Raw genomic sequence first — 70,090 nt, 5'->3', positions numbered from 1 at the left:
AGTCCCTAGGGTCGATGGATCTAGAATATTGTAATAAGCATGTCCGTCCTGACCAATTGGAAATCCATGAATCGCCTCTCTTATTGCATTGTGAAATATATCCATAAAAGCTTTGTTATGGCTTGATATGGCATCACAAACAGATTTGTCTACAACTTCCTTAAAGAAATGCATGTCTTCATATTCAGTTGTGTCTGTCTGCCCGTGTAATAGAACTATTGACAGTGGAAATTTTTAAACAATTGTATTATCACGTGTTTTGGTGTAGGACAACAAACATTTGTTCTGAAACTCTTCTGTAGCTTTGCTAATGATACCCTTATCCCCATTAGGTAGATCTTCATAATGCAGCATAAGGATGTCGTTGTTGTTGTGAACCGCCATGACGATTGTGGGGTCCCACCGGGCATGCTAAAAACATGTGTCAACACAGAATTTTCGTTCCATGTCGAGGACACACGTAGCAAGCCAGAAGGGTCTGCTCGATGGAGTTGTAGATCTGCCTAGCTTCAGCGTAGGGATGATCGATCCTACGCACTCCTCTCGAGACATGCCAGTCAATTTGACACTGTAATTGACAAGGAGAGAAAACTTATCAGTAATTAAGGGTAGAACTTGCCAATGTTGCCAGATAGTCCCGAATGTGTGGCTCTGAGAGCCGATATGAAAGGAGATCGACTAAATAGTCAATTCCAGCACATTCATGAGAATAAATTGGTTAAAGCTCATTGGGTTGTATAAGAAGAATCGGTTATCATTCAAAATAAATGTCGTTATTTGAGCAGATATTAATCAATGGCAATAAGATGTCAACAATGATTGGTTTATGTTAAGTCAATGATTACAAGCAACCGAACCCCTTTTATATAATGAAACAACTCAACATCATTTAATCATTTAATAAAGATAAATCTAATAAACATGTTAGATCTTATCTATTGCTATGACCAGTGGGGCATTAGGCAGAATCATACAGGCCGTAGAAATAACAATAGATTCAACGACCCTAACTCATTACTAATATCAGTGGGGCATGAGGTAGAATCATGCAGGCCATAATACAATAATAAGATTATGGGGCTAACACATCTTTCAACCTATCTCTACTTTAACGGTCTCATGATGTGAACTGTTCATGAAAGCACTCGATATCGGCTAAAACAAATGATTCAGGCATAGCGCACAGTTAAAGTCATGCCTTATCAGGAATAGATCTACCGAATAATGATCCCCACTCCATGGTGCAAACAATGGGGTATGATGTAGAATCACATAGGCCATGATAACGGGCCATGGAACGATTTTTGCTAGCCAATAAATCTACTCAAGACGCAACATGCTCTAACCACACACTATGCACGGTCAAGATTGATGTAAAACAACCGATAAAACGTAACTCATCATTTAATGCACAGATTAGATCAGTTTTAGATTAACAAACGATGGGCTAAACAATATATAAGGCCAATCTAGATCAATCCCAATCGAGCAGAGTGATATTGCTGTAATTTAGATAAATAATGAAAACAATAAGCAATATCAGTAACTTAATGAATCTACCAAAGACTGTCATTCTAAGGTAGAATCGATAACTAGACCTTGATCTAGTTCATGCAGTGGGTGTCGATCGGATCGATGCAGTCGTACCTGAACTAGGCAAGAATCGATAACTAACTTATACCAGAGTCGCAGTGGAGGTCGACCGGATCAATGCAGACATACGAATAGAGGTATAAGCCATGACGGTACTTACAACAAGCAGTGGAGGTCGACCGGATCGATGCAGCCGTACTTGCTGAAGAACTCGCCGAAATCTATTCTACTCCTACTCCTAAGGGGTGATCGGAGCCAAAAAAGTAGATGACTTGTATATTGGATTGATTGTTGTCTTTTTATAATAGCCAGGGTTTGATATTTATACCCGGGCCCTATGCATGACTCCTGTCTAAGCACAACTCATTACAATTTTTGAACCTAGAGAAAACATTCATAATTTAAGATAACTTAGACTCTAATATTTCCCTTTTTATATAGTCCAACATGTCTTGTCCTGGCGCTGATCATAACCTTTGTTCGCTATCTGAAGAAAGCCGATTCCAGTTTCGCGTTCGAATCAGCTGGTTCTGATCATGTAATTGATTCTTTGATGACATAATCTTGGGAGCTTTCGAGTCCCTATAACCCTTCTTCTAAATTTTGGTGTAAAAAGTAACCTCTGAGACTAGGATCTGTACTATAACATCTCGATTTTTTAAAAAAATTTAACACTTTTTGTAAAATAATTTTAAATCTAACACTGTTTGTTTGTTTTTTTAAAACTAACATTTTTGGCTACGCCTATTTTTATGGCGTGGCGAAATACCTGTGCCGCGCCATGCATGGTGGCACGATAGGAGGGTGACGTGGTGAAGACCGGGGCCGCTGACCGGTGACATGGTAGGGTCTGCCGCGCCATCAATCTTGGCACGGTAGTGCTGTGCCACGGCACATGGCGCGGTAGGACTTGGGCGCAGACAGAAGATCGGCTGCTTTTGGTTGAGGATCGGTAGCAACGCGATCATGGACCATGGATCCTGGCTTCCTCGACCCCTTCTTGGTGGGCTCTGACATGGGGTCGCGCAGCATGGTCGACTACTGCGCGTCTAACCAAGGTGCCTTCTACGGCAATTTCATGGTGGCGATGACCAAGCTTGGAAGGATCGAGGTCAAAACACCAGCCACCGGCATCGAGATACGCCAGGACTGCCGGTTCTTGAACTAGTTGCTACTTAATCTCACCGGCAGTGCTACCACGACGCATTGAAACGAATATGAAGCAAATAAATGCAGTCCGCGCGCAAGTTGACAAGCCGCCACATAAAATTTTCATTGGTTCGACATAAGTTCAACATCGTACCATTCAAACGGATAACCAATTGTACCATTCAAATATCTTACCATGTATCTTTGAAGCAGGGCTCTCTGTAGTTGTGTGTCCTAACTAGTGGCAACGTCGTACACATCTTCGATCACATCTTCCTCCGAGTCCTCGTCAATCGCCTCCTTAGTGTACGGGAGCTTGATATGTATCCTCATAGACCTATAAAGCCACCGTAGGTACTCGTCGAAGGTGTGCTGGTTGTGTGGGGGATCCACATGTATCGGCTGCCGTTCCCTGGTCTCCCACAAAAGGATGTGCGCATTATGTGTCACGTGACAATCCTTGGTCTTGTACCTCTTCCTACGGTCATACCTACAAGAAAACGATGTTAGTTGTACCACACACACCTCTGAATTGTAGCTTTGTTATTAATTGATAACGCACCCATATAATCCTTGGTTGGTGGAGTAAAACGGTGGTGGGCAGCCTATTATTCTTCCAAACTGTCTACAGACCCTGATGGGCAAGTGAATCTCGACCACATGGAAGAAAATAAGAGAGACGTTGCAGCAATACTCTTCTGACTTGTCCCTAGTGATAGGACTCAGATAGTACTCGAGCTCCATAGCATCTTAAGGACACCAATGCACCTAGATATTTTGTAATTGAGTTAGGTTGTGATATAGTGTACATCGAACAAGACACATGGATGATAGTAAAAAGAGCATAACCTGGTGCCGTGTCAAGATGTCGAGACCATCCGTGTACTCCCTATACTTGCACCTCACATTCCCTCTAACTAACTCTGCTTCCGTCTAGATATACAGAGCTATAGGGAGTGTATCATGCCCGTTCCATTGCTACATTGAACATGATAATAAAATAGCCATTAATAATTTAATCATATGTAACTGCCTCAAAGAATATAGTGAACCAAAGTACTTACCAGCAAACCAGTATTAAGGGGCCTCCCAATGGGCCATCGTTCCCAACACCAAACCTAGAGTAGGTAGGAGCAACCCCTAAGGTTCGCATGCCCTAAGGTGCGATGGTAGGCAACGCACAGCTGTCGATACGTCCATGCCAGGACTGCGCTGCCCTAGCGGTACACCGCTATGTTCTCCCACGGCTGGCATAGTATATTAAGGAAGATTTAGCTGATGGTGTTGCTCGAGGCGTCTGGGAAGAGGAAATCACCAAGGAAGTGCTAGAGGCACACTCTAGCGAACCTATCGATCTGAGCCTCCTCAGCCTATGGGTCCAAGTAATCAAAGCGCTCTGTGATCCAGGATGATGAAACACCAGAACTTTTCCTAAAATTAACAAAGAAAATGAGACCCGAAGACTATAGGAAAGCAATGCAAGTATTAAATAGGCTTGAATTGCTCACTTATTTTTCTTGAAAGCCTCATCGTTTGGTGGAAGAAAGCTAGTGAACTGAGCCACCAGCTCCCTCCAGTGATCGTTGTCAACTATCCTTGTCACTAGAGGTCCCCCTCAACCGAAGGCCAAAGATAGCCTTCATGTCCTGCATGGTCAAGGTCATCTCACCGCAAGGTAGGTGGAACGTGTGGGTCTCAGGCCTCCACCTGTTATAAGAATAGAACGACTATTAGTTGCCTTAAATTTGTTATAAGAATGTTTACGTATAAAGAAGGCACTCGCACCTGTCTACAACTACAGTAAGTAGTGCTGGGTTAAGGGGCGGAAGACCGTAGTTGACAACACAGATAAGCTCGAGGAAGCCGGCATGCCGTATATATGGCGCGTAACGCTCATCCCACTGGTGTGCCCTGGTGTGCGTGTGGGGCCTCAAAGTAGGCAAGGCCACCTATGCATCGGTGTCACTCAAGATATGTGCTCGGTGCTAGTCATCGTACTCCACCTTAAGAATGGGATACAACAGGTGCTACGTGGGAGGGGCCACCCTGTTACAAATTGATAAACAAAGGGTTAGAGTATTCAAATTAACAATATTCAAATTAACATTATGTAGCATTGCAAAATTTGAACTACTTGTTATGCAATACGAACATAATATGAAAGCACATGTATATATTCAAAGTAATATTAACAAACATATTAAATAACTTCACTAGAAAAATAAGCATTTGACGAAACTTCATCAAGTCATCCAAATCACAGTATCACATACTACTAAGTACCGACAATCAATCCCTAAACCCAAAATCCTAACTAATAGTAACCTAAACCCTAACTACGTAACCAAAACTACCTAACCTAAACCCAAAATCAATCCCTAAACCCTAACTAACTAACCAAACCTTAACTATCATAAATCACTAACAAATTCTAAATCACTATCCTAACAAATTCTAAATCACTAACAAATTCTAACAAATTCACTAACCTAACTATCCTAAATCAATAACCCTAACTAAAATAACAATCATAATAACATGGAATTGAGAGAGCCTATGTTGATATGAGCGGGCGAGCGGCCAACCGGCGGCCGTGACACATCAGCGTTCATGGCATGGCCGAAGTGGGCGGGCGCGACGGGCACGTGCGGTGGGGGTGGGCGACCGACGGGGCTATGCATGGCGTGCAGGCAGGCAGGCGCGGTGGTCGGCATGTAGGCACGACGGCGGTAGGCACTGCGGGCGCGGTGGCGACAGTGCTTCGGGCAGGGGCGGCATGCAGAGGTAGGGCGGGCGGCTCGGGGGTAGGGGCGGCTCATGGGCAATATTTATCTGATCCTGTCATGCCATGCGCTGTGGTATGGCAGACCCTGCCACGTCACCTATCAACGGCCTCGGTCTTCGCCATGTCACCCTCCTATCGCGCCACCATGCATGGCACATGAAAGCTCTAGTTTGGTTTTAGTGAATTGATGAAACCCTAAGTGCTAACCTAGTTTATCAAAAGTGATTATAAGATAGGTAGCACTAGTCCAAGTGGTGGAGCAAATGAAGATCATGACATGATGATGATGATGCCATGGTAATGATCAAGTGCTTAAACTTAAAAAGAAGAAAGAGAAAAACAAAAGCTTAAGGCAAAGGTATAAATAGTAGGAGCCATTTTATTTCGGTGATCAAGACACTTAGTGAGTGTGATCATATTTAGGTTTGATAGCCGTACTATTAAGAGGGGTGAAACTCGTATCGAAATGCAGTTATTAAAGTGCCACTAGATACTCTAATTCATTGCATATGCATTTAGGATCTAGTGGAGTGCTAACACCCTTGAAAATATTTATGAAAATATGCTAACACACATGTGCACAAGGTGATACACTTGGTGGTTGGCATATTTGAGCAAGGGTTAGAAACTTCACCGGCGGAGTGCGGACAGTCCGACGGTGCCACCGACGCCCTATATAGAAAAGACGAAGGTCACTGTAAGTGACCGGATGCTGGTCTCAGTTGGACCGACGCGTCTGGTCAGTGGCAGTAGAGGGCGCGCTGTTTTGGTCTCATGATCGGACACTGGCGCAAAACTGACCGGACGCTCAGGGCCTAAGTCCGGTCAGTCTGATGACGTTGAGTGACCAGATGATGGGTGTGTCCGGTCGAGCATGACCGGACGCATCCGGTAGTGATTTCTCACTTCTGGATGCTTACTAGAAACGATCGGATGCTGAGGTCCAGCATCCGATCACTTCGCAGCAGCGCGTCCGGTCATCACTTAACCGTTGGGATCAACGCTCAATATTTAAAGAGAAGGGGCACATGGCGTGCATCGCACGACCAGACACTGGGGTCCTACATTCGGTCGATATGACCAGAGCGTCCGGTTGCCCCGTGTTTAGTGCAGTGAGTAGCCCAACGGCTCTATTTCGTGGGGGCTTCTATTTAAGCCCCATGGCCGGCTCAAGCTCATCCTCTTGGCCATTTGCATTGACATAACAACCTTGTGAGCTTAGCCAAAGCCCTCCCACTCATCTTCATCATTGATTCATCATCTTTGTGAGATTGGAAGAGAATCCAAGTGCATTGCTTGAGTGATTGCATCTAGAGGCACTTGGTGTTCGTGTTTTTGCTACGGGATTCGCTTGTTGCTCTTGGTGGTTGCCACCACCTAGACGACTTGAAGCAGCGGAGGAGGATTGGCATGAGTTGGTGATTGTTCGTGGCCATCTCCGGTGATTGTGAGGGGATTTGTATCTTCCCCGATGGAGCGCCAAAAGGTAACTCTAGTGGATTGCTCGTGTCATTGAGTTACCTCACTTGTGGGTAGGTTCTTGCGGTGTCTAATTGTGTGGACGAGGTTCGTGCAACACCTCTTAGCCACCAAACCACCAAGTGTTCATCGACACAACGGGGACGTAGCGTGTTGACAAGCACGTGAACATCGAAAGAAAATTGGTTGTCTCTTGCCCTTTGATATTCTTCCGGTGATTGATAAAGTATTCATCTTGTGATTGGTTCACTCCTCTACACGGCGATATAATCACCTCACTTACTCATTTACATTCCCACAAACTAGCTATATCAAGCTCTTTAGTGTAGCTAGAATTGAGAGCTTGCTTTGTGAATTAAATTCATCTAGTGGAGCTCTTTAGTGTAGCAATTGTGAGAGCTCTTAGTGAGTAGCGACCTAGTGGATTGTGTGCCTAGTGATCATAACAACTAGAATTATTGGATAGGTGGCTTGCAACCCTTGTAGAGCTAGAGCAAGTTTGCATTTTACTATTTGTTATACTAATCAAATTGCTCTAGTTGATTTGTAGATTTTAAATAGGCTATTCACCCCCCTCTAGCCATATTAGGACCTTTCAGCGCGGCACATGCATTTCGTCGCACCATGAAAATAGGCATGGCCAAAAGTGTTAGTTAAAATAACAGTGTTAGATTTAATTATTTTACAAAAAGTGTTAAATTTTTTTAAAAAAATCAACATCTCGAGGTTACATTCACCGTCTACTCGTCATGGGCGGATGTATGTTCATGGCAAGCCACAAAAAATCTGAAAACAGTGATTATGTTGAATTTTTCACCATATACGCATACATATCGTAAAAATCTATGCACCCACGAGGCTAGTGCATCCCCCTTAAATTTTCTCTAGCTCCGCCACTGCTACCCGTGCCGATCTGCTACGCAAGATCGAGACCTAAAAAGCATACATTGATACCTTTGTCGTAGATAGAAGTCGAGAACGGGATGCTCCGATGTTGCCTCTTGCTACAAAAAAATCTCTTCTTAAACCAGAATAGCTGGGGCTGTCTAGCCACTGCGGATCGAGTTTTTTTTTGTTTTGAAGAAAAAACTTTATTAGGACAAAGATACACTCAGGTAGCTAGGCAAGAAGGTTACCTTACCCAAACGAGCAATATTATTTCAAAACGATAGGTTTAGAATACGTGAGATTAGTAAGTTATAGAGCAAACTCAACATATTAGTTGGTGTTGTGGAAACTTCAAATGATTGACTTTAATACATGTGCTTGTGTCTCGCAAAAAAAAAATGTGCATGCAATTTTTTGGACTTATTTTAAAATTTAGCAGTACTATTCTTTCGATAGTAGGTAGATGATATGCTCGTTGACATAGGCTCAATCTTTTGGATATACTTGATATATTCATAAAGAAAATATTTATATACCTGCCTTTGTAGGATAAAATATGCGTGCGTGCTTATGAACTATGTTCGTACTATATAATCCGTTAAGAGGTTATAAAGAAACACAAACATAAAATAAATATGAATGAACGTCCTAAGTCCCAACTCTTTGCATCTTAAATCGTTAACCCAAGGAACCATTTACAGTTACTCTAGAAGAAACACTTACTACTACCTCGTCCCAAAACAATGAAAACTATAGTTTTATCTTAAGTCAAGTTGCCTTTAGTCTAACCAGGTTTATAACAACTTTTATTACACCAAAAGATACGGTATACAAATTTATTCCATATTAAATTTATATAATATTTTGTTGGTATTTGTTACATTCGTTCTAGTTTGAATTAACTCATGGCGGCTCTGGTGTGTGTTGATATGAGAAAGTGGGGGTTTAGCGCACACCTGGTTGTTAAGAGTAGATTATATCAACATATAATGCTTCTAGAATCAATACCGTCATCCTCGAATAAACATTTTTTTATGTGAAGCGAGAACTAAAACATAAGTGGGTTGGCGGTGATATGTGGCTCAACATGTAACAGATTTGATTATTTTAGGTTATGTTTGGGACTACTTCACAAACTCCATTGCTAAGCAACTCCTGAAAAAACCTAGAGTTTTTGGAGCATCAAGTAGAATTTATACAATTACGCCTGCCTAGTTGAAAAAAATATGAAGCAGAGCTTAAAAAAAACATGGGATGGAGCAACCCAAGCAAGTCCTTAGACTCTGGAGCGCTATTAGAGCCCCACGGACACGATTGCCTGTCGAGCCATTTTTTTGTGGAGGTGGTGCATAGTACATCCAATCAAATTTTAATTTAGCTCATGCCGACTCATGTATTGATGTAATGTTTGTGGGAATTTAGTGACACCTTTTGCGGTTAAGGGTGGCTAGGCGAACATAACAAGGCTTCAAGAGTTTATACCATTACTTAAGGCTGTTTTATGTGAAACGGGAAGGAAAGTGTAAGTGAGTTAATGACAGTGCGTGGTTCAGTTCCCTCGCAGAGTGGATCTATTTTTTTTTTTTACTATGTGGTGTTACAATATATTATAAATATCCGTATATAAATTTGATCAATAAAATGGTTTGACTTGAGATAACAATGTAGAATTGCATCTATTTTGATTTGAGACGCACAAACAACTAATTTCGCTACTTCCTACAGCTAGCCAACACCCGAGTTACATTTAGAAATTCTGATTTTAAATGCTAGAGCTCAATCTTTTAAAAAATACTGGAGCTCGTTGCCAACTGGCTCAACAGGCCTGAACCTCATCTGTCTTTCCCCGTGGGCTACATCCACATCCCGGGCTCTCCCAAGTCGTGCCCAAGTCGTGCCCAACACACAGTAACAACGCATGCTGCTCCCTGCACTGGGTCTGGGCCGATATCGACAGAATCTCGTCTTGCATTTTACCTAGACCAAATCCACCAACACCATGGAGACTTACCCATTCGTGGGCCCGCGGCTGTAGAAACCGTCGTGCGACCAGCGTACGGTACCACAATCACCATCACCAGGAAGCACGAATTGCGAACTCGGTCCGTCGGTCGACGAGAGTCGAGAGGCATCGGCCATCGACGACGCTCCTCCGCTTCCCTCCCCCTCCGTCCCGGCTTCTCCCCAACACCCCCCCCCCCCCCCCCCCCCCTGCCGATCTAACGGGAACGCATCTCACAGCTTCCACGCGACAGCACCGCGCCACTCGAGGCTCGCCCCCGCTGAGCCAGCGGAGCGCGCCGCCATGGCTTCCACATCCTCCTCCAGGTACGCGAAGCACCGTCGGATCGGAGAGGACGAAGAGTCGGAGGAGGCCGAGGAGGAGGAGGCGGCCGAAGAGGAGGTACTCGCGCTTTTGCTTCCTTCACGCTGACGCCCGTGCTAGCAGTTCGGGTTCGATATTTTGTACCAACCGGACCGCGTTTGGTTTGGTACTGGCTTTGCGTGATGGGGATTGATATTGGCGTATTGCGCTGCAGTTGTTAGGTTCATAGTTTCAACTTTCAATTGCTGAAGTTTCTAGGCTACTTCTGGAGAATCCGAACGGTGTTTTGCTCGCCAAAACCTGGTAGCAATGCATTGGCCTGCAGTTCACGATTCACGAGTGTGTTGGTCAGTTGATGTAGCCTGTGTTGTGCTGTTTAGAGTGTTTTGCTTCTTAAGCAGTGTGCATTTGCACTTTCCCTGCTACGATTTCCTATAAGAGGCAGAAAAACCTGACAATTTTTCTTTTGGGATCATATGTAACAATACTTTATGATGACTGATGCTCAATTGCATAATGTGTGCCTGTCCATCATGCTACTTGCTCGGTAACTGCAGCTTCTGTGCCTTGTTGGGTACCATTTGCCGCACTGTTTAGATTGGGGGCATGTAACTTGATATCTTCTAACTAGTGCTAGTTTTTTCTACACTGTTGCTTTATTAAGCCTGACTGTGTGCAGCTCCATGCATTTAAGAAGTCAAAATTCCGTTGAGATGGAAATTATCTATTGATTTATCATATTTCATTTCTGTCCACAGCTTGAGCGGTTCGATGATTTCACTATTGCTTCGTCATGGGAAAGGTACTGCAAATCTGCAATAATGCTTACAGTGATGCTATCCAAGTTTCTTATTCTCATGTTTGGTCAAGCTTACTATGTGCAAAGGTTTATTAACAGTTTCTTGAACATCCAGGTTTATATCTGAGATAGAGGCTATTTGCCGTCAATGGCTTGCAGATGGCGCGAAGATCTTAATGGTAGAGCTCTGTATGGGGGACCTGATATTCATTCTTGTGTGATAATTAATTGATCTGTTAGTTAACATATATTCTTGTAGCAAAAAGGTGCAGAGGGTGTTCCCCCCTTTGAAAACTTATATATGATCAAGCGTGAACTGAAGCATGGGAAAAGAGTCTATTCTATGGAGTATCATTTCATGAAATCTGCAAAAGGTGAGTTTATTTGGTTAAACTATAATACTTTCAACAAGCTTGTACGTCATGTTATTCTTCTCCAAATAGCTTTGCTTATTGTTCTTTTTTCTCAATTCTTACAGTCACTAATATCTATCTGTAGGCCAAAACTCATATTGGGACGATGATACACATAGCATGCAGCTCTCATTTGGAGTTGATGAGTTTTTGGTATGATTTTCTGTGTTGCATTTAGTCCAGTTATACAAGGACCTGTTACATGGTTTTTCTGCTGGGTGCATTTATTACTTCAAATATTTTTTGTTTTGTTTTTGCCTGTACAGAGTATTATTTCAGTATAAAGCAATTGCATGTTTGCCAACCTGAATTACGGTGCAACAAATTTTTATGTACCTTTCCAATTTTTTTGCCAAGCTCTAATATGTAGTGGAGCACTCAGCACTAAAACCTAATAATTGTGCATAAGCTAGTTTGCATCATTAAACTCACTACTCACTGCGTTTTTATGTGCTCACAGATAATTGCTCCGCTCAGTGCCAGTGGTGTGATTCTCGATGATCCGGAATCAACTAAGCTTTTGAGTTCTGTAGCAATTGCTCTTTCTAATTGTGGCAGGTTAGTAAGTTTTAAATATTACCGTTTCCCTAATGAGGATTATCACTGTCATTTTACCTAATGATTTTGCATTTAGCAACTGGCCAGCATTTGTACCAGTTCACGACCCTTCACGGAAAGCCTATATAGGGATTCAAAATTTGGGAACTGTATTTACTCGAAGATTTGAAGCTGATCGAATTGGTAGTCAGGTGCCAATAAGACTCATGCATCTGGAGGGGTTACATGAGCTATTTCTGTCAAAATTTGTGAGTATCTCTGAAAGCTTTTACCGTTTACAAAACAAAACAGTTGCCAAAAAGGCCAAGACTACCTTTTCTTCATAGGAGGAAAAGATAGCACTGGCCTACCATTACACAACACAGCGTATAGCATTTGAGCTTTGGAATATACCACATACTTTTCTTCAGTGATTCTGTTCCTCATTGACTCGTCCCTATTCAGCATGTCATAACTGTTCTGAATTTGTACATGTTTTAACCTTTGTCTTTCTGTTTTTGACTTTGAAGGTCCTATCCTCAACAGATTTTCCAGCTAGGGTAAAGGTTCACTTTTCAATGAAGCTTAGCTACAGGACTCCAGAATATGATCATGATAATGAAACTTTAGATTCCGAAGCTACTGAGCCATTGACTGAAAATGAAGTTGCAAACCACCCTAGAAAACTATGGGACGATGATTGCCCTTGGGCAGAGTGGTACTCTGCTGAGGATCCTGTTAAAGGTAACTAAAGTTTTATGATTTTTACAAGGAAAATATGGATAAAAAATGGGAAGAACCAATGCTAACCATGGGACTGAATCTAAGAGGCACAGATAAGCTACCAACACTACCACAGTAGGAGTTTCATCTGCTGTATTTCCCTAAAAACAAGTTACCAACACTTGGAACTTTCTCCTTAATCATTCCACTTTGCAACTATGCCCTTTCACCATCGAGTAACATAAGGTCAATCTGCTTTGATATATACCATCCGATGTTGATCTATCATCAGAACTTACAATTTCTGTTATCCTATTTTAATGGTAGTTACACTTTTCAGTTTGAGTTTATCCCATCTTTTACGTATTAGATTGTTGTTGTATCAGGGAAATACATAACATAGTCATTGAGATAGAATTTTACCCTTTTGACAGAGGTGAACATTTCTTGTTCTGTGATTTGAGTCTTCATAATATAAGAACAACCTAACATAGACAAGGACTCAAGGAGATGATGTAGGTGCATGATACAAGGTAGATTACCACGTAGAAAATTAGCTATTATAACTAGGTCCATGTTTCCGATGAGTTTTTGGAGGATATATGTGGAAAAGTGTTGTCCCAATTCACAGTGATATTTGCCTGTTGTATATTCGATTCGTTGCACCTCATGTTTTAATTTTTATTTCCTATATTTCAAATTGATGTATATTTAGGAACATGATCCACTTGATTGTCCTAGGTTTTGAGCTGACTGCCATCTGGGGACAGAGGACATTTGAAGAGACCCTTGAGATGGCTGAAGTGGAAAATACTTCGTCCTTTGATGCTGATAGCTGGTTCCTTCACCCAGTTGTATCTCAATACATGTAACCTTTTTTATTTGTAAATCCCTTGTTAACCTTCTGCAAGTAATTTCTATTTCACAAAGTATATGCAATGCATTATATCTATCCTTTGCATCAACGTTCACCATTAGTAGGTGTCTCACACAAATACTATATTGTTTTGCCATATGTTGGATGTTTTTTTAATATGTTAAACTTTACATTGTAGGGTAGATGATTCTATTGGAAAGTTTGTTGGGTTTGCATCCCAGCTACATCTTCTAGTAAATGCATATGAATCATCAGTGGAGGCACAATTTCTAGAAGACTTTGTTGCAGGTTAAGAACTTGATATAAGTCACAGTACCTTCCAAGTGATCCCAGTTATCTTCTAGCAATTTGTCTCTAATTTTAATTTTCCATGCTAGGTAGCAGATACTTCAGGCCAGGATAATTCGAAATCTAGTGCTATTGTGCCTCCGCCATCAGTTATTGATCGCGTTATGAAAGATCTTTTCAGTGATGGTATTTATTTGTCCTCCTTTTTTCCTTGAAGGAATTTAGTTACTAAATCAAAACATTACTGAACACAATGGAGCCAATCTCTTATGAAGTTCATTGCTGACAGTCTGAAGAATTCAAAATGTCGCGCTTGCGTTAGACTGAGAGTATATAACTATATAAGTAATTGGGCCGGTTCATATGGTACTCTTCTTGCATGCTATTTAAATATAGCACTTTGCAAAGACTCTTCAAAATCTGTGTAATTAGGCATAAGTTAATCTGAGCCTTAGAATGATCTGATAGCCTTTGCAGAAAAGGAATTTTTAGTGTCATGCTGTTCTCTTTGGTACTTTCATAGATTGGCAGCATCGAGAGGCTTGCTTCAGCATTCAATATGCCTGGTTCTGTCTTGCTTGATCTGATAGTTACCTAGTTCTAGTCCTGTGACTTACATCCCAGTTTCCCTTTTTATGCCCTCAACTTGTGTGCAAGCTTCATGAGCTGCTGAGCAAAATGATATCAGTGCTAAATTTTGAGGTTGTAGATAGTGATCAACTTTGCTGAATTTGTAAACTCAAACTTAACTAACAATTATGAAATGACATTACTTAGTGAGAAACAGATAGATGTATCATGGTATCCCATTTCATTTCATTTCATTTCTGCACCCTTTGCTTCAAATTCATTTTTAGATCTAAAAAACTCATGCTTCTTTTTATCAGAGACTGGTAACTATATGGAAGCAGAAAACAAGTATAGTCGTGCTGTGAGAGGTGCACCTGCAGATTCACTTTTTGGCCAGTTCTGTTTGCATGCACTGTGGTTTGGCAACTGCAATATACGTGGTCTGTATCATGTACTGATTTCTCTTTTAATTTGTGATTTTTGGAAACCTTTATTGATAAAAGACTCATTTTTGCCAGCAATTGCTGTACTGTGGATTGATTTTGTGCGGGAAATTCGTTGGTGCTGGGAGGAATCAGAAAGATTGCCTAGGATGAAAAGCACTTCAAGCATTGATCTCTCTTCTTGTCTAATCCACCAAAAGTTACAAATGGTACATCAATTACTTTTTTCGTCTCTAGAGCCACATTTACTCGTACAAGATTATAACAGTCAGAGAGAGAGTGTTATTTATTTAGTTATATTTGGTGTACCATGATTAAATGTCATGGTATACGAGTTTAATGCCTTGTTATGGTCGGCAACGTCTACCAGAGGAGGAAACGCAGCCGTGGCTAGGGCGCGGCACGAGCAACAGAAGGCGCAACGCGAGGCGCACAACGATCGGAGGCAAACGGGCGCGGTCACCACGGCGTGGAACGGCCGATCCGTAGTCTCAGGATAGGTTTAGAGTCATTTGTTAGTTCCTAAATGTTAGCAAGAGTTTGTTAGGGAGTGTGAGATTTCCTTTGTATTGAACACTTGAGTTAATGAAAGGTTTAGCCAGGGTTTGAGTAAACTCTCTCGCTCCTTGGCGAACTCGTTTCCACAACGCTCTCGTTCTCTTTCTCGACGCCGGCCTCCAGGATGGCGTCCCAACCTCGATGCCGCCGGGAGATCAAACCCCGTCCGCCCACGTCAGACAACTACTTCCTACGTCACCCAAGCAGCTCCAACAATCTCGTATCGGATATGTCCGGGCCGATGTCTGGGGCTTCCACCACCGCCGCAATTCCTCCCATCACCACCGCCGCCATCCCCACCACCACCATCCCCACCACCGCTCTCCCCGTTGTCACCACCGCAGCTCTGCCCACGTCCTCCAGCGCCCTCGAGACCCTCACCGTGGCCATCTATGGCCTCAAACGCCAGATGGGCCAGTTCACCACACGCTTATCCGATGTTGAGGGACTCGCCGTCGGCCAGGGCGCAGGGCCGTCGCACCCTTCTCACAGCCTGTCGTATGGTTTGCCAGGCTACGGCGGCATCCCACCGGTGCCATCGGCTGCCTCGGTCGTCGTTCATACGACGGCGGCGGCGCCCAGCCAGGGGGTTCCGATCACTCAGATCGCATTTCCGCACTTGCCGTCGCCCCTTCCGAACTTCAGTAGCCCGGCGCCAGCCCTGCCTGTCGTGCTCCCGGCGCAGTATGAGGATCAGGCAGATGCCATCGGCGTTCCCCGGTTCCATAAGTTGTCCTTCCCCACCTTCAATGGCAAGGAGGATACTTTGGGGTGGCTCAACAAATGCGATCACTTCTTCCGGGCGCAGCACACGCGTGAAGCTGACAAGGTCTGGCTTGCCTCTTTCCACATGACAGGGGTTGCCCAGCATTGGTACTACATGCTCGAACAAGATGCGGGCGACGTCGCCGCCATCAGCTGGCCTCAGTTCAAGCGGCTATGTCAGCATCGCTTCGGGCCGGCGCTCGGCACCAACCACCTCTCCGATCTGGCTCGTCTGCCATTCCGAGGGACCGTCGAAGAGTACATGGAGACGTGCCTCGTCCGCATGGCAAATGCCCGACATCTTTCGCCGGCGCAGCAGGCCCAGCTCTTCACTGATGGGCTCCCAGATTCGATCCGGACTGATGTGGAACTCCAGGGGGCTCAGGATGATGTTGGCGCGTGCTTATGAACGACGGAACGCCCCCGCGACTGCTAGGGCCCCTCGCCACCAGGGCCGCCCACAACCTTGCCCCCGGCGGCCGTTGGGCCTGTCCACGCCCTAGTCGCGACGTAGGCGCTGGCGATAGCGCCCGTGGCACCGCCCCCGCCTCAACCGTTCAAGAAGCTCTCCCCCGACGAGATGGCGGAGCGACGGCAAGGTCTTTGCTATAACTGTGATGAGCCCTACGTTAGGGGCCACAAATGTGCGCGCCTCTTCTACCTGGAGGTCAGTGACTTCGACACCGACGACGCGGCATCAGCTTACGAGTAGCCCAACCCTAATGACGAGCCTCCCTTGATCTCCCTGAGCGCCATTACGGGCATTCGCACAGAGGACACCATGCAGATCCGTCTGTCCATGGGCAATCATCAATTCACCGCCCTCCTCGACTCCGGGTCTACGCACAATTTCATCAGCACAGCAACGGCCCGACGCGTCGGCCTCCACTTCCACAGCTGCAATGGCGCTCATGTGATCGTGGCCAATGGCGACCGGGTGGCGTGCCGTGGATTGGCTCGCGACGTCGGCATACGCATCAACCAGGACCGCATCGGCCATGAAGACTTCACCGTCGACTGCTACTCGATTCCCCTGGACTGCTACGACATGGTCCTCGGGGTGAACTTGCGCACCTTGGGACCTATCTTGTGGGATTTCGACGACTTATGTATGGCTTTCTGGCACCACGACCGTCGTGTGCTGTGGAAAGGCGTCGGCTCGACGCGCACAGACATCGCACCCACCGGCCGTCTGCACGTCGTGCGCGGCGCGGAGTTGGCGCTCCTCGACCGCCTCCTCCAGCCCTTCGAGGATGTCTTCGCGGCGCCAGCAAGACTCCCACCTGCCTGCCCCTGCGATCACAAGATCCACCTCAAGCCGAACACAGAACCAGTCACCGTGCGCCCCTACTGGTACCCCCAACTGCAGAAAGATGAACTTGAAGCCCAGTGCGCGGTGATGCTGGAGCAAGGGATCATTCGACCCAGCACATCGCCGTTCTCAACGCCAGTTCTCGTGAAGAAGCAAGACGCCACATGGCACTTTTGTGTGGATTACCGCGCACTCAACGCGGCCACTGTCAAAGATAAATTTCCCATACCTGTGGTCGAGGAGCTCCTAGACGAGCTCCAAGGTTCTAAGTTTTTCACAAAGCTCGATCTCAAGTCCGGTTACCATCAAGTGTGTGTTCACCCTGAAGACATTGCCAAAACGGCGTTCCGCACTCACCATGGACATTTCAAGTTTTTGGTGATGCCATTTGGCTTATCCAATGCGCCGTCCACCTTTCAAGTCCTCATGAACATGGTGTTGCTGCCGTTCCTGCGCCGCTGCGTCTTAGTCTTCTTCGACGACATCCTCATCTACAGCCGTTCGTGGACAGAACACCTCCAACACCTGCGCGCGGTCCTCGAAACCCTGCGCGCGCACCGACTGCACATGAAACGCTCCAAGTGCGCCTTCGCCACGACATCTGTGGCCTACCTCGGGTACGTGATCTCGGAGGCCGGGGTCGCCATGGACAGTGACAAAGTCGAGGCCGTCGCCTCATGGCCGCAGCCGCGCTCCGCCCGGGGGCTGAGGGGGTTCCTTGGCGTAGCCGGTTACTACCGCCGCTTCATCAAAGACTTCGGGACCATTGCCGCGCCGCTGACGTAGTTGCTCAAGAAGGATGGCTTTCACTGGACCGACGCGGCGAGCGCGGCGCTATCGGCCTCGCCGGTCTTGCATCTTCCTGACTTCACGGCGGACTTCGTGGTCGATTGCGACGCGTCCGGCTCCGGCTTTGGCATCGTTCTGCACTAGGGCGCTAGGCAACTAGCGTTCTTCAGCAAGCCATTCGTGCTGCGCCACATGAAGGTCGCGGCGTACAAATGAGAGCTCATCGGCTTGGTCCAAGCTGTGCGACACGGGCGTCCATACCTCTGGGGTGCTCCTTCGTCGTGCGCACGCACAGACCACTATGCCCTGAAATTCATGTTGGATCACCGGCTCTCTACCATACCGCGGCATCAGTGGATTAGCAAACTGTTTGGCTTTGATTTCAGGGTCGAATATCGTCCGGGATGCCTCAACGCTGTGGCGGACGCCCTATCCCGCCGTGACGGTGATGACGTGGTCCTCAACGCCATGTCCGCCCCGTCCTTTGAGCTTTATGATGATCTACGGCGCGAGATCGCGGCTTCCGCGGAACTCTGCGCCCTTCGGGATGCCATCGACACGGGCGATCGCGGCGAACCATGGCAGGTGATAGACGACATCATCCTGCGCGACGAGCTCGTCTACCTGCCCGCGACGTCGGCGCTCATCCCCGACGTGCTCCGCCTGGCTCATACTGCCGGGCACGAGGGTGTGCAGAAAACCCTACAACGCCTTCGCGCTGACTTCTACATCGAGCACGATCGTTGCCACGTCCGCGAGTACGTCCGCGCCTGCTCGACATGCCAGCAGAACAAGACGGAAGCGCTGCATCCTGCCAGCCTCCTCCAACCGCTGCCGGTGCCATCGCGGGTGTGGGCTGATGTGTCCATGGACTTCGTCGAAGCCCTTCCTAAGGTACATGGCAAGAGTGTTATCCTCGCGGTGGTTGATCATTTTTCAAAATACGCACACTTCATCCCGCTCAGCCACCCCTACACGGCGTCCTCGGTGTCTCGGGCGTTCTTCCACGACATTGTGCGTCTCCACAGGTTCCCGGAGTCCATCGTCAGTGACCGGGACCCCGTGTTCACCGGTCATGTCTGGAGGGACCTCTTCAAGCTCGCCGGCGTGCAGCATCGGATGAGCTCTGCGTTCCACCCACAAACTGACGGCTAGAGCGAAGCGGTGAACAAAACGATTGCCATGTATCTCCGCTGCATCACCGGGGACAGGCCGCGAGCTTGGTTGGACTGGTTGCCGTGGGCTGAGTTTTGCTACAACACCGCCTACCACTCCGCGCTCCGTACGACGCCATTCCAAGTTGTCTACGGCCGGCCTCCTCCGACACTGCTGCCATGTCAGCCGGGCAGCGCGCGGACGAACACCGTCGACCACATGCTCGCCGACCGTGACGCCTTCCTCACCGACGTACGCACCAGGCTTTTCTAGGCACAGGAATACGCCCGCTGCTACTACGACGCTCATCACCGCGCTCTGGAGTTCACCCCGGGCGACTGGGTGTGGCTGCGCGTGCTTCATCGACCGACGCAGTCGCTCCTGTCGGGCCGCCGTGGCAAGCTGGGTCCCCGTTATGCGGGGCCGTTCCAGGTCGTCGAACGTGTGGGCGCCGTGGCGTACCGTCTCCAGCTTCCTGAAGGCGCCCGCATCCACGACGTCTTCCATGTGGGCGTCCTCAAGCCGTTCCACGGTTCACCGCCGATGTCTACTCCGCCTCTACCGCCTCTACGCGACGGTCGTCTGCTGCCTCAGCCGGCTCGTGTTCTGCGCTCCAGTCTTCGCCATGGTGTGTGGCACGTGCTGGTCCGGTGGGAGAACATGCCCGAAGAAGAAGCGACCTGGGAGCCAGTGGAGGCGTTCTGTGCTGCCCCCCCCTCGTTCCAGCTCGAGGACGAGCTGTTTCCCGAGGGGGGGAGAGATGTTATGGTCGACAACGTCTACCAGAGGAGGAAACGCAGCCGTGGCTAGGGCGCGGCACGAGCAACAGAAGGCGCAACGCGAGACGCACAACGACCGGAGGCGAACGGCATGCGCTGGGTGCGGTCACCACAGCGTGGAACGGCCTATCCGTAGTCTCAGGATAGGTTCAGAGTCATTTGTTAGTTCCTAAATGTTAGCAAGAGTTTGTTAGGGAGTGTGAGATTTCCTTTAAGTATTGAACACTTGAGTTAATGAAAGGTTTAGCCAGGGTTTGAGTAAACTCTCTCGCTCCTTGGCGAACTCGTTTCCACAGCGCTCTCGTTCTCTTTCTCGACGCCGGCCTCCAGGATGGCATCCCAGCCTCGTCGCCACCGGGAGATCAAACCCCGTCCGCCCACCTCACACGACTACTTCCTACTCCACCCAAGCAGCTCCAACACTTGTGTTGCCATGAATATATAAAAAAGGAATACACATATAAAAGTACTCTAGCATGTCTGTCTTCACTTGGCTCAGCCAATGCATGCTCTCAGCTCTGCTCCGCTTCCATGCCAGAACAGCAAGCAGAATATGACCCATGTCATCATGTCTTTGCCACTTTGATCAACACAGCCTATATTACTGCCAGCACCTCCTTGAGTTGTACTGATCATGGCCAAAAGTTGGTCCTGCTCTGGCTGTGGATAGGTAACTTCATCTGATAGTGAAGGACAAGTCTGATGGAAACTATGGGGGTGTTGGGAAAAGAAAAATTACAGAGAATTGTTAAGACAACAAAATATTTGAAGTTTTTTTTTTGGTCTTTTTGAAGTGATAGAGGAGAGGGGTGGGAGGGGTGGTTGATATACAATCAATTCTGGAAGAAAGATCCATGCATTATTGATTCTGTTATTCGAGCAACGTATACAGTCTGCACTATTGCGGGCTGGCTAGGGCGCGAGGCATTAACTACCTCCTGGCCCTTGTGTCGAGTGAGAGTTAAGTTTAGGTCATGGTTGATTTTTCTATGGTAAAGGGCGTACACTGGTTTGTATTTCTGATTGGTGTGGGTGTATGACTTTTTTAAGGGTTCTTACCCCTTTCCTTCTTAATATAATGATACACACCTGCGTGTTCGAGAAAAAAGAAAGTAAGGTATACAATCTCATGAATTCTCACTTGCTTCTGCAAGCTGCTGTTTGTAGAATGATTCAACTATTTTTTTTCACCATTTATTTCACATTTCAAAAATTGGCACAAGAAGCTATTTGTTAGTTATCTTATGAACCGAGTATTAGGTTTTGGCAAAGATTCTAAAAAATAATTCACTCGGTCCTTAAGCTTTTAGGGCCTTAGGGGTGACATGTTTTGCCAGCGTATTGAATAAATTGTGTCTTTTGTTTTTTTTTTCCTCCTTGAAGCTCACGATATGCATTGAGAGAAAGAAATCACTGAACAGTGAGAAAGGTGCTGGCTACAAAGATGAGACTTCAAATAGTACGGTAATAATACTCTCATTCAATATGTCTATTTGGAACTCAAAAACAATTTAATGTTAAGTTGCTAACTCATAATTAAGAGCAGGCAGTGAACAAGTCTAGGAAAGGATCAGCTGGTGTTGTGCCTAAAATGATGCTCCTGAATACGTTTCAGGAAATGCATGCTCCATATACTCAGGTTCTGTTTGCCCTCTTCTTCAGGTTTAATATTGTGATCCACATGCACTCCCTTATGTTTCCATCAGTTCCTTAGGATGCACCTTTGATGACCGAAGATATGCATGAAGAAAGGCTCCATGCAGCCGAAGCTTTTGGCAATGCCATTGTAAGTTTTCAAAATTGCTGTTGTATGCATGAAGGGTCAAATCCCTTTCTGTTTCATAGGTTTATCCAAAGAACTACAGTATGTTTGTTAATTGGATTATATGTACTACTGAGTCTATTGCATGCTGGACCTATCACTCTATCAGATAGCCTACCTAAATAAGATCAAGTTTACAAGAATTTACATAGCATTCCTCTGTTCCTGCAGGGTCTATCTGGACAACTGGAAAGGGATATATTATGTTCCGGTAAGATTTTGTGGGAACAGCATGACATTTCACTTGTTACATGATGTGTTAATGTTTCTAGAGTCTATCTTCAGGAATTTTCTTTTACTTCCTCTAATTTATGAGCAATGACGAGCTTTTGAAGAAGTTATTCTACTTTTCCTCTTTGTTACTTATATTGTGGAACTTCTTCATTTGCTACTAATTAGGAAGCTCTGCTCCTTGCTTAGATATGTCTGCTTTTAAAGCTGCAAACCCAGATGCTGTCTTTGAAGATTTTATTCGGTGGCATTCACCTGGTGACTGGGTGAGTGAGGACAAAACAGATGGTAATGCAGGCTGGCCTCCCAAAGGAAAGCTTTCTCAGCGTATGTCTGAACATGGGAATGTGTGGCGCAAAATCTGGAATGATGCTCCACCATTGCCTGTTTCCGAACAGAAGTCTTTGCTTGACCCTGTTCGGGAAGGAGAAAAGGTACTACCCCTGTGCTGGTAATTTCACCATCTTATTACTTATAGGATGGCTGGTGTCATTTTGTGCTCAAGTTACTCCCTCCTTTCCAAATTGTAAGTCGTTTTGGCTTTTCTAAATACATAGTTTTCACTATGTATCTAGACATAGTGCAGAAAAGCCAAAATGACTTACAATTTGGAATGGATGGAATACTATTCAATTACAAATGACCAATGCAATTACTAACGAAGTGTAAATTGAAAGTTTCGATTATTAAAATAAACAAAGAAAGCAGATTCTGTGCCCAGGTGTTCCCACGTCCTGGACATCTGGACCCTCCATGGATGCGAACTTGAAGTGCAAACGATGACAAACAGATCTGGTGGAAACGGATCCTTCTAGCTCTGCATCCCAGCCATCCTTCTACATCTGGACCATCCATGCACGCGATCTTGATGAGTGCAAACAATGACATCTTGGCACCTGCTGTCATCTCCAACTTCGGTGGAAACTGATCCTCCTACCTCCTCCTGCCCTTCCTCCTCTGCATCCCAGCCGTCCCACCGCTGGCAATCTCCACAGCAGCCCATGACCAGCGACGACTTCCCCACTCACCTACTGCCCCTGTCTCCACCTCGACCTCCGCGGAACACTCCGGGTGCCCCTGACCCATCCCTCCCCAACACTAGCCCCCCACTGCCCGCCTGCGGCGCCCTTGCCACCCGGCCTAGCCGCCTGCCACCTGCCGCCCCGTTGGTTTGTCCTACCTACCAAGACACCTCTAAGCCTGGTGATTATTTGAGCCATCCTCGAAATCGTAATCCAATCACGCTGCTCCGCGGCCACCAACATCCACCACCACCGCCGGCCACAGGGAATGGCTCCACCATCTCCCACCCTTGTTGCTCCACCATCACCATCAACTAACCATTCACTCGGCTGCGTTGTCTATACCATGAGATAAAGAAGGTCATCGATAGTGTCGTCAACTCGTTTGCCATGAAAACAAATCTTGAGATTTCATGGATGCGGTTGTGATGTCCAGTACGCGCGAACCCTTGGGTGCCTTATCATTTTTCGTATAAACAAACTACAACTTAAGCAGCACACATTTTATTTTGCTGGAAGATGGGGGGTTTTGAACTGTACGGGGTTGGATGATCACTTTAAAACTAGAACCATGACCTTGAATTCTTCATGAATATTAGATAGCATCTTAATTCTTACTATCGATAAAATACTAGCATGCTACTTATTGAGCATTTTATATATGTGATACGCAGGTGCTTCATTACCTTGAAACTTTGAGGCCACAGCAGCTCCTTGAGCAAATGGTGTGCACTGCTTTCAAATCGTCAGCTGATATCCTGAATAGGACCATGCATGGTGGCTTCAAGGAAATGAAAACAAAAATGGATCGGCTATATGCAACCATGGCGTCAACACTGAAATCTCTTCAAGGTACTACTATACTTTCCATACAGCTGTGTGGACTGTAGACTTACATTTTGAAAGAAGTATGTATGGATTGATATTCACAGGAGACCTTCTCTTCTAAAGATAACCTTTTGTGTTCGCTTATCCTTCTATTTGTTTAACAATGCAACCAATATCCAGTTTGAAATGTGTAATGCCGTTAAGAATATCGTTCATCGAGGGTACAGCTTTAAAAAACAGCCTGGATTATTAGCTGTAAGCCAGCCATCCTTTAGGGACTAGTGTTGTCGTGTTGGGGAACGGGACCAGGACTACGCAGGTGGTAGTCGTGATCGGCAATGAGGTGAGGTTTTTCGCATCGGTGCCCTATTTTGGGTAGAGAGGTAGGTGGAGATTATCTCATTGCTTAGCTTTCGAGGATACATCAGATGGGTTTACATAGGCAACAAGCCAACCAATCTTCTATCATTTCTCACAAACTAACAAACCAATCAACTAATCAATCCTGCTAACAAACTCTAAACGAATGGCTAACTCTGATGAAACTTACTAAAGATGATGCCGCCTAACCTGTTGCTGGATTCTTGCCACCACGGGAGTGGTGCTTGCTCCACATAATAACTAGAGAGAACTTCGAGGATGTTGAACACGGGTCACTGGCATGAATACTTAGGCCATTGTTTTAACAGGGAATTCTGATGTCAATGATTTGGCTGGAGACCTGAAACGGCTTTGTCAAGTTTTTGAGCACATCGAGAAGTTACTGATTCTTGCTGCTTCCATCCATCGGAAGCTTATTGATGCTCCACGACTAGCTCAAGCAATTTTTTACGACTACTTCAACTACTATCTTCCAAAAATGGGAACTAGCCTGGAAAGCATTTGCTATGAAAAGGTAAATCCTATGTTCTTACCCTCAGTTGTTACACAAGTAATCTTTTACATGAACAAAGTTAATGGAACTAAAATGTCCGTATCTGATTTAATTTGCTCGTGCCTTTATTATGCCTAAAAGGCTAAAATCATGGACGATGCAGTTCTTCAAATTTATCCGACAGTTATTAGATACTGGAAACTCAAGGGTTTCCATAATATGAAGATATTGTTCTACCACCTAAGTTTTTCTCTACAAGTTGGTGGTAGTCATTACGTATTATAGCCATGTCAGAACTTCTGATTTGTATAATAGTAAGCTGCAAGCTTCTTCTCTGTCACACTGTTTTTCTTACCGTTTTCAGCCAGACCATGTGGCCATGTGGATGTGGACTAGTGATATTTTTATTCCTCCCGGTGTGCTTTTCATTCTGTTATTAGTTTACTCCAATTCTTCTTTTTTCTAAGAGTGGTCTTACTCTATTAGTTTCTTGCTGTGCCTAGGCAAGCTGTTATTTTCTTTTGCTGATAAATTTTCTGAGGCTATGTTCCTGACATTCTTTTAATATTCTATATTAGGAGTTCACAACTAAGGAAAAGGTCGGGATGTATGAGAGAGATGCTGTATCGAACCTGTTTCCTCCCCCTACTGCTAATCAGTCTTGGAGGAAAGTTTTGAGCATGGGAAATCTTCTGAACGGCCATGAACCGATGCAAAGGGAAATCATATTCTCAGTCCAGGAGAGAATAAGCAACGGTCATTATTCAAGCCCTACCCCATTATGTACCAACGATGAGCAGATCCAGACACATAGGATGTATATATCTGGGACATCTAATGATCTTTGGGTTGCGTTGTCTGTAACATCCTGGGATTGAGATGCACGATGTATGAGAGGAGCAATTGGTGTTTTAATTAGCTTAGAATTCCGGTGGTGCAGATCTACTATCATTGTAATTTTTGTTGGATGTACCAGAAGTCCAGAAGCGAGTACCAGGACATGGCTGGTGGCACCTTGAGGGAAAGCATCCATTTTTGACATCAGATCAAAGTATTGACTATTTACGTCTTTAGCAGAAGTTATCCGGGGGGTTGTGCTTTTGTGCTCGTATATTCTTTGGTTTGGCTTAGTCTAGAGAACGGGCTATAGACAAGCTCTATTTTAGCTGACGGCTTTGGTGTGTAAGGTGGTGGACTGGCGAGTTGCAACACACACCGAGGATTGATGTATGTTAACACATAGCCCCGTTCGCTTGGGTTTATTTGGTTTATAAGCCGTATTTTTTCAGTCCACGGATAATATTTTTCTCTCACACTAAATCAACCAATAGTACTTTTAGGCATGGCTTATCACCTAAACAAGCCCAAACGAGAAGGGTGATACTGTAATTGTCTTGTATGACTTGTGCAATGAGCTAGACTTCGTTCAATACTCTATCCATGAATTTTGAATTTTTGATATCTGCTCGCATTTCGTAGATGGGTTCATCCCATTCTCGGTTCCTTCCACCGCTTTGCCACACTTCTAAGATCATACTGCTTCGTAGAAATATTTGAAGTCCCCCACGAAGAATCTTGTTCAATACCTGACACAAATATCTGGTATGTTTATCTTAAAGGAAGTTAGGTCCTTCGGGATCATATGTTTCTCTCTTTGGGGTCAGTGATTTTGTATTAAAAAAACTACTCCATCCGTTCCAAATTTCCAAATTATATGACGATTTAGTTTTTCTAGATATATTATTTCTATTATGCATCTAGACATAATGTATATATTTTTGAAGAGGATAAAAAATGTAATTATCTATATCTATACTATAAGAGCGAAGGAATTGAAAAATATGTTTCACCAAAAGTTTCTTACTCACCCTATATCTAAACCCTTGGATGACTAAACATCTTTAAATCTGATGGTGTACCTTAATTTGGTTGTGGGCCCTCTATAATATTACACACCCGTAAGACATGTTTGCGTTCCTGCCATTCAAAAGGATCGAACCCCTTCTCCCCTGGCGATTTTTTTCACCCACCTCTCAACATACTCGCCTCCTGTACCCACGCACGCACGCTAGATTGATCTCGAGTTGTTCGTGGCTATACCCTAGGCCTGGGCCCTGCCATATAAAAGGAGGTTTCATCGTCCATCATATTTGGATAGGCTACATCGGCCTCCGCCGTCCCTCTGGTCCCTGAACCGGTCCTGGCGATCGGGACCGCCAACGATGGCGCCGACTACAACGTTGGGGTTGGCGCCCTTGCAGATGAACCAGTCGTCGAACCTCTGCTCGCCGCCAATCGATGAACTCCTTGCTGTGCTTGTACGACACGATAGAGAGGCGGCGCGGTGGTGCACCCTGGCGAGGAACCGGGCGCCGTAGCCGACCAGGAAGCTCATCCCGGACGGATTGCATGCTGCCCAGCACGTAGTCCACCTACGCCCGGGCCAGCGCGAACACCTCGCCGGCGCTCGCCACCGTCCGCTGCCGCTCACGTCACACGGAGGACTGGTCGTGCGCCCCGGCGGCGGACGAGAGAGGTAGCCCTCGAGTAGGCGGACAGCAGGATATATATATGCTCCCTCCATCCTCATCAGTCATCACTGTTGTTGGCATGGCAGCACACACCCGTGGTGATGAGGTTCGATCTTCACGTATTTTAAATCACGTCTCTTCACTTTTCTTGTTTGCATGGCTGTGTTATAGATGCGATTGGAGATGTTTCCGGTAGAAATTAAAAATGCAGCACCATGCATGGACAAGCTATCCGGCAAGAGTAGGAGAGTGCGGCATGCAGTAGGCAGCCCAGGCAGTTAAAAAGCAGATGAGATGAAAGTGCAATTGATGGCAAGCACGACAGCGAGTAATGGCGGCAAGAGCAGAAGAAGTGTGCGGTGGTTGCAGCGGGTGCTCGACTTGGCAAAACAATGGCGGCCCGGTGGTTGACGTCATGGAGGGCAGCAGCACAGCAACAACGGCCCAGCAGTACTAAGAATTAGCATCATCTTGATGGTGGTCTTTGATGTTTTGCATCTGAAGGTTTAGAAGCAAAGGTGAGACCGTCGATGTGTCTTTGATGTTTTGCATCTGAAGGTTTAGAAGCAAAGGTGAGACCGCCGATGTGTTTATGAAGTTTTTGCTGCGTCTTCCTATTTTTCTTGGACTCAACGGAGTTGGCGGTGTCGCGGCGACCGTTGCTGCGATCCTCTCGACTGGCGCAGCAACTCGGACGGAACATGGATGTCGGCGCCGGCTCAGACAGGTAAGAACAGATTGATCCATCATTTGCAAGCCCCATGCTTAATCTGCGTTTGCTTGACTGTCTATAGGGCGCAAAAGAAAGGAATATAATAGAAATAAAGATAAAGCAATATAAAATGCTCCTGCAATATTTGTGCAACTTCAACGTTGCCTCCATCTGTATGTATGCCTGATATCGCAAATTTTAAGCAATACCTGTGTTCAATTACATATAAATGTGAATAAATATTCTTTTATACTATATGTAAGAATAAATATTCTTTTGTATCAATTGGATGGATAGTATTAGTTCTTTTTGGTGAGTTTTTATTCTCAGCTCGGCATCATTTTATTTCTTCTTAAAGTTCCATTCAAATGAGAATGTCTTCCACCTCCATTGAGACTGGCTTTAGTGCTACATGTGTTATTAGTACAGTATGAATTTTATAAACTGTGTTATCAGGCTTGCCAGTTGCATGGTAATTCAGTATGCGCTGGTGGAAGTTTCTCAGTTCGTGAACATAGATGAATTTAGGTATTACCTTGATAAATCACAATTTCCTATGCTTTGTATTGGATGTAGCTAGCTTATGAAATTTTTCATCAATTTGCCTTTCCACAGGGCTGCCCCCACTGAGCGATCCACTGTGCCCCCAACATATTCGTTACTCACTGGGCGGCGCCAGAGATGTGGTGGAATTAAGCACGCCGACATCAAAGTTTGAGCACCTCTTGATTTTTTCTCTTTTTGCCTCTTTTTTTTGGATGTTGTATTAGCAGTCTTTTTTTCCTCTTTTTGGCGTTTAATTTGAGCTGCATTATGATTTTGTCCTCTTTTGCATCACAACATGTTAGCTAGATGGATCTGCTGCATTGCCAAACAAAGAGACTCGTTATTTTTTTCCTGTCATGCTACCACGGAACCATATCAATATCATGTACTTTGTTTTCTAGGGGCCATCTAAAGATTACATCTACATTCCTGTTCATGAACAGTTCACTATTGTGTTAATTTATGTTATGGTTTTTGAGCTGGACTTGATGGGTACATGAGCAAGCATGTACAAGATAAGAGGGAAGGTGGTGAGGAAGCATAGACAAGGCGAAGCAGAAGATTTAAGCTAAATACAGTGCTCTCTTTCTAGGTTTATATATAAATTTAGGTTTGCAAAATTCTATATAGAAAATATAAAGACTACCTCAATAATATTTTTTCTGAGGACAAGAAGGTGAATAAAACGGCAGATGAAAGATTTGGAGAGCTGGGGGCAACTGGAAAACGGACATGACTCTAACCGTAGGCTATGTCCAGGTAGCCATTTGTAGGCTTCCTCTCACCAATGGTGCCAAGGTACTCGGATGCATTTTGGTGTTGATTTTTTTTGTCTTAAAAAATACACGGTGGTTGTGGATATTGACCTCAACTGTACAAGGAAAATGCTTGCTCCTCCAATAATTATTTCATAACAGACAGCAACCTGAAACAATTCGACGCACGAGTAAGATTTTACAACATAACTAAATGTTCACTCGCTTACAGGTATCTCCAGCACCATTGCCGACCATTTACAGCAAGCTCTTGAGTTCACACCTTGACGGCCAAGGCAATGGCAAGATCATCAGAGTCCTATGGCAACATACTAAAGATGTGAAAATAAGCTTTATAATTTCACCTGTGCTAGCTCATATGGATTGTTCTAATTAATAGGGTTACTGAGCTTGGAGCTTGTGCGTGTGACAAGGGAAAAGCAGGTTATGTTGCAGAGCCATTATTATGGTGGAACATCTGAGTATTTCACAAGATTCCTTAGCCTACTCATGATCCAATGTGTTATGCAGTTTGGTACATAGGCCTATTATAATTGATAATTCTGTCATTTGAAATTTTGAAGCATATATACCATAAGGTAAATGACTGTTCTTTTGAAATAAAGTTATCCTTTTGGTTGTAGGTTGGATTTTGATATGAATGTCAATATGGTGTTGGTGGTTAGCAACCAACTCTTGTTTGTAAATACACATCCATTATATGAATTGAGCAGTCAATTCCTTGGGCAAATACACATTATTATTTCTTGCCCTGTTCGTTTGGCTGATAAGCTATGACTGAAAGTACTGTTGACTGATTGATTGTGAGAGAAAAATATTATTTGTTAACTGAAAAAATACGACTTATAAGCCAAACGAACATGACATCTACCTGTATTCTTGTTATCTATTATATGAATTCTCTCAAATATGTATTACTATTTCTCGAAAGTTTTATTGTAATCCCTCTTCAATGATCCTTTTTATAGACACGTGCATGCCGCACGTGCATAACTATTAGTATAATAATAAACAGCAACGACTATATAATGTTATTACTATATTAGCTATTACTGTATGATGTACAGGCCCCATAAATTGTGTATCCTGGAGAGCAAGACCCTCGTTTGGCTTACCTTATAATCCGCATTATTCAACTTGTTTTTTTAGTCGAAATAGTATTTTTTTCTCACAACAATTCAGCTAGAACAAAAGCAAGTAGAACGGGCCGAAACGGGTAATGTTCTTATGTTCACATGACCCAAAAGGACACATCGCTAATCAATTAGTATTCTCCCAGCCACACCTTTACTGCTGCTCCCTACCCCCATCTTCAGCAGTTGCAAGCTTGCTGACGCCGGAGTTGTAGCTGACGCCGTTGCGCGCCTCCGCTGTCTCGAGCGCCATCTGCAGACGTCCCAGCCCCTCGCAGGCCTTCGGTGGAGTGCCCTTGTAGGCCTTGCAGGTGTAAGCCTCGAAATTCTCGTAATCCTGAAACGACGAAAACATGTTCGTCACCACCAATGGAATGAGAGCTTGATCAAACAGTTGGGCAAGGCGAAGGGTGAGCCATGGATGCAGTTGAAGTTCAGGTGGAACTTGCCTCTAGCAGGGGCTGCCCGTCGACGACCACCCAGGGGACGTACCGGTGCGGGGGCTCGAGAGCGTTAGTCTGGTTCGCGTACTCGAGCTCAAGCTGGAACAAATCAGTGAACAAGTTGCAAATTCATACTGCGTTTAGGACATGCATTGAATTACAATTACAAGAGAATGAGAGATCAGCACAAAAAAGCTATCCGAAGAAGGATTGAGAACGAACCTTGTGGCCTTGTTCGCTGTTGTAGCATTGTGTTACAGGCTCCGGGTCGAGGCCCAGCTTCTGGAAGCAGGACTCCCAATCCTTGTACTGGCGCTTCACCACCAGGTCCTCCACGCAGTAGATGAAGCTGAAATGCACATCCTGTCCCCAACAACAACGACAGAGGCATACACGGAAGCCTTGAGAACTGCTAAATCCGTTCCAAATCATAGTTCGTTTGACTTTTTTAACCTCAAATTTGACCACTCGTCTTATTCAAAAATTTGTGCTAAATATCACTTTTTTTTTACTTGCCTTATTAACAAAAGTTCTTCAAGAATGACTTAAATTTAACTATGTTTGCACATATTTTTTTTTTGAATAAGACGATCGGTCAAACTTGGATAAAAAAGTCAAACGGAATCTAATTTGGAACTGAGGGAGTACTACTGTACAAGAATCCCAGGATTTGCTTGAGAAAAACTGCAGAAATGCTGTCCGTTTGACCAGGAAGCTTTGATCACAGAGTGCAACAACTAATTTGTCGGTGGCAGATTCATTGTTATCAATCGACGGTCGGCTGGTTGCAAGCTTTACCCGTTTTGCCCGGAGTTTCGTGGAGTCATTCTTGCATGCAGGTCAAAGCCCTATGAGTGGGCAGAGCTTAAGAGGAGAGGGGAATTACCAAATCCGGCCAGGCGTCGATGGCGCAAGCTTCCACGGTATTGAGAAGGCACTCGTACGGACCATGCTGCAACAACAACCATCAGCTCAACAGTGTTACTGTGTTAGCATCAGCAAGACTACTAATAAGAGTAATTAACGAAATCCCCAATTCTGTCTCAGATTAACTAGGAGTAGTACACTACTCCAGCAAGCAGTGACACCCAGGATGCGAATTCAAGGACCGCAATTCCGGACGAAGTTGCACAAGGAAACGCGAGGAGCTGGTCGGGCGGCGCCCTACCTGGCAGGAGATCACTCCGCCGGGGTGGATCCGAGCGTTGCCGTAGGGGACGAGCGTGAGGTCCACGACCTCGAGGAGGCCGTCCACGAAGACCTTGGCGAGGTGGTTCACCACGAAGCGCGCCGAGTAGGGGCACAGCGACTCGTAGTACAGCGCCACGGCCACCTTCCCGGCCTCCTCCTCGCCGGCCGCGGCTGCGGAGGAGGAGGCGGAGGCGAGCAGGAGGAGCGCGGCGATGGCGAGGCGGGTGGCCATTGGGTGTGTGGATCGGTAGGTCGCCGCGTGGGGGGATGGCTGTGGTATGGGAGGGGGGATCCACGTGGGCCACGTGGGACGCGGTGCGTGTCTCAAGAGCAGCGACCGTGGGACCGACCGACCCAGCCCGTGAATGCGGACGGGATCCTGAACCCCATTGGAGTTGGCCTGCGACTGCGACCGCGACCGTGCGTACAGTACCTGCGAGCACACGGTCCGACTCAACAGTATGCAGACACATCCCGAAAGAGTACGAGGGAAGCCAGCAACGGATGCGTGGCATAAGGTGAAGGTGCTGTGTTCTTGTCTGCGTAAGCAACTGGCAATTACGGTGAGCCGTGAGCGAAAGCAGTAGATGATTAGTTACTGTCTTTGACAGCGGAGATAGCGGACTGCAAATAGCGGTGCCAAGTGCAGCGTTTCGTAATTTTTGGAAACCTCTAAGTACGGTTTTTTGAAAGGAGTGGATGATTTGCATCTAATATTTTCCTCAATTAAAAAGTCTAAAAATAGCTAAAGATTTGGAGCATATCAATACGACATCAAGTCTGCTTAACATAGCCTTGTTTGGATGCAAAGTATTTTTAAAATATTAGAAAAATACCATGGTTTTACAAAATACTTTGGTTTTTAAAAACGTGTTTGGATGCAATAAATCTTGTAGTCTCTAAAACCATGATTTTGTCAAAAACTATAGTCTTTACCTTTTTTTCTAAGCCGCGATTTTGTGTCTCTTTGACTTATAAAACAACAGTTTTGTGATATTACAATTTTCAAAACCGCATCATCCAAACATGCCCTTAGAAGTTTCTAGGTCACTGTGTACATTTTTATGGTGTAAGTCACAAAGAAAATACAAATGAATAAGATATAAAAAAACATATGAGTAAATTAACTTTTGATTGTCAGTTTTCTCTCAATATGCAAGCTATCCACATCAACAATCCACTATAACTTGCAATTATAGCCAACTAGCACATGTAATTATGATAGTTATCTCTTCATCCACTGACATGCATTTAGCTATCTATATTATTTATGTCAAACCATTCACCAAAATTAATTTAAGATAGTTTCATTCATATAACTATAAATATAAATAGTCTAATTTCTTTTTAAATTATTTAGAATCCCTGCAGCAACTCACCGAGTATTCTCCTTGCACCAATAAAAAGGAACACCATTCTACGTCCCACTTCTATTATTCTTCATTATCGCCTAAACCACCATCTCCAACATTCGCCCTATTCACTTGGGCTTGTTTGGTTTATAAGCCGTACTTTTTCAGCCAACGAATAATATTTTTCTCTCACACCAAATCAGCCAACAGTGCTTTCAGCTATGGCTTATCAGCCAAACAAGCCCAAACAAATAGGACGATTATTATTGCCATTTAAACCATTTGCATTGACATCGTCTGAACCATCCCATTGTGAATAATGTCCTATAAAGCTACAACAAACTATCGCCCTGTTCGCTTGGTTTATAAGCCGTACTTTTTCAGCCAATAAATATTAATTTTTTCTTGCAACAAATCAGCCAACAGTTCTTTCAGCCATTGCTTATCAGCCAAACGAACATGACATATATATAGTGATAGCATGGAGATATCAACATTGAGCGCTAAGTGCAATAGTTGTTGCTTAATTTTAATATGGTATATGTTTTTGGTACTTATCGGCGGCAGGTGACTAACGTGTCAGTCATCTTCAACCTCCGCACCCCTCCAGCGCCTGCCTCGGCGTCCCACTCGCACCTTCTTCGCCCTCGCCTCCACCCTCACCGCTGCTCACCGTCCTGCCACTACGCTCTAGGGTTTCGCTGGAGCTCCCCGTCTTTCTTCCACGGCGAGCTCCGGCCATGGATGCCCCCGACCTGGCCCGGTCGCCTCCACCGCCGCCAAGACCCTACACCGCCCTCCCGTCGCCCCCACCGAATGGTCAGCCTTCCTCCCCCAAGCTCTTCTCTTCTAAGCCCACCGGAGTTGGGGAAGAAGAGAGAGAGAGAGTCGGCGAGAGATGACGTGTGGGGAGATGGGTGACCGATAGAAAAGCAAAATTTCAGGTGACTGCAAAGGAGTAATTATGATATTTTTTAGTCTTCTATCTTGTAGTAGTGAACAACATGAAGATCCACCACCGCTATAGTGATATTGTTGCAAGTGGTCTACTACAACTATAGCGATGTTAGATTATCTCCAACATAGTACCCATAAGGGCATCCAAATCCAAAATGGATCTTCGGTGGTACTGTATCAGCCTCCAACAGAGTATATATACGAAACATCTATTTTAGATACATAGAATGAGAGTCACAACTCAAATGTCAGCATCATCCCTTCTGAAAACCTATATGCCGCTACTGTGACAGGTGAGATGTGGGACACAGATCAGGTGAGCATGATGGTGTGGGCGCTAACATGCCACGCTTGCACGACCGCTACCGTGTGCACAGTATCGTTGTACCAGTAGTACTATATATTCCCAAAATAAATAAATCTTTATTTCTAGCATATAAAATTAAGCAACCCAATAAAAGGCTATGGAGCTGTTCGGCTGTAGATTATAAGAAATATTTGTTGCGAGAAAAAAAACACTATTTCATTGTCGATAAACTATACTGATAAGTTCAAGCCAACAAGACGATACATCAGTAATTGAGCGATTCATTAACAGTTTTGTTTTTGCGATGATTGGGGGATCGCTGTCATGATATAAATTTTCGTACCTGGCACGAGATCTCGCTGTTGGACCCGACGCGGGCGTTGCCGTAGGGGACGAGCCGGAGGTGGACGGCGTCGATGAGCCCGTCCTCGAAGATCCCCGCGAGGTGGTTCACGATGAACCGCGAGCAGTACGGGCACAGCGACTCGTAGTAGAGCTCCAGGGAGACCTTCCCCTCCTCCGCGGACCCGCGCTGCGGCAGGAGGATCGCGCCGGCGGCGACGAGGAGGAGCACGAGCGGCGGCAGGAGGAGGAGGCGCTGGGGACCAGCCATGGTGCTCGATTGCTCGTGCCGTGTGTTTGCGTGCTAACGACTTTTCTTGCTTTCTTTTTCTTACACTGATTCCGTGGTGAGTGGCCATTGGCAAAGCATCGATCGGTTCTTCCGTACCTTTGTGAGGGAACTGATGATAGGGACGGGCCGGCCGGGGCGTGGAGTTTCACGGTGTCCGGTGTCCCTGACTCGCTGTGTGTGGTGGCGGCCGATGCAACGCAAACCTGATGGTTACAGGGCCCCGTGATTTTTCAGCTGCCGGGAGACGTGCCAGGTTACCAGCGGCTGCTTGATTAAGGGATGTTTGGTCGGGCTCTTTCTCCGGCTTCAGCTCTAACTCCTACAGAGAAGTCTTATCAAATGTTTTTCTGGAGGATTCATTTTTGAGCCAGAGGAGCCGGAGCTGTTATGGCTCCTACAAAACAGCTCTCGCTCGTAGACACCCCTAAAAGTAGTAATGCACCACGCAAATACAGTTTCCTCTAGGAAAAGGAATAAAACACACACACAAACGACGTTAATTATCCGTACAAGTAATAATAATCCGAAAACACCCAGAGTCAGTGCAAGCATATGAATGGATCAGCTCGGCAGGTTTGACCAGCTGACTGACTACCTGATAACGAAGTTCATAGTAACTGAATCAAAGCAGCATATAAGCAGTCTGATGAGTTTTGCATAACCACTAATTAATCATGCCCCAGCCCATCTCCGACGACGACGACGACGAGCCCGCGTAGTAGGCCCGGGTCAGCCAGCAGCTCGGCGATGAGCTGGTCCACCCCCGTCTCCTAGTCGCAGTCCAGGATGGCGTCGATGAACGCCGCCGCGCCGTCATCGCCGCCGCCGCCGCCACCGACACCAACAATGTCACCGTCGTCACCGCCGGCCGCCGAAGCGCTGCTGCTGCTCCCAGCGCCGTGCACGGTGATGCCGCTGCCTGCGCCGGCGGTGGCCGCCGCCTCGTGGTGGTACTGCCCAAGAACAACCTGCTGCTGCTGAGCCTCGGCCGCGGCCGCCGCCGCGGCGGCGTCGTCGGCGAGGAAGTCGCTCCACTTGAGCTGCTGGCCCTGGCCGTGCTCCGTCGTCGGAGACGCTGGCGCGTCCGCGTCCACGCGCGCGATGACGACCTGCTGCTGCTGCTGCGCCGGTGTCATCGGTGGCAGCATGCCAGCCGCGTGGTACGCGACGTCGTGGACGAGCGGGAGCGCCGGCACGGGGAGGTAGGTAGCGGAGCCGCCGTTGGGAGAGGGCGCTGGCTGCGGCGGGCGGATGGCGAGCGCGCCGATGCTGTGCATGAGGTCGGCGATGGGGCGGTGGGTGGTGGGGTCGATCCCGCGCTGCCGCAGCTTCTTGCTCAGCTTCGTGTTCCAGTAGTTCTTCACGTCGTTGTTCGTCCGCCCCGGCAGCTGGTTCGCGATCAGAGACCACCTGCAAAACGCATGCAGTTCGATCGTCGCCCTGATCAGCGCACCATCGACGACGCCGTGCCAGACATCGATCTACGGATTCATGCAATGCATATGGCTCGATCGCACTACAATTTCCATTGCAGGTTAATTAAGATGCATTTCAAGATGACTTACTCTATGACTACGAGTGTAGTACTGTAGTGTAATAGTACTACTATGGCTACGAACGAGTGAGATGGAAGCATCGATTCCAATCAACTTTGCATGCGCGCACGCATTAGCCATGTTCGTTTTTCTTATAATCCGTACTTTTCAGCTCACAACAAAACAGCAAAAATAGTATTTCAGCTTATTTTTTCCGCGAAGCGAACTGGGCTGTGGCTCAACTCCAACGGTCTCCCCGACGGTGTCATGTCGTTTTCATTCGCATCAAGCTAGGGTTCAATCCATCACCAACGGCACTGATGCGAGAACTACTGACCTAGCTGTCCGTTTCTAGGGCTTGTTTGGAATGAAGACGTCAATTTCTCTAGAAAATTGCATTGCTAGGATTGGTTTTAAATTTAAGCTAACAGTTCCTTAAGATTATTCAGAATCTCAGATCCTGCAGACTCCGGCTTCCCAAACACGTACCCGATTACTAGTAATTTTCATGTGAAACATATGTTTACAATTTTACCGCAGAACAATGCCCAGAACAATGCCACAGTACATGGATTCATAATCTTTTTTTTAAATCTTTATAAGAACTATAGGACGTGTCTTTCATAATTCAGATCTTCTTCAGTGCAGCAACACTCTCTAACGCGATAATTAGTTTCAAAACTGCATCGAGATAGATAATAAATTGGCTTTATCTGTAGTACTACAAAGGATCTAAACACTATCCAGTTCCTAACTGAGAAGTCTGAAAGATGATGCGAATGCATGTTGTCGAGGTAGTAGCTGTGGAAACAAATCAAATGACCATATACTGTAGGAGTACATGATTTGCAGCACTGTACTGTGTACCTGCTTCCAAGCGTGGCGTGGAGGGTGACGATGAGGTCTTCCTCCTCCTGGGTGAAGTTCTCATGCTTCAGGTTGGGACGCAGGTAGTTGGTGTACCTCAGCCTGCAGGTCTTGCCGCACCTCTTCAGCCCTGCATCATCACATCATGCACCGTCGTCCAACGCCCCCATCAGCCAAACAAAACAAAATGACACGCACGCAGAGATATCATCACACACAGCAGGCCCTCATCTGGCCTGGCCTGGTGCACGGCACGATCACCTGCTCTCTGGGGCACGTTGGTCCAGTTGCCGGTGCCATGGGTGGAGGTGTAGGCCAGCAGCTTGGCGTCCTCCTCCGGCGTCCACGGCCCCATCTTCACGTTCGCCTTGTCGCAGCACGGCGGCCTCCCCATCGATCGGCCGGCCTCGACGACGACCAACCACCGCTGGCGAGCTCGAGAGCTCTGACGACGATGCCGGCCGGCCGGAGACGAGATGAGATCACCCCTGGAGAAAAGGTGATACTGCTAGTACGTATGGATGGAGAAGGAGGCCGGCTGCCACAGCCACGGTAACAACATGTTGGGGGCGTCGGGGGAGGTGCCACGCGACGAAGGCGTGACCCCCTCCCCCTCATTTAAGATTTAACTAGCCACGGCACGGTTAGTGTCAATCACGCAGGAAATGGTTAGATTAGGGAAGAAACGCTGGTTTCCTCGTTGTTTATGGCGGTGGCGGCAGTATAATAGGGCGCGTGTCCAACTGCTTCCCTCCGGCAAATCAACAGCCTATTAGGCGAGGGGTTTAGCTGCGGGTTGGTGTGGGTAATAATCTTCACCCTGTTATCGTTTGCGTGGCTTATAAGCCGACTAATGCTGTTTTGTTGTGAGAGAAAAATACTATATCATGGCTAATAAATATGACTGATATGATTAAGCGAACAGGGTGCTTATCGTTGGGGGTGATGGTGAGGTTTAAAATTTTCACGAGTTGGACATGATGATTTTCACGACATCAGCGCCGCCAAGTCGGTTTTGCATTGGCCTTGGCCCCGGAGCAGATCAGGTCCTCAGCACTGCGCATCGCTTCTGTGCTGGACGTACCACGCGTCATGAACTTGCGAAAGATGTGATCGGTTCAGCTGTGTATATGAAATGAAATGGAGAAATGCTAGAGAGGTTAGGTTCGTCCAAATGTGCGCTCTGGCATGTGAATGGCAAACACCCGGTTGCAAAATGGAAAGAGAATCTAATTGGACAAAAAAAATGAAAAGGGTGAAAAGAGAATCTAAATTGGGCAAAAAAAAAATTTGCCAAAGGCTGAAAAGAGAATCTAAACTGGGCAAAAAAAATTGAAAAGGGTGGAAAGTGAATATAAACTGGGCAAAAAAAAAACCGTAAAAAATATATCAGAGACAGGTTTCGATCCTGTGACCTGTGGGTTATGGGCCCACCACGCTTCCGCTGCGCCACTCTGATATTGTTGATTTTTTCCTGTTAGAAAGTCTGATATCGTTTAATCAGTGTCTGTTAGCCTCGTACTCACACAGCATCTTCACCGACAGGCGCTGCGTTTCCCGATCCACCGTCCACCCGACATCTCACCGCCTGCCCGCAGAAAGAGGAGTAAAAACCAAAGCCCAAAGCACAAAACGAATTGAAAAAATGCCGCAGGAGGAGCCAATCAGCGCGCGCCAGGCTACGCGCTCCGAGAAGAGCAGCCCCGTCCTCGCCGGACGCGTGTAGCACCCGCGTCGAGCGGCTATAAAAATAGCCGCCTGCGTCACGGCTCCTCCTCTGCTCTCCGGCTGATCTGTTTCGTTTTCGTATGTGCCTGCACTCAATACTGTGCTGGTCGAGAGCTTAGTTCTAGCGGTTTCGTTTCCAGAAGATGGAGGATTCGGTGGGCGTGGAGGAGAGGAGGGAGCAGAGCGAGACGACGCCGCACAAGAAAGCGCGTCAAGAAGTAGGGGAGGCCGGCGGTGTTGGCGGCGGCGGCGGCAAGCCAGGTGAGGAGGGCGGATTCCTGAGCGCCATGGCGTCCAAGATCGGCGCGACGATGTCCGGGACCAATGGCGGGAGCGGCGGCGAGGTCGTCAGTGTGACCGTGGCGTCCGATGGCGAGGAGGGGAAGAGGGACATTAACGGCAACGGCGAGCCGGGTGAGGAGGGAGGGTTCCTGAGCACCATGGCGTCCAGGATCGGCGCGGCGATGTCCGGTGCTAACGGTGGCAGCGGCGACGGCGGCGGTGGCAATGCGGCCGCGGCGTCTGGTGGCGAGGACAAGGAGGCGGACGGTAGTGGCGGCGGCGGGATCTTCCGGAAGCTGCTGCACAGCTCGCCCCCTGCGCCACCGCAGGCGTCAGGTAAGGACCGTCTGTTCTCCGGTCTCCGCGGCCAGTTGGATCAGGAAATGTTTGCGTCTTTGCAATTGACCGATTGATTCGTGTAGGAGCAATGGAAACAGAGGAGGTGAAGGCAGGTGAGCAAGCCGGGATTCTGAGCGCCATGGCCATGTCTGGTGCGAATGGCGATGACAGCCGTGGCGATAGCGGGCACGACGACGCCAAGAGGAGCAATGGTGAAGCGGTTCGTGGCAATAATGGTGAAGAGAAGAAGGGGGAGGAAGCCAATGGTGGCGGCATTCTTAGCGCGGTGGCTTCCAAGATCGGCGTGGCGGTGTCAGGCGCCAATGGCAACGGGAACCACAGTGCTGAGGATGATGCCAAGACGAGCATCGGCGACGCTGGTCATGGTGGTAGCAAGGGCGAGGAGAAGGGGCGTGATGTGAATGGTGGCAGAATAGTTGAGCAGATCATTTCCAACCTGCCCTCAGGTATATGATTCGAATTAAGAGTATTACGGACGCTACACTATCTGACAAAATAGACCATTTGTGCCATCATGTTGTATTGAAGTTTGAACTGACAATCTCTCCTCTGTATACTGCAGATGATCAGGCGCCAGATGCCGATGAAGCTTCCTTGCTCATCGCCATTATCGAAGATTAGCTCCATGTTCCGGAGGCTCTAGGTCATGACTGACCAAAAGCGGATAGCGCTAGCATGTTATTCTCTCCCCTCGCCAGCACGTTATTCCCTCTCCTCTGTCACCAATAAAAACTCACCTCAGCTGGTGATTTCACCACTGTTGGGGACACCTTAGGAACTGTGGATGCATGCAAGAGTGTCTCGTAGTCTTGAGTTATCTTAGTAGACATTTATCTTAGTAAATATCATGTAACGAGGCTTAGCTGATTCGGTTTCTTGTGGTAGAATCTGCCTATCTAGTTCTATATTCTCGAGCTGAATTTATTCTAGGATTTAACAGTAGTAGGTGATGTCGTCTAGTGCAACCTTGTCATTTCTGAAATCTTATAACTAAGTCTTTTGAAGGTGCTCGTAGAAAATGATGCCCATGTGTGCATACTCCCTCCATATCGGTATTAGGAGTCGTTCTGGGAAAGGACCGATCCGAAGCAATAGAAGTCGTTCTGGCTCTTGACGTTAACTTTGGACGACGCTGCCCCTCTCGCCTCGGCTCCAGCGCGCCGCGCGAGTTAATCCATCTCTTCGTTTCTGACGCCGTGTTAATGGGCACCTCATGCGACGGCCCTTTAATTTAATCGCGTCGTCAAGCCGCATGCCACTAAGAACAAGTGCGGCTGCCGCCACCGCACACCATCTCCACCTCACGCCGCACGCCGTTCGTGCACGCCGCCGTTCGCGCGCCATGCAAAAATGCACTACAGGCAACAAAAATATTATCGTGGGTGCGAGGACTCAAACCGGCGATCTCCTGCATCGGGCCGCGCAGGACAAGCCACTCGGGCTACGCATCGCTTTTGTAAAGAATGCAACCGCGGACCTATTTAATAAGGGCAAACATGGAAAAATACCCTCTAATTAATCACTCCCTGGCACACCTTGGTAAGCGTAATCCTGTCCTAAACGACTTCTAATTGCAATATGGAGGGAGTATATGAGCATCTGTATCTACACTATGCTACTATGATATGCAAAAAAGAAATATAATATCTTTTCTTTTAACTGTCTCATAGGAACTCATGATTTCTTAATTTATACATTTATACATTGACAAAAATGTTGTGAGTTGGTAACAACTAATATAACGGTACAGGTCTCATAGTTCTAAATTTTAGATTACGAGCCATTGTTCCACAAAACCACTCTCTCTAACAATTCCCTCTTTCTCCTTTATACTTGTAAAATATCTTATATAGCACTACATGAGAAATCTTATACATCACTGCATGAGATGGCCATGAGCCTATTAACATGTAGCAATATAGGTACCCTCTAGAGAGAGGTTTTATTGTTGGACAGGAGTGATGCTTGCTTTTCACTTTTCAGACAAGACTTGCGAATTACTGTTGCTGGCTCTTTTATGTGGCAATGGCAACAAAATGTACATGCTATTTTAAACAAAATCAAAGATTTAATTGTCTAGATACATTTATCCTGACAGAATGACATCACAAATATTATGCAATAATGGCATTGACGGATAAAATGCAGAAGGCTGAAAAAAGGAGTTCTGCGTGGATCACTTCGATGTCTTGATTGCAGATTGCATCAGCAGTGATGGCGCAGCGAAGGAAAGAGCAACAAACGTTCAGTGACTTCAGACTTCAGTCAGCAACGCCAACAGATTGCAACAATAAATAGACACCCGTTGGCTGCAGATGTCGAGAATAACATAAAACACATTTGAGAACAAGAAAACAACTCAGTCAATGTCATCATGATCGATATTGATCAGGGTGGATCTCGTAGGCGCTCCAGTCGTCCAGTTATAACTATGAAGCCAGGCAAGGTATTCGGAATAGTAAAAAAAATATAGGTTACAAGATCTTTCATGAGATGTAGATGACTGGATGTTGCAAACAATCAGGTTCTTCTGCCAACGATGCTCATACTCAGCTGGCTTCAAATTGACAACACCCATTTCAAGTATGCCGATCAAAGAACTTCTCAATTGCCAACCACTGTTGGGGACACCTTAGGAACTGTGGATGCATGCAAGAGTGTCTCGTAGTCTTGAGTTATCTTAGTAGACATTTATCTTAGTAAATATCATGTAACGAGGCTTAGCTGATTCGGTTTCTTGTGGTAGAATCTGCCTATCTAGTTCTATATTCTCGAGCTGAATTTATTCTAGGATTTAACAGTAGTAGGTGATGTCGTCTAGTGCAACCTTGTCATTTCTGAAATCTTATAACTAAGTCTTTTGAAGGTGCTCGTAGAAAATGATGCCCATGTGTGCATACTCCCTCCATATCGGTATTAGGAGTCGTTCTGGGAAAGGACCGATCCGAAGCAATAGAAGTCGTTCTGGCTCTTGACGTTAACTTTGGACGACGCTGCCCCTCTCGCCTCGGCTCCAGCGCGCCGCGCGAGTTAATCCATCTCTTCGTTTCTGACGCCATGTTAATGGGCACCTCATGCGACGGCCCTTTAATTTAATCGCGTCGTCAAGCCGCATGCCACTAAGAACAAGTGCGGCTGCCGCCACCGCACACCATCTCCACCTCATGCCGCACGCCGTTCGTGCACGCCGCCGTTCGCGCGCCATGCAAAAATGCACTACAGGCAACAAAAATATTATCGTGGGTGCGAGGACTCAAACCGGCGATCTCCTGCATCGGGCCGCGCAGGACAAGCCACTCGGGCTACGCATCGCTTTTGTAAAGAATGCAACCGCGGACCTATTTAATAAGGGCAAACATGGAAAAATACCCTCTAATTAATCACTCCCTGGCACACCTTGGTAAGCGTAATCCTGTCCTAAACGACTTCTAATTGCAATATGGAGGGAGTATATGAGCATCTGTATCTACACTATGCTACTATGATATGCAAAAAAGAAATATAATATCTTTTCTTTTAACTGTCTCATAGGAACTCATGATTTCTTAATTTATACATTTATACATTGACAAAAATGTTGTGAGTTGGTAACAACTAATATAACGGTACAGGTCTCATAGTTCTAAATTTTAGATTACGAGCCATTGTTCCACAAAACCACTCTCTCTAACAATTCCCTCTTTCTCCTTTATACTTGTAAAATATCTTATATAGCACTACATGAGAAATCTTATACATCACTGCATGAGATGGCCATGAGCCTATTAACATGTAGCAATATAGGTACCCTCTAGAGAGAGGTTTTATTGTTGGACAGGAGTGATGCTTGCTTTTCACTTTTCAGACAAGACTTGCGAATTACTGTTGCTGGCTCTTTTATGTGGCAATGGCAACAAAATGTACATGCTATTTTAAACAAAATCAAAGATTTAATTGTCTAGATACATTTATCCTGACAGAATGACATCACAAATATTATGCAATAATGGCATTGACGGATAAAATGCAGAAGGCTGAAAAAAGGAGTTCTGCGTGGATCACTTCGATGTCTTGATTGCAGATTGCATCAGCAGTGATGGCGCAGCGAAGGAAAGAGCAACAAACGTTCAGTGACTTCAGACTTCAGTCAGCAACGCCAACAGATTGCAACAATAAATAGACACCCGTTGGCTGCAGATGTCGAGAATAACATAAAACACATTTGAGAACAAGAAAACAACTCAGTCAATGTCATCATGATCGATATTGATCAGGGTGGATCTCTTAGGCGCTCCAGTCGTCCAGTTATAACTATGAAGCCAGGCAAGGTATTCGGAATAGTAAAAAAAATATAGGTTACAAGATCTTTCATGAGATGTAGATGACTGGATGTTGCAAACAATCAGGTTCTTCTGCCAACGATGCTCATACTCAGCTGGCTTCAAATTGACAACACCCATTTCAAGTATGCCGATCAAAGAACTTCTCAATTGCCAACCACTGTTGGGGACACCTTAGGAACTGTGGATGCATGCAAGAGTGTCTCGTAGTCTTGAGTTATCTTAGTAGACATTTATCTTAGTAAATATCATGTAACGAGGCTTAGCTGATTCGGTTTCTTGTGGTAGAATCTGCCTATCTAGTTCTATATTCTCGAGCTGAATTTATTCTAGGATTTAACAGTAGTAGGTGATGTCGTCTAGTGCAACCTTGTCATTTCTGAAATCTTATAACTAAGTCTTTTGAAGGTGCTCGTAGAAAATGATGACCATGTGTGCATACTCCCTCCATATCGGTATTAGGAGTCGTTCTGGGAAAGGACCGATCCGAAGCAATAGAAGTCGTTCTGGCTCTTGACGTTAACTTTGGACGACGCTGCCCCTCTCGCCTCGGCTCCAGCGCGCCGCGCGAGTTAATCCATCTCTTCGTTTCTGACGCCGTGTTAATGGGCACCTCATGCGACGGCCCTTTAATTTAATCGCGTCGTCAAGCCGCATGCCACTAAGAACAAGTGCGGCTGCCGCCACCGCACACCATCTCCACCTCACGCCGCACGCCGTTCGTGCACGCCGCCGTTCGCGCGCCATGCAAAAATGCACTACAGGCAACAAAAATATTATCGTGGGTGCGAGGACTCAAACCGGCGATCTCCTGCATCGGGCCGCGCAGGACAAGCCACTCGGGCTACGCATCGCTTTTGTAAAGAATGCAACCGCGGACCTATTTAATAAGGGCAAACATGGAAAAATACCCTCTAATTAATCACTCCCTGGCACACCTTGGTAAGCGTAATCCTGTCCTAAACGACTTCTAATTGCAATATGGAGGGAGTATATGAGCATCTGTATCTACACTATGCTACTATGATATGCAAAAAAGAAATATAATATCTTTTCTTTTAACTGTCTCATAGGAACTCATGATTTCTTAATTTATACATTTATACATTGACAAAAATGTTGTGAGTTGGTAACAACTAATATAACGGTACAGGTCTCATAGTTCTAAATTTTAGATTACGAGCCATTGTTCCACAAAACCACTCTCTCTAACAATTCCCTCTTTCTCCTTTATACTTGTAAAATATCTTATATAGCACTACATGAGAAATCTTATACATCACTGCATGAGATGGCCATGAGCCTATTAACATGTAGCAATATAGGTACCCTCTAGAGAGAGGTTTTATTGTTGGACAGGAGTGATGCTTGCTTTTCACTTTTCAGACAAGACTTGCGAATTACTGTTGCTGGCTCTTTTATGTGGCAATGGCAACAAAATGTACATGCTATTTTAAACAAAATCAAAGATTTAATTGTCTAGATACATTTATCCTGACAGAATGACATCACAAATATTATGCAATAATGGCATTGACGGATAAAATGCAGAAGGCTGAAAAAAGGAGTTCTGCGTGGATCACTTCGATGTCTTGATTGCAGATTGCATCAGCAGTGATGGAGCAGCGAAGGAAAGAGCAACAAACGTTCAGTGACTTCAGACTTCAGTCAGCAACGCCAACAGATTGCAACAATAAATAGACACCCGTTGGCTGCAGATGTCGAGAATAACATAAAACACATTTGAGAACAAGAAAACAACTCAGTCAATGTCATCATGATCGATATTGATCAGGGTGGATCTCTTAGGCGCTCCAGTCGTCCAGTTATAACTATGAAGCCAGGCAAGGTATTCGGAATAGTAAAAAAAATATAGGTTACAAGATCTTTCATGAGATGTAGATGACTGGATGTTGCAAACAATCAGGTTCTTCTGCCAACGATGCTCATACTCAGCTGGCTTCAAATTGACAACACCCATTTCAAGTATGCCGATCAAAGAACTTCTCAATTGCCAACCACTGTTGGGGACACCTTAGGAACTGTGGATGCATGCAAGAGTGTCTCGTAGTCTTGAGTTATCTTAGTAGACATTTATCTTAGTAAATATCATGTAACGAGGCTTAGCTGATTCGGTTTCTTGTGGTAGAATCTGCCTATCTAGTTCTATATTCTCGAGCTGAATTTATTCTAGGATTTAACAGTAGTAGGTGATGTCGTCTAGTGCAACCTTGTCATTTCTGAAATCTTATAACTAAGTCTTTTGAAGGTGCTCGTAGAAAATGATGACCATGTGTGCATACTCCCTCCATATCGGTATTAGGAGTCGTTCTGGGAAAGGACCGATCCGAAGCAATAGAAGTCGTTCTGGCTCTTGACGTTAACTTTGGACGACGCTGCCCCTCTCGCCTCGGCTCCAGCGCGCCGCGCGAGTTAATCCATCTCTTCGTTTCTGACGCCGTGTTAATGGGCACCTCATGCGACGGCCCTTTAATTTAATCGCGTCGTCAAGCCGCATGCCACTAAGAACAAGTGCGGCTGCCGCCACCGCACACCATCTCCACCTCACGCCGCACGCCGTTCGTGCACGCCGCCGTTCGCGCGCCATGCAAAAATGCACTACAGGCAACAAAAATATTATCGTGGGTGCGAGGACTCAAACTGGCGATCTCCTGCATCGGGCCGCGCAGGACAAGCCACTCGGGCTACGCATCGCTTTTGTAAAGAATGCAACCGCGGACCTATTTAATAAGGGCAAACATGGAAAAATACCCTCTAATTAATCACTCCCTGGCACACCTTGGTAAGCGTAATCCTGTCCTAAACGACTTCTAATTGCAATATGGAGGGAGTATATGAGCATCTGTATCTACACTATGCTACTATGATATGCAAAAAAGAAATATAATATCTTTTCTTTTAACTGTCTCATAGGAACTCATGATTTCTTAATTTATACATTTATACATTGACAAAAATGTTGTGAGTTGGTAACAACTAATATAACGGTACAGGTCTCATAGTTCTAAATTTTAGATTACGAGCCATTGTTCCACAAAACCACTCTCTCTAACAATTCCCTCTTTCTCCTTTATACTTGTAAAATATCTTATATAGCACTACATGAGAAATCTTATACATCACTGCATGAGATGGCCATGAGCCTATTAACATGTAGCAATATAGGTACCCTCTAGAGAGAGGTTTTATTGTTGGACAGGAGTGATGCTTGCTTTTCACTTTTCAGACAAGACTTGCGAATTACTGTTGCTGGCTCTTTTATGTGGCAATGGCAACAAAATGTACATGCTATTTTAAACAAAATCAAAGATTTAATTGTCTAGATACATTTATCCTGACAGAATGACATCACAAATATTATGCAATAATGGCATTGACGGATAAAATGCAGAAGGCTGAAAAAAGGAGTTCTGCGTGGATCACTTTGATGTCTTGATTGCAGATTGCATCAGCAGTGATGGCGCAGCGAAGGAAAGAGCAACAAACGTTCAGTGACTTCAGACTTCAGTCAGCAACGCCAACAGATTGCAACAATAAATAGACACCCGTTGGCTGCAGATGTCGAGAATAACATAAAACACATTTGAGAACAAGAAAACAACTCAGTCAATGTCATCATGATCGATATTGATCAGGGTGGATCTCTTAGGCGCTCCAGTCGTCCAGTTATAACTATGAAGCCAGGCAAGGTATTCGGAATAGTAAAAAAAATATAGGTTACAAGATCTTTCATGAGATGTAGATGACTGGATGTTGCAAACAATCAGGTTCTTCTGCCAACGATGCTCATACTCAGCTGGCTTCAAACTGACAACACCCATTTAAGTATGCCGATCAAAGAACTTCTCAATTGCCAACCACTGTTGGGGACACCTTAGGAACTGTGGATGCATGCAAGAGTGTCTCGTAGTCTTGAGTTATCTTAGTAGACATTTATCTTAGTAAATATCATGTAACGAGGCTTAGCTGATTCGGTTTCTTGTGGTAGAATCTGCCTATCTAGTTCTATATTCTCGAGCTGAATTTATTCTAGGATTTAACAGTAGTAGGTGATGTCGTCTAGTGCAACCTTGTCATTTCTGAAATCTTATAACTAAGTCTTTTGAAGGTGCTCGTAGAAAATGATGACCATGTGTGCATACTCCCTCCATATCGGTATTAGGAGTCGTTCTGGGAAAGGACCGATCCGAAGCAATAGAAGTCGTTCTGGCTCTTGACGTTAACTTTGGACGACGCTGCCCCTCTCGCCTCGGCTCCAGCGCGCCGCGCGAGTTAATCCATCTCTTCGTTTCTGACGCCGTGTTAATGGGCACCTCATGCGACGGCCCTTTAATTTAATCGCGTCGTCAAGCCGCATGCCACTAAGAACAAGTGCGGCTGCCGCCACCGCACACCATCTCCACCTCACGCCGCACGCCGTTCGTGCACGCCGCCGTTCGCGCGCCATGCAAAAATGCACTACAGGCAACAAAAATATTATCGTGGGTGCGAGGACTCAAACCGGCGATCTCCTGCATCGGGCCGCGCAGGACAAGCCACTCGGGCTACGCATCGCTTTTGTAAAGAATGCAACCGCGGACCTATTTAATAAGGGCAAACATGGAAAAATACCCTCTAATTAATCACTCCCTGGCACACCTTGGTAAGCGTAATCCTGTCCTAAACGACTTCTAATTGCAATATGGAGGGAGTATATGAGCATCTGTATCTACACTATGCTACTATGATATGCAAAAAAGAAATATAATATCTTTTCTTTTAACTGTCTCATAGGAACTCATGATTTCTTAATTTATACATTTATACATTGACAAAAATGTTGTGAGTTGGTAACAACTAATATAACGGTACAGGTCTCATAGTTCTAAATTTTAGATTACGAGCCATTGTTCCACAAAACCACTCTCTCTAACAATTCCCTCTTTCTCCTTTATACTTGTAAAATATCTTATATAGCACTACATGAGAAATCTTATACATCACTGCATGAGATGGCCATGAGCCTATTAACATGTAGCAATATAGGTACCCTCTAGAGAGAGGTTTTATTGTTGGACAGGAGTGATGCTTGCTTTTCACTTTTCAGACAAGACTTGCGAATTACTGTTGCTGGCTCTTTTATGTGGCAATGGCAACAAAATGTACATGCTATTTTAAACAAAATCAAAGATTTAATTGTCTAGATACATTTATCCTGACAGAATGACATCACAAATATTATGCAATAATGGCATTGACGGATAAAATGCAGAAGGCTGAAAAAAGGAGTTCTGCGTGGATCACTTCGATGTCTTGATTGCAGATTGCATCAGCAGTGATGGCGCAGCGAAGGAAAGAGCAACAAACGTTCAGTGACTTCAGACTTCAGTCAGCAACGCCAACAGATTGCAACAATAAATAGACACCCGTTGGCTGCAGATGTCGAGAATAACATAAAACACATTTGAGAACAAGAAAACAACTCAGTCAATGTCATCATGATCGATATTGATCAGGGTGGATCTCTTAGGCGCTCCAGTCGTCCAGTTATAACTATGAAGCCAGGCAAGGTATTCGGAATAGTAAAAAAAATATAGGTTACAAGATCTTTCATGAGATGTAGATGACTGGATGTTGCAAACAATCAAGTTCTTCTGCCAACGATGCTCATACTCAGCTGGCTTCAAATTGACAACACCCATTTAAGTATGCCGATCAAAGAACTTCTCAATTGCCAACCACTGTTGGGGACACCTTAGGAACTGTGGATGCATGCAAGAGTGTCTCGTAGTCTTGAGTTATCTTAGTAGACATTTATCTTAGTAAATATCATGTAACGAGGCTTAGCTGATTCGGTTTCTTGTGGTAGAATCTGCCTATCTAGTTCTATATTCTCGAGCTGAATTTATTCTAGGATTTAACAGTAGTAGGTGATGTCGTCTAGTGCAACCTTGTCATTTCTGAAATCTTATAACTAAGTCTTTTGAAGGTGCTCGTAGAAAATGATGACCATGTGTGCATACTCCCTCCATATCGGTATTAGGAGTCGTTCTGGGAAAGGACCGATCCGAAGCAATAGAAGTCGTTCTGGCTCTTGACGTTAACTTTGGACGACGCTGCCCCTCTCGCCTCGGCTCCAGCGCGCCGCGCGAGTTAATCCATCTCTTCGTTTCTGACGCCGTGTTAATGGGCACCTCATGCGACGGCCCTTTAATTTAATCGCGTCGTCAAGCCGCATGCCACTAAGAACAAGTGCGGCTGCCGCCACCGCACACCATCTCCACCTCACGCCGCACGCCGTTCGTGCACGCCGCCGTTCGCGCGCCATGCAAAAATGCACTACAGGCAACAAAAATATTATCGTGGGTGCGAGGACTCAAACCGGCGATCTCCTGCATCGGGCCGCGCAGGACAAGCCACTCGGGCTACGCATCGCTTTTGTAAAGAATGCAACCGCGGACCTATTTAATAAGGGCAAACATGGAAAAATACCCTCTAATTAATCACTCCCTGGCACACCTTGGTAAGCGTAATCCTGTCCTAAACGACTTCTAATTGCAATATGGAGGGAGTATATGAGCATCTGTATCTACACTATGCTACTATGATATGCAAAAAAGAAATATAATATCTTTTCTTTTAACTGTCTCATAGGAACTCATGATTTCTTAATTTATACATTTATACATTGACAAAAATGTTGTGAGTTGGTAACAACTAATATAACGGTACAGGTCTCATAGTTCTAAATTTTAGATTACGAGCCATTGTTCCACAAAACCACTCTCTCTAACAATTCCCTCTTTCTCCTTTATACTTGTAAAATATCTTATATAGCACTACATGAGAAATCTTATACATCACTGCATGAGATGGCCATGAGCCTATTAACATGTAGCAATATAGGTACCCTCTAGAGAGAGGTTTTATTGTTGGACAGGAGTGATGCTTGCTTTTCACTTTTCAGACAAGACTTGCGAATTACTGTTGCTGGCTCTTTTATGTGGCAATGGCAACAAAATGTACATGCTATTTTAAACAAAATCAAAGATTTAATTGTCTAGATACATTTATCCTGACAGAATGACATCACAAATATTATGCAATAATGGCATTGACGGATAAAATGCAGAAGGCTGAAAAAAGGAGTTCTGCGTGGATCACTTCGATGTCTTGATTGCAGATTGCATCAGCAGTGATGGAGCAGCGAAGGAAAGAGCAACAAACGTTCAGTGACTTCAGACTTCAGTCAGCAACGCCAACAGATTGCAACAATAAATAGACACCCGTTGGCTGCAGATGTCGAGAATAACATAAAACACATTTGAGAACAAGAAAACAACTCAGTCAATGTCATCATGATCGATATTGATCAGGGTGGATCTCTTAGGCGCTCCAGTCGTCCAGTTATAACTATGAAGCCAGGCAAGGTATTCGGAATAGTAAAAAAAATATAGGTTACAAGATCTTTCATGAGATGTAGATGACTGGATGTTGCAAACAATCAGGTTCTTCTGCCAACGATGCTCATACTCAGCTGGCTTCAAATTGACAACACCCATTTCAAGTATGCCGATCAAAGAACTTCTCAATTGCCAACCACTGTTGGGGACACCTTAGGAACTGTGGATGCATGCAAGAGTGTCTCGTAGTCTTGAGTTATCTTAGTAGACATTTATCTTAGTAAATATCATGTAACGAGGCTTAGCTGATTCGGTTTCTTGTGGTAGAATCTGCCTATCTAGTTCTATATTCTCGAGCTGAATTTATTCTAGGATTTAACAGTAGTAGGTGATGTCGTCTAGTGCAACCTTGTCATTTCTGAAATCTTATAACTAAGTCTTTTGAAGGTGCTCGTAGAAAATGATGACCATGTGTGCATACTCCCTCCATATCGGTATTAGGAGTCGTTCTGGGAAAGGACCGATCCGAAGCAATAGAAGTCGTTCTGGCTCTTGACGTTAACTTTGGACGACGCTGCCCCTCTCGCCTCGGCTCCAGCGCGCCGCGCGAGTTAATCCATCTCTTCGTTTCTGACGCCGTGTTAATGGGCACCTCATGCGACGGCCCTTTAATTTAATCGCGTCGTCAAGCCGCATGCCACTAAGAACAAGTGCGGCTGCCGCCACCGCACACCATCTCCACCTCACGCCGCACGCCGTTCGTGCACGCCGCCGTTCGCGCGCCATGCAAAAATGCACTACAGGCAACAAAAATATTATCGTGGGTGCGAGGACTCAAACCGGCGATCTCCTGCATCGGGCCGCGCAGGACAAGCCACTCGGGCTACGCATCGCTTTTGTAAAGAATGCAACCGCGGACCTATTTAATAAGGGCAAACATGGAAAAATACCCTCTAATTAATCACTCCCTGGCACACCTTGGTAAGCGTAATCCTGTCCTAAACGACTTCTAATTGCAATATGGAGGGAGTATATGAGCATCTGTATCTACACTATGCTACTATGATATGCAAAAAAGAAATATAATATCTTTTCTTTTAACTGTCTCATAGGAACTCATGATTTCTTAATTTATACATTTATACATTGACAAAAATGTTGTGAGTTGGTAACAACTAATATAACGGTACAGGTCTCATAGTTCTAAATTTTAGATTACGAGCCATTGTTCCACAAAACCACTCTCTCTAACAATTCCCTCTTTCTCCTTTATACTTGTAAAATATCTTATATAGCACTACATGAGAAATCTTATACATCACTGCATGAGATGGCCATGAGCCTATTAACATGTAGCAATATAGGTACCCTCTAGAGAGAGGTTTTATTGTTGGACAGGAGTGATGCTTGCTTTTCACTTTTCAGACAAGACTTGCGAATTACTGTTGCTGGCTCTTTTATGTGGCAATGGCAACAAAATGTACATGCTATTTTAAACAAAATCAAAGATTTAATTGTCTAGATACATTTATCCTGACAGAATGACATCACAAATATTATGCAATAATGGCATTGACGGATAAAATGCAGAAGGCTGAAAAAAGGAGTTCTGCGTGGATCACTTCGATGTCTTGATTGCAGATTGCATCAGCAGTGATGGCGCAGCGAAGGAAAGAGCAACAAACGTTCAGTGACTTCAGACTTCAGTCAGCAACGCCAACAGATTGCAACAATAAATAGACACCCGTTGGCTGCAGATGTCGAGAATAACATAAAACACATTTGAGAACAAGAAAACAACTCAGTCAATGTCATCATGATCGATATTGATCAGGGTGGATCTCTTAGGCGCTCCAGTCGTCCAGTTATAACTATGAAGCCAGGCAAGGTATTCGGAATAGTAAAAAAAATATAGGTTACAAGATCTTTCATGAGATGTAGATGACTGGATGTTGCAAACAATCAGGTTCTTCTGCCAACGATGCTCATACTCAACTGGCTTCAAATTGACAACACCCATTTAAGTATGCCGATCAAAGAACTTCTCAATTGCCAACCACTGTTGGGGACACCTTAGGAACTGTGGATGCATGCAAGAGTGTCTCGTAGTCTTGAGTTATCTTAGTAGACATTTATCTTAGTAAATATCATGTAACGAGGCTTAGCTGATTCGGTTTCTTGTGGTAGAATCTGCCCATCTAGTTCTATATTCTCGAGCTGAATTTATTCTAGGATTTAACAGTAGTAGGTGATGTCGTCTAGTGCAACCTTGTCATTTCTGAAATCTTATAACTAAGTCTTTTGAAGGTGCTCGTAGAAAATGATGACCATGTGTGCATACTCCCTCCATATCGGTATTAGGAGTCGTTCTGGGAAAGGACCGATCCGAAGCAATAGAAGTCGTTCTGGCTCTTGACGTTAACTTTGGACGACGCTGCCCCTCTCGCCTCGGCTCCAGCGCGCCGCGCGAGTTAATCCATCTCTTCGTTTATGACGCCGTGTTAATGGGCACCTCATGCGACGGCCCTTTAATTTAATCGCGTCGTCAAGCCGCATGCCACTAAGAACAAGTGCGGCTGCCGCCACCGCACACCATCTCCACCTCACGCCGCACGCCGTTCGTGCACGCCGCCGTTCGCGCGCCATGCAAAAATGCACTACAGGCAACAAAAATATTATCGTGGGTGCGAGGACTCAAACCGGCGATCTCCTGCATCGGGCCGCGCAGGACAAGCCACTCGGGCTACGCATCGCTTTTGTAAAGAATGCAACCGCGGACCTATTTAATAAGGGCAAACATGGAAAAATACCCTCTAATTAATCACTCCCTGGCACACCTTGGTAAGCGTAATCCTGTCCTAAACGACTTCTAATTGCAATATGGAGGGAGTATATGAGCATCTGTATCTACACTATGCTACTATGATATGCAAAAAAGAAATATAATATCTTTTCTTTTAACTGTCTCATAGGAACTCATGATTTCTTAATTTATACATTTATACATTGACAAAAATGTTGTGAGTTGGTAACAACTAATATAACGGTACAGGTCTCATAGTTCTAAATTTTAGATTACGAGCCATTGTTCCACAAAACCACTCTCTCTAACAATTCCCTCTTTCTCCTTTATACTTGTAAAATATCTTATATAGCACTACATGAGAAATCTTATACATCACTGCATGAGATGGCCATGAGCCTATTAACATGTAGCAATATAGGTACCCTCTAGAGAGAGGTTTTATTGTTGGACAGGAGTGATGCTTGCTTTTCACTTTTCAGACAAGACTTGCGAATTACTGTTGCTGGCTCTTTTATGTGGCAATGGCAACAAAATGTACATGCTATTTTAAACAAAATCAAAGATTTAATTGTCTAGATACATTTATCCTGACAGAATGACATCACAAATATTATGCAATAATGGCATTGACGGATAAAATGCAGAAGGCTGAAAAAAGGAGTTCTGCGTGGATCACTTCGATGTCTTGATTGCAGATTGCATCAGCAGTGATGGCGCAGCGAAGGAAAGAGCAACAAACGTTCAGTGACTTCAGACTTCAGTCAGCAACGCCAACAGATTGCAACAATAAATAGACACCCGTTGGCTGCAGATGTCGAGAATAACATAAAACACATTTGAGAACAAGAAAACAACTCAGTCAATGTCATCATGATCGATATTGATCAGGGTGGATCTCTTAGGCGCTCCAGTCGTCCAGTTATAACTATGAAGCCAGGCAAGGTATTCGGAATAGTAAAAAAAATATAGGTTACAAGATCTTTCATGAGATGTAGATGACTGGATGTTGCAAACAATCAGGTTCTTCTGCCAACGATGCTCATACTCAACTGGCTTCAAATTGACAACACCCATTTAAGTATGCCGATCAAAGAACTTCTCAATTGCCAACCACTGTTGGGGACACCTTAGGAACTGTGGATGCATGCAAGAGTGTCTCGTAGTCTTGAGTTATCTTAGTAGACATTTATCTTAGTAAATATCATGTAACGAGGCTTAGCTGATTCGGTTTCTTGTGGTAGAATCTGCCCATCTAGTTCTATATTCTCGAGCTGAATTTATTCTAGGATTTAACAGTAGTAGGTGATGTCGTCTAGTGCAACCTTGTCATTTCTGAAATCTTATAACTAAGTCTTTTGAAGGTGCTCGTAGAAAATGATGACCATGTGTGCATACTCCCTCCATATCGGTATTAGGAGTCGTTCTGGGAAAGGACCGATCCGAAGCAATAGAAGTCGTTCTGGCTCTTGACGTTAACTTTGGACGACGCTGCCCCTCTCGCCTCGGCTCCAGCGCGCCGCGCGAGTTAATCCATCTCTTCGTTTCTGACGCCGTGTTAATGGGCACCTCATGCGACGGCCCTTTAATTTAATCGCGTCGTCAAGCCGCATGCCACTAAGAACAAGTGCGGCTGCCGCCACCGCACACCATCTCCACCTCACGCCGCACGCCGTTCGTGCACGCCGCCGTTCGCGCGCCATGCAAAAATGCACTACAGGCAACAAAAATATTATCGTGGGTGCGAGGACTCAAACCGGCGATCTCCTGCATCGGGCCGCGCAGGACAAGCCACTCGGGCTACGCATCGCTTTTGTAAAGAATGCAACCGCGGACCTATTTAATAAGGGCAAACATGGAAAAATACCCTCTAATTAATCACTCCCTGGCACACCTTGGTAAGCGTAATCCTGTCCTAAACGACTTCTAATTGCAATATGGAGGGAGTATATGAGCATCTGTATCTACACTATGCTACTATGATATGCAAAAAAGAAATATAATATCTTTTCTTTTAACTGTCTCATAGGAACTCATGATTTCTTAATTTATACATTTATACATTGACAAAAATGTTGTGAGTTGGTAACAACTAATATAACGGTACAGGTCTCATAGTTCTAAATTTTAGATTACGAGCCATTGTTCCACAAAACCACTCTCTCTAACAATTCCCTCTTTCTCCTTTATACTTGTAAAATATCTTATATAGCACTACATGAGAAATCTTATACATCACTGCATGAGATGGCCATGAGCCTATTAACATGTAGCAATATAGGTACCCTCTAGAGAGAGGTTTTATTGTTGGACAGGAGTGATGCTTGCTTTTCACTTTTCAGACAAGACTTGCGAATTACTGTTGCTGGCTCTTTTATGTGGCAATGGCAACAAAATGTACATGCTATTTTAAACAAAATCAAAGATTTAATTGTCTAGATACATTTATCCTGACAGAATGACATCACAAATATTATGCAATAATGGCATTGACGGATAAAATGCAGAAGGCTGAAAAAAGGAGTTCTGCGTGGATCACTTCGATGTCTTGATTGCAGATTGCATCAGCAGTGATGGCGCAGCGAAGGAAAGAGCAACAAACGTTCAGTGACTTCAGACTTCAGTCAGCAACGCCAACAGATTGCAACAATAAATAGACACCCGTTGGCTGCAGATGTCGAGAATAACATAAAACACATTTGAGAACAAGAAAACAACTCAGTCAATGTCATCATGATCGATATTGATCAGGGTGGATCTCTTAGGCGCTCCAGTCGTCCAGTTATAACTATGAAGCCAGGCAAGGTATTCGGAATAGTAAAAAAAATATAGGTTACAAGATCTTTCATGAGATGTAGATGACTGGATGTTGCAAACAATCAGGTTCTTCTGCCAACGATGCTCATACTCAGCTGGCTTCAAATTGACAACACCCATTTCAAGTATGCCGATCAAAGAACTTCTCAATTGCCAACCACTGTTGGGGACACCTTAGGAACTGTGGATGCATGCAAGAGTGTCTCGTAGTCTTGAGTTATCTTAGTAGACATTTATCTTAGTAAATATCATGTAACGAGGCTTAGCTGATTCGGTTTCTTGTGGTAGAATCTGCCTATCTAGTTCTATATTCTCGAGCTGAATTTATTCTAGGATTTAACAGTAGTAGGTGATGTCGTCTAGTGCAACCTTGTCATTTCTGAAATCTTATAACTAAGTCTTTTGAAGGTGCTCGTAGAAAATGATGACCATGTGTGCATACTCCCTCCATATCGGTATTAGGAGTCGTTCTGGGAAAGGACCGATCCGAAGCAATAGAAGTCGTTCTGGCTCTTGACGTTAACTTTGGACGACGCTGCCCCTCTCGCCTCGGCTCCAGCGCGCCGCGCGAGTTAATCCATCTCTTCGTTTCTGACGCCGTGTTAATGGGCACCTCATGCGACGGCCCTTTAATTTAATCGCGTCGTCAAGCCGCATGCCACTAAGAACAAGTGCGGCTGCCGCCACCGCACACCATCTCCACCTCACGCCGCACGCCGTTCGTGCACGCCGCCGTTCGCGCGCCATGCAAAAATGCACTACAGGCAACAAAAATATTATCGTGGGTGCGAGGACTCAAACCGGCGATCTCCTGCATCGGGCCGCGCAGGACAAGCCACTCGGGCTACGCATCGCTTTTGTAAAGAATGCAACCGCGGACCTATTTAATAAGGGCAAACATGGAAAAATACCCTCTAATTAATCACTCCCTGGCACACCTTGGTAAGCGTAATCCTGTCCTAAACGACTTCTAATTGCAATATGGAGGGAGTATATGAGCATCTGTATCTACACTATGCTACTATGATATGCAAAAAAGAAATATAATATCTTTTCTTTTAACTGTCTCATAGGAACTCATGATTTCTTAATTTATACATTTATACATTGACAAAAATGTTGTGAGTTGGTAACAACTAATATAACGGTACAGGTCTCATAGTTCTAAATTTTAGATTACGAGCCATTGTTCCACAAAACCACTCTCTCTAACAATTCCCTCTTTCTCCTTTATACTTGTAAAATATCTTATATAGCACTACATGAGAAATCTTATACATCACTGCATGAGATGGCCATGAGCCTATTAACATGTAGCAATATAGGTACCCTCTAGAGAGAGGTTTTATTGTTGGACAGGAGTGATGCTTGCTTTTCACTTTTCAGACAAGACTTGCGAATTACTGTTGCTGGCTCTTTTATGTGGCAATGGCAACAAAATGTACATGCTATTTTAAACAAAATCAAAGATTTAATTGTCTAGATACATTTATCCTGACAGAATGACATCACAAATATTATGCAATAATGGCATTGACGGATAAAATGCAGAAGGCTGAAAAAAGGAGTTCTGCGTGGATCACTTCGATGTCTTGATTGCAGATTGCATCAGCAGTGATGGCGCAGCGAAGGAAAGAGCAACAAACGTTCAGTGACTTCAGACTTCAGTCAGCAACGCCAACAGATTGCAACAATAAATAGACACCCGTTGGCTGCAGATGTCGAGAATAACATAAAACACATTTGAGAACAAGAAAACAACTCAGTCAATGTCATCATGATCGATATTGATCAGGGTGGATCTCTTAGGCGCTCCAGTCGTCCAGTTATAACTATGAAGCCAGGCAAGGTATTCGGAATAGTAAAAAAAATATAGGTTACAAGATCTTTCATGAGATGTAGATGACTGGATGTTGCAAACAATCAGGTTCTTCTGCCAACGATGCTCATACTCAGCTGGCTTCAAATTGACAACACCCATTTCAAGTATGCCGATCAAAGAACTTCTCAATTGCCAACCACTGTTGGGGACACCTTAGGAACTGTGGATGCATGCAAGAGTGTCTCGTAGTCTTGAGTTATCTTAGTAGACATTTATCTTAGTAAATATCATGTAACGAGGCTTAGCTGATTCGGTTTCTTGTGGTAGAATCTGCCTATCTAGTTCTATATTCTCGAGCTGAATTTATTCTAGGATTTAACAGTAGTAGGTGATGTCGTCTAGTGCAACCTTGTCATTTCTGAAATCTTATAACTAAGTCTTTTGAAGGTGCTCGTAGAAAATGATGACCATGTGTGCATACTCCCTCCATATCGGTATTAGGAGTCGTTCTGGGAAAGGACCGATCCGAAGCAATAGAAGTCGTTCTGGCTCTTGACGTTAACTTTGGACGACGCTGCCCCTCTCGCCTCGGCTCCAGCGCGCCGCGCGAGTTAATCCATCTCTTCGTTTCTGACGCCGTGTTAATGGGCACCTCATGCGACGGCCCTTTAATTTAATCGCGTCGTCAAGCCGCATGCCACTAAGAACAAGTGCGGCTGCCGCCACCGCACACCATCTCCACCTCACGCCGCACGCCGTTCGTGCACGCCGCCGTTCGCGCGCCATGCAAAAATGCACTACAGGCAACAAAAATATTATCGTGGGTGCGAGGACTCAAACCGGCGATCTCCTGCATCGGGCCGCGCAGGACAAGCCACTCGGGCTACGCATCGCTTTTGTAAAGAATGCAACCGCGGACCTATTTAATAAGGGCAAACATGGAAAAATACCCTCTAATTAATCACTCCCTGGCACACCTTGGTAAGCGTAATCCTGTCCTAAACGACTTCTAATTGCAATATGGAGGGAGTATATGAGCATCTGTATCTACACTATGCTACTATGATATGCAAAAAAGAAATATAATATCTTTTCTTTTAACTGTCTCATAGGAACTCATGATTTCTTAATTTATACATTTATACATTGACAAAAATGTTGTGAGTTGGTAACAACTAATATAACGGTACAGGTCTCATAGTTCTAAATTTTAGATTACGAGCCATTGTTCCACAAAACCACTCTCTCTAACAATTCCCTCTTTCTCCTTTATACTTGTAAAATATCTTATATAGCACTACATGAGAAATCTTATACATCACTGCATGAGATGGCCATGAGCCTATTAACATGTAGCAATATAGGTACCCTCTAGAGAGAGGTTTTATTGTTGGACAGGAGTGATGCTTGCTTTTCACTTTTCAGACAAGACTTGCGAATTACTGTTGCTGGCTCTTTTATGTGGCAATGGCAACAAAATGTACATGCTATTTTAAACAAAATCAAAGATTTAATTGTCTAGATACATTTATCCTGACAGAATGACATCACAAATATTATGCAATAATGGCATTGACGGATAAAATGCAGAAGGCTGAAAAAAGGAGTTCTGCGTGGATCACTTCGATGTCTTGATTGCAGATTGCATCAGCAGTGATGGCGCAGCGAAGGAAAGAGCAACAAACGTTCAGTGACTTCAGACTTCAGTCAGCAACGCCAACAGATTGCAACAATAAATAGACACCCGTTGGCTGCAGATGTCGAGAATAACATAAAACACATTTGAGAACAAGAAAACAACTCAGTCAATGTCATCATGATCGATATTGATCAGGGTGGATCTCTTAGGCGCTCCAGTCGTCCAGTTATAACTATGAAGCCAGGCAAGGTATTCGGAATAGTAAAAAAAATATAGGTTACAAGATCTTTCATGAGATGTAGATGACTGGATGTTGCAAACAATCAGGTTCTTCTGCCAACGATGCTCATACTCAGCTGGCTTCAAATTGACAACACCCATTTCAAGTATGCCGATCAAAGAACTTCTCAATTGCCACTGAGAACGCAGCAAACCCTGCACAACCAATGCATGTAGCTTTAGGGCCACCTGTAAATAAAAAACTCCCTTAGGTACATTTTCAAATATAGATACATCAGGATGGCAATATAGGAAATGTCTCCTCGTTCTTAGCTAGTTACCTAAGCAGGAAGGGATAGAAAACTTGTATGTCATACATACAAAAGGAACAGAAACACCTTTCAACTTCAGACTATGATCAGAAATGCAGATTTACAGTTAATACAGAACAGCTTATTCATTTCATCACATATATAATTTTTGAGATATAGGCAGGAAGACCAGAGGCACAAATAGTTGGAATAAAGCTGCTTGAGAGGTCAAAAATACCAATCCTGACAATCCATACAAAAGACAACGCCAATGATTGCACCATGAGATTTTACAGTTTTACTTAAGGAAATTTTGATAATTAAAAGTTAGGCATATTGTCTCAGGGATTCATAGATGGCATTGCAAACAAATTACCTTTTACAGCTAAAGCTCCTCCAGTGACACAGCCAGCTACCGCTGTATTGGTAGTGTCATGCTTTGCCCGAACCTGCCAAGGCATGCAAATACAAAGTTTAAATAGGAAGAGAACATGCTGAAACAACTATGAATGACAAAAAACTGTTACAATTATCTACCTTCTCTATGGTACATTCAGCTGCTGAGAAAATCAGACCCATGACTGCAAAGGTTTTGGCATTACTTATACTTCTCCTACCCATCTGCTTTGCTGTGTATACTATTTGCTGCCTTGCTGTCATCTCCTCTGCCATTATTGGATTGTCCAAAGCTCCAAAGAATAGTCCCATAAGTACACCAAGACCGCCTCCTAATGAATAGGAAGGATAGAGAGTTAATAAAAGTTCCCCATAGAAAAAAAATTATGCACACTGCTATACTTGTAACAAGAGCACTAGACTCTATTGAGTATCATTGCTGGCATGGCCAAGTGACTGATGTTGTGGGCTATTTAGCTTAAGGTAAGACAAGACATGATTTTCAGTCTACGGTACTAAACACCAAACTATAAAGCAGCTACTGAAGATTTGGTCATGTAGATGATAGACAGAGCACACATTATGAATATCACTAGTTCTGTCTTGTAAAACATTCTGAGAAACACAGACGTTGTGCATAAAAAATCACACTGTTACAGGGTTACACCAGGACAAATTTGTGTTACAGACCTTTGTAGATAGAAATAGAATGAAGCATTTGAAATCAAGCTTCCTTCAATAAACTAAGCATCAGATTCCCTCGTAATTCCTTGTAGTAAGTGAACATGATAATGTGACATGAATCATACCAAACAGTAAAAACATGAGCTTGCTTTTTACTGGTACAGAAAAACAACACTCTATGTTTATTGCTACATGCTTCTAGCGACACTGAAGGTAAACGAGAAAAACAACGTAGGGTGTATTATTGCACAGAGTTAAATAAACAACGTAGGGTGTATTATTGCACAGAGTTAAATACAGCCTTTGAACCTCTGGGCAAATTCTTTGCAACCTACTTGAAATTTTCTTGAACCAATTCATGGAGCATATTCCATGACCATCAATTACCATGACAAAACTATACAAAATATTTGTGCTGCAATTACCTGAGGCAAGTACAACAAATATAATCCATTATCATATAACATTTTGCATTAAATTTCGTTTCAAGGATACTAAGATTTTTCTTTGACCTTGTCCAATAATTCCTTATAAGATCTCTGAACAGGTAAGAAAAGACAGACAAAATGATTAAAATAAAACCAACTCCGAATTGATGAAATGTGGCACACGAGTCTCTTCACACTTACAAAAGTAGCTTTATATGTTTCAAACTCTTTGGACAAACAAGGTAAGAGCTAAGGGTGTGCTTGGTTTGAGGAACCATGCCATGCTATATGAGGTGGACAGGAGCTGCATGATGAATTCATCCCATGAATTTTGGTGGAATCAACCCATTCCTCATGCATATACAAATTATTAGCTTGTGAATGAGGTGATGGATGAACCGATTCCATTCAACAAACAACAAAATGAGGAGTGAGAAGACGATGGAGCACCTCATTCCCCGAACCAAACAATGCCCCAAGTATATAACCATGTAACCAATGAACAACTGCCTCCTACAATACCTCTCAATTTCTCTACCACTATCCAATCTCCAAGCGACCAACCGATTAACATTTAAGCTCCCAATAAGGGAGGGAGGGAGGGAGGGCTCACCCATGACGCCACTGACGACGCTGCGGACGGCGCAGTTGTTCCAGATGTCCTGCCCCTTGATCTCCTCCACCGTCGGCATCCGGATCGGCTCCACGGTCGCCGCCTGGCTCGTCGACTCTGCCCCGGCGCCGGCACCTGCCGCCGATGGATCAGGGGAAGCCATCCCTCGCTATCTAGTCCCCTTACACTCTCCTCTAGGCGACAGAGATGGCAGCAGCCGCACCGCAACTAGCGAGAGGACGGTTCTGAAAGTTCGAGAGGCGGGTTGGGTGGAGACTGGAGAGGAGCTGGGTAGTGTAGTATCCCCGGCGGCGGCTTGGTTTTCTTACACCCTCCTCCAAGAAGAGAGGGTCGGCGCCGCGCAGGGAAAGCAGAGGAGGAGGGTATTCCGGACCTCACGCGAGCCACACGTGATGACCTATAGTAGTTCCAAGTTTACTCCAACGTTCAAGGGAAACGGAAACAAAGAGAGGGCGCCAGCCCTTTCGAGATATCATCATCCGACCCATAGCGTGGCCGTTCGATTCGTTCTCAAGTTCCCTTCCCCAAGCACAACACAGAGCATCGTCTGCTCGCCCGCACCCCGCCGCCGCCGTCTCTCCAAAACCCAACCAAACCCTAGATCCGCCGCCCTCAGCTCCGGTGAGACCCTCCTCCCCAGCGAAGATGCCGAACCTCGAGTGCCGGATGTATGAGCAGCGGTTCCCGGAGGTGGACGCCGCGGTGATGATCCAGGTGAAGCACATCGCTGACATGGGCGCGTACGTCTCCCTGCTCGAGTACAACAACATCGAGGGCATGATCCTCTTCTCCGAGCTCTCCCGCCGTCGTATCCGCTCCATCTCCTCCCTCATCAAGGTTGGCCGCCAGGAGCCCGCCATCGTGCTCCGTGTCGACCGCGACAAGGGCTACATCGACCTTTCCAAGCGCCGCGTCTCCGAGGAGGAGGCGCACGCGTGCGAGGACAGGTACAACAAGTCCAAGCTCGTGCACTCCATCATGCGCCACGTCGCCGAGACGCTCGAGGTCGACCTGGAGCCGCTCTACCAGCGGATTGGCTGGCCACTCTACCGCAAGTACGGCCACGCCTTCGAGGCCTTCAAGCTCATCGTTGCCGACCCTGACGCCATCCTCGACGCACTCACCTATGAGGAGAAGGAGGTCGGCCCAGACGGCCAGGAGGTTAATTCTGTTTCCTTGCAGAATTGCAAATCGCTTACACTAAATTACCTGTGTGCTTTATGCTATACCCTGAATAGAACAGGAGTTAGCAGATTAATATTGTTATTGTTTGTGCATGTTAATTTTTCTTATCAGGACTCTTCCATTAATCATATACTTCTATTAATAAACTTAGGTCTATAGTACATTGTATTTTCTTTTTGGAACTTTATTAAGTCTTCTATTGTTAGACCTCTCTATTCTTTTAGAGCCATACTACTTTGTGGCCCTGTTGTTGAGTTTTTGCCCCATATGAAGCTTGTCTGTGGAATGGTTATTTCCAACTTTGTGGATGTTGTTAAGTAGATAACACTGAGATTGTTAATTGGTTTGACATTTTTATGCTTGACATCTGTTAGTTGAAAACAATCCTTATCAATCTAACATTCACCATTGCAACCTGGTAGTCATTCCTGTGGCTACTTATGTTTTGCTGAACATGATTAGATTTAGTGGTGGACAGATTAAATAGGTTTGGATGTTGCAGACTTGTTCCATGTCCTTATTTAACACTAGGCATTTTTACTTGTTTACGGGTACATACTATGTCGACTTAACGAACCAGTAGGAATTTATGTAGAAACTATAGCAGTAGTTTGTTGAACTTTTTTGGATCAGTACCAATTTGTATATAATTTAGTTTGTTTGTCTGTCTATGAATACTTGTCCTTGGAATGGTAAATCCTGGCCTGTCGACTCATTTTGAACTAATGTGAAACGCACGCCTTTCAAATTATTATTAACTGATCAGGAATCGTTGAATATATCAAGTTTGGAATTTCCATGCAGTAGATAGACAGTAGTAAAGCTTGGTTTAGGTGCTTAACTTCGTATGCAGTTTATTGTATAGGCAAACAGTTGCCAAAATTCTGTGCATTGATTTAAGAGTTCTGATTTTCTTATTGGAATGATGTTCCTGCTTATGTTGATACTTTGTTGTTGAAAAGAATTATGGATTTGCTCTAGATGTATTTATATAGAACTTTTTGAGACAAGAATGTGCTTAAAATTACTGATAGGTGACTAAGGTGGTGCCTGCTGTCACCCCTGAGGTTAAGGATTCCCTGGTGAAGAACATAAGGAGGAGGATGACACCTCAGCCACTCAAGATCCGTGCCGATATAGAGATGAAATGCTTCCAGTTTGATGGAGTGCTCCATATTAAGGTTCTAAATGCCTCTATTGTCGCCCTTGTGATTTGACAATGGTATATGCAAAAACTAATTATTATGTCTGTATTCGCAGCAAGCTATGAAGAAAGCTGAAGCTGCGGGCAATGATAACTGTCCTGTGAAGATTAAGCTAGTTGCTCCTCCACTTTATGTTCTGACCACACAGACTCTTGACAAGGTTGGCATTACCTTAGTACTTAATATATGTAGGCAACTTGTTATAGCTGAGCTATTTGATAAAGTTTTGTATGTGTCTCTGTGATGTGGCCCATTACCTTCCAGGCTGCACTTATATGTTGCTAAGAATAGTTGTCACCTGCCAACCATTATTGTGGCGCTTGTTCTGTTTGTTTATAATGTTGATCTTTTGCCTTTTACTGGGAACCTGATTTACTGGTTAGCGTTGTGCTTGGAGTCACATTGCACAAAATGCAATGACCAGACTTTTATAGTGCAGTAGTGCCTGCACTACTTATAATGTAGTAATCTGTCAAAATGGTTCTTATCAATGTAATTTACAATTATTGACTACACAAAATGCATCTGCCAAATTTATAGTGCAGTATTTTTCTGATTCCAGACTTATCATGGTTCTTATCAATGTGGTTCACAATTTTTGCCTTCATTCGAATTAGGGAATTGTTCAGCTAGCTTGGATCACTGGAATGCTATTTCTTATTACTTGTTAACAGAATGTATATTAGGCAGTCCAAAAATATATTAGCTACCCATTATTTGCATGCTTATCGAATGAAAGACCTTGTTTTGCCTTTAATATGTTGTAGTGTGATACTTGTACATGCATGTGAGCATGGGTCATCTTTACATTTAACCCCATGTATTGCAATCGATGTTCTTTTAGTTTGAAACCTAGCATTACGGTTAAGGCCGCATCATATCCTTCCTATCCATAAAACAATTATCATTGTTTCTTTTCTGTGTTGCCTTTGAACAGGAACAAGGCATTTCAGTTCTCACTGATGCAATCAAGGCTTGTACAGAAGAGATTGAAAAATACAAAGGAAAGTTAGTAGTGAAGGAACCACCAAGAGCTGTAAGTTCTTTTCAACATCTGTTAATTCTTTTATATTCCCATCCCAAGTATGTTAGTCTTCCATGTGCATGTTCTAAAACCTAAAGCTGTGGATACTCTCTGGAAAACAGGTTAGCGAGCGGGAAGACAAGCTATTCCTCGACCAGATTGATTCCCTAATGGAGCAAAACGCAGAGGTCGATGGTGACGCTGACAGTGAAGAGGAGGAAGATACAGGAATGGGCGAGGTCGACATTACAAATTCTGGCGTCACTGCTTACTAAGGCTATACACTGGTTGATTTGGATGAGATTTGCTGTATAGCACCAGCTAAGATCTAAGCCGTTCTGTTTGGAAGCAGATTCTTTTTGTTAGGTTTTGGTGGCTGAAATCCCTTGAATTCACTAAAACTTGTTACCTGCGTTGTTAATGTTTTGGGCTCAGCCGGTGTTGGGGTAGCTTTTACTTCTGTCGAGAAGCACCAATTTTTTCTTGGGAGTGAAAACAAAACCCGTTGCTACAGTGTTTATTCACTTCGTCGTATACGCAGTTTTGTTTGCCCTGCTTTTTTTGGCTTCGTGCTGCCTATTCGAATTGCCCTGCTTCGCTAGGCTTGCGGCTCTGATTTACTACTAATAAACATGACCTTGCCCTTGTCACTGACAGGATGTATCATGTATGATTTGTTTCGCAGTGTTATTGCTAACGTAACGTTAGATTTTAGGGCTTACAGTAAATGCCAATGTAATAAAGTATTAATGCTATATACTCCCTCGGTTCTAAATTATAAGTCGTTTTAATTTTTTGGTTTATCTATTTTTATTTAGATGCATAGTAAAATGAATATATTAAAAAGGTCAAAACGATTTATAATTTGGAACCGAGGGAGTAGAAGATTAACTCAGCTTATGAGTTTGAAAGGTAAATAGGTGGCTTATATGAATTTGAAAGGTGTAATGCAAGCTACACGCCACCATCAATGAAGGACGGGGGAAGAGTGATGGACGGACGGACGGTGAGGGATGCCAACAGGCTTAGCTGACCTGAACGACGGGGGAAGAGCGATGGGCGGACAGTGAATGATGCAAACAGGCTTAGCTGACCTGAACGACGGGGAAGAGTGATGGACGGACGGTGAGGGATGCGAATAGGCTTAGCTGACCAGGCCATGTTAGAGGGATGCGAATATGCTTGGCCAACCAAGCCATGTCATTTGTAGTGCTGACCAGGCCATGTACGGTGAGGGATGCGAACAGGCTTAGCTGACCAGGCCATGTTAGAGGGATGTGAACATGCGTAGCCAACTAGGCAATGTCATTTGTAGTGCTCACCATGCCATGTGTCGGGTATCGATAGTAGAGATATCTAAAGCAAGGAGGTTAGCATTCATGCTAACTCTTCCAGATGGCCTGAGACGTATTAAAAAGATCTCGCCGGACCCTAAGGCCGCGGGCTCCGTCTCGTCCGACCTCTTGGGTATGGGCTCCGTCTCGCCTGATCCTAAAGGCGCGGGATTCGCCTCGCCCGACCTCTTGGGTGCAGGCTCTGTCTCGTCCGACCCATTGGGTGCAGGCTCCGTCTCGTCCGATCCCAAGGTCGCGGGATTCGCCTCGCGCCAACCTCTTGGGTGCAGGCTCCGTCTCGCGCCGACCCCTTGGGTGCGGGCTCCGTCTCGTCCGACTCTAAGGACGTGGTTTCCATCTCATCCGATGGGGACCCATATCATCGTCGACCACTCCAGGTCCAAGCGTATGGGTCTGGGTCAAAACTCTGACAACAGGGAAGAGACTGGCACACCTCGATGTAATCCGTGGCCATGATGGGCCATACATGAGGATTCACATCAAGAACAGTGTCGGACGTGTTGGTGTTGTTTTGCCTAACCCTCGTACGAACAGTGACAGGCACGTCAGTTCAACATGACGTCCGCCGGGACGGAATGTGTCGACGAAATATAGTCGGCAGTCTACCTAGGGGTATGTCCAAGGTAGTAGATTGTCGGCAGACAGATGCGCAAGCCACAAAACAAGACGGTGATGCAAGACAGACATGAGGTTTTATCCAGGTTCGGCCGCCGTGAAGGCGTAATACCTACGTCCTGCGTCTGATTGTATTACTGTATGTCAATGAGAGATGTTTTTTAGAGGGGTCCCCTGCCCGCCTTATATAGTCCAGGGGGCAGGGTTACACATCTAGAAACTAATCCTAGCCAGTTACAATTGCCATAGGTGGCCGGATAAGGATTCCTATTCTAACCGACCAGGATCTTACTTGATCTCCAAATCCGCCTTGATTCCTTACGCGGGATTCCAAACAGGTTGGCCGGGCCGCGCGTCGTCTTCTAGTGGACCGGACCCCCTGATCCGGGCCGGTCCAAGCCTAGCCGTAAGGGTATAGGGGTTAATATCCCCATAGCTAGTCCCCGAGCACCATGTATTATGCTGCGACACGTCGTTCGATCTCCTTCGACTAATGCGATCCGTCTTCATGTCATCTCCAACTAATTGAAACATTGACCAACCAAATGTGCCAGCATTCTGGTCAGAACAGAGAGCAGTAGACCATGATTATAGCCGAAGATTCCGGTTGTCCGAAGAATGCATGGTGCTCTTAAAGAAAAAAGAAAAAGATTTCTTTCCTTATCAAGTGTGCCCACTTGTATTTCTGATAAGAAATGTAAGTGACCCTTGAACAATAGTAATTCTGGCAATCAGTCAAAGCGTAGGGGTCGATAAGATAAACACATTCACCATAAGGTGAAGTGTGCCCACTTAGTCCCCGAGCTTGGTAGTAGGTGACGTAGGCACGTGGTGCCAGAGTCTAAAAAGAATTTCCACTGAAGTTAAGAATC

The 70,090-nt window shown here is 45.0% G+C and overlaps 5 protein-coding genes, 1 non-coding gene and 1 pseudogene across 8 annotated transcripts; 3 read left to right on the top strand and 4 right to left on the bottom strand.

Moving 5' to 3' along the window:
- Positions 1-10,075: 10,075 nt before the first annotated feature.
- LOC136546470 (uncharacterized) lies at positions 10,076-26,348 on the top strand. Of its 2 annotated transcripts, none has more exons than XM_066538449.1 (21): positions 10,076-10,298; positions 10,979-11,022; positions 11,135-11,198; positions 11,279-11,393; positions 11,518-11,585; positions 11,893-11,990; positions 12,067-12,238; positions 12,500-12,713; positions 13,434-13,560; positions 13,748-13,857; positions 13,954-14,043; positions 14,745-14,867; positions 14,946-15,079; positions 21,612-21,692; positions 21,775-21,867; positions 21,943-22,014; positions 22,222-22,261; positions 22,471-22,715; positions 23,978-24,155; positions 24,821-25,026; positions 25,584-26,348. In XM_066538449.1, exons 1-21 carry the CDS (start codon positions 10,200-10,202, stop codon positions 25,881-25,883), a joined length of 2,673 nt encoding a protein of 890 aa, XP_066394546.1. In that variant the 5' UTR covers positions 10,076-10,199; the 3' UTR covers positions 25,884-26,348. The 2 variants fall into 2 exon arrangements, with proteins under 2 accessions (XP_066394546.1, XP_066394541.1); XM_066538444.1 differs by having other exon boundaries at positions 10,205-10,298; positions 11,286-11,393.
- A 4,418-nt stretch (positions 26,349-30,766) lies between these two features.
- On the bottom strand, positions 30,767-35,647 carry LOC136546509 (gamma-interferon-responsive lysosomal thiol protein-like). The gene is made up of 6 exons (XM_066538489.1): positions 35,297-35,647; positions 32,315-32,770; positions 32,033-32,098; positions 31,369-31,509; positions 31,153-31,245; positions 30,767-31,040 (listed from the first exon to the last, which is right to left on the bottom strand). The coding sequence occupies exons 1-6, from the start codon at positions 35,564-35,566 to the stop codon at positions 30,858-30,860; spliced, it is 1,209 nt and encodes a 402-aa protein (XP_066394586.1). The 5' UTR covers positions 35,567-35,647; the 3' UTR covers positions 30,767-30,857.
- Positions 35,648-36,131: 484 nt separating this feature from the next.
- LOC136546534 (transcription factor MYB35-like) lies at positions 36,132-38,383 on the bottom strand (annotated as a pseudogene).
- Positions 38,384-39,376: 993 nt separating this feature from the next.
- Positions 39,377-39,448, bottom strand: TRNAM-CAU (transfer RNA methionine (anticodon CAU)). Its single transcript has one exon. It is a non-coding gene; the product is annotated as a tRNA-Met (tRNA).
- Positions 39,449-39,780: 332 nt separating this feature from the next.
- Positions 39,781-41,330, top strand: LOC136546542 (uncharacterized). Its single transcript, XM_066538523.1, has 3 exons — positions 39,781-40,335; positions 40,422-40,805; positions 40,922-41,330. The coding sequence occupies exons 1-3, from the start codon at positions 39,861-39,863 to the stop codon at positions 40,978-40,980; spliced, it is 918 nt and encodes a 305-aa protein (XP_066394620.1). The 5' UTR covers positions 39,781-39,860; the 3' UTR covers positions 40,981-41,330.
- A 19,756-nt stretch (positions 41,331-61,086) lies between these two features.
- Positions 61,087-64,234, bottom strand: LOC136546603 (mitochondrial import inner membrane translocase subunit TIM22-4-like). Of its 2 annotated transcripts, none has more exons than XM_066538582.1 (4): positions 63,814-64,234; positions 62,230-62,420; positions 62,069-62,141; positions 61,087-61,597 (listed from the first exon to the last, which is right to left on the bottom strand). In XM_066538582.1, the coding sequence occupies exons 1-4, from the start codon at positions 63,974-63,976 to the stop codon at positions 61,545-61,547; spliced, it is 480 nt and encodes a 159-aa protein (XP_066394679.1). In that variant the 5' UTR covers positions 63,977-64,234; the 3' UTR covers positions 61,087-61,544. The 2 variants fall into 2 exon arrangements, with proteins under 2 accessions (XP_066394679.1, XP_066394673.1); XM_066538576.1 differs by having other exon boundaries at positions 61,089-61,630; positions 63,814-64,231.
- Positions 64,235-64,288: 54 nt separating this feature from the next.
- LOC136546582 (eukaryotic translation initiation factor 2 subunit alpha homolog) lies at positions 64,289-67,788 on the top strand. Its single transcript, XM_066538558.1, has 5 exons — positions 64,289-64,995; positions 66,054-66,200; positions 66,280-66,384; positions 67,162-67,260; positions 67,371-67,788. Exons 1-5 carry the CDS (start codon positions 64,480-64,482, stop codon positions 67,521-67,523), a joined length of 1,020 nt encoding a protein of 339 aa, XP_066394655.1. The 5' UTR covers positions 64,289-64,479; the 3' UTR covers positions 67,524-67,788.
- The last annotated feature ends 2,302 nt before the right edge of the window (positions 67,789-70,090 follow it).

Source organism: Miscanthus floridulus, chromosome 1 (genome assembly GCF_019320115.1).
Source record: "Miscanthus floridulus cultivar M001 chromosome 1, ASM1932011v1, whole genome shotgun sequence".
Classification (NCBI taxonomy): Eukaryota; Viridiplantae; Streptophyta; class Magnoliopsida; order Poales; family Poaceae; genus Miscanthus; species Miscanthus floridulus.
The sequence above is the reverse complement of the archived record's forward strand: the minus strand, read 5'-3'. Positions and strand labels throughout refer to the sequence as shown.

What these genes read in the sequence shown, in the direction of transcription:
- LOC136546603 (XM_066538576.1), bottom strand. Translation starts at nt 63,976, where the DNA reads ATGGCTTCCCCTGATCCATCGGCGGCAGGTGCCGGCGCCGGGGCAGAG. An exon ending in CGTCGTCAGTGGCGTCATGG is followed by an intron (nt 62,421 to 63,813) that starts GTGAGCCCTCCC and finishes CCTATTCATTAG; the next exon opens with GAGGCGGTCTTGGTGTACTT. An exon ending in AGGAGCTTTAGCTGTAAAAG is followed by an intron (nt 61,631 to 62,068) that starts GTAATTTGTTTG and finishes TTTTATTTACAG; the next exon opens with GTGGCCCTAAAGCTACATGC.
- LOC136546542 (XM_066538523.1), top strand. Translation starts at nt 39,861, where the DNA reads ATGGAGGATTCGGTGGGCGTGGAGGAGAGGAGGGAGCAGAGCGAGACG. An exon ending in TGCGCCACCGCAGGCGTCAG is followed by an intron (nt 40,336 to 40,421) that starts GTAAGGACCGTC and finishes TGATTCGTGTAG; the next exon opens with GAGCAATGGAAACAGAGGAG. An exon ending in CATTTCCAACCTGCCCTCAG is followed by an intron (nt 40,806 to 40,921) that starts GTATATGATTCG and finishes TGTATACTGCAG; the next exon opens with ATGATCAGGCGCCAGATGCC.
- LOC136546582 (XM_066538558.1), top strand. Translation starts at nt 64,480, where the DNA reads ATGCCGAACCTCGAGTGCCGGATGTATGAGCAGCGGTTCCCGGAGGTG. An exon ending in ATGGAGTGCTCCATATTAAG is followed by an intron (nt 66,201 to 66,279) that starts GTTCTAAATGCC and finishes CTGTATTCGCAG; the next exon opens with CAAGCTATGAAGAAAGCTGA. An exon ending in CCACACAGACTCTTGACAAG is followed by an intron (nt 66,385 to 67,161) that starts GTTGGCATTACC and finishes GCCTTTGAACAG; the next exon opens with GAACAAGGCATTTCAGTTCT.
- LOC136546470 (XM_066538449.1), top strand. Translation starts at nt 10,200, where the DNA reads ATGGCTTCCACATCCTCCTCCAGGTACGCGAAGCACCGTCGGATCGGA. An exon ending in GAAAGATCTTTTCAGTGATG is followed by an intron (nt 14,044 to 14,744) that starts GTATTTATTTGT and finishes TCTTTTTATCAG; the next exon opens with AGACTGGTAACTATATGGAA. An exon ending in AAGCTTTTGGCAATGCCATT is followed by an intron (nt 22,015 to 22,221) that starts GTAAGTTTTCAA and finishes CTGTTCCTGCAG; the next exon opens with GGTCTATCTGGACAACTGGA.
- LOC136546509 (XM_066538489.1), bottom strand. Translation starts at nt 35,566, where the DNA reads ATGGCTGGTCCCCAGCGCCTCCTCCTCCTGCCGCCGCTCGTGCTCCTC. An exon ending in ACAGCGAGATCTCGTGCCAG is followed by an intron (nt 32,771 to 35,296) that starts GTACGAAAATTT and finishes GTGTGCTCGCAG; the next exon opens with GTACTGTACGCACGGTCGCG. An exon ending in GCGGAGTGATCTCCTGCCAG is followed by an intron (nt 32,099 to 32,314) that starts GTAGGGCGCCGC and finishes TTGTTGTTGCAG; the next exon opens with CATGGTCCGTACGAGTGCCT.